At 38.3% G+C, this 72,089-nt stretch overlaps 5 protein-coding genes across 7 annotated transcripts; 2 read left to right on the top strand and 3 right to left on the bottom strand.

Annotated features, from left to right (window-relative positions):
- Positions 1-29,198: 29,198 nt before the first annotated feature.
- On the bottom strand, positions 29,199-31,156 carry LOC145116923 (uncharacterized). The gene is made up of 2 exons (XM_079053218.1): positions 30,905-31,156; positions 29,199-30,794 (listed from the first exon to the last, which is right to left on the bottom strand). The coding sequence occupies exon 2, from the start codon at positions 30,720-30,722 to the stop codon at positions 29,328-29,330; it is 1,395 nt and encodes a 464-aa protein (XP_078909344.1). The 5' UTR covers positions 30,723-30,794; positions 30,905-31,156; the 3' UTR covers positions 29,199-29,327.
- Positions 31,157-35,965: 4,809 nt separating this feature from the next.
- On the top strand, positions 35,966-40,461 carry LOC145114967 (uncharacterized). 2 transcript variants are annotated; one of them, XM_079051096.1, is made up of 4 exons: positions 35,966-36,198; positions 36,407-36,549; positions 38,463-38,755; positions 38,866-40,461. In XM_079051096.1, exon 4 carries the CDS (start codon positions 38,938-38,940, stop codon positions 40,330-40,332), a length of 1,395 nt encoding a protein of 464 aa, XP_078907222.1. In that variant the 5' UTR covers positions 35,966-36,198; positions 36,407-36,549; positions 38,463-38,755; positions 38,866-38,937; the 3' UTR covers positions 40,333-40,461. The 2 variants fall into 2 exon arrangements, with proteins under 2 accessions (XP_078907222.1, XP_078907221.1); XM_079051095.1 differs by lacking the exon at positions 36,407-36,549.
- Positions 40,462-43,915: 3,454 nt separating this feature from the next.
- LOC145117098 (uncharacterized) lies at positions 43,916-45,423 on the bottom strand. Its single transcript, XM_079053404.1, has one exon. It carries the CDS (start codon positions 45,344-45,346, stop codon positions 44,045-44,047), a length of 1,302 nt encoding a protein of 433 aa, XP_078909530.1. The 5' UTR covers positions 45,347-45,423; the 3' UTR covers positions 43,916-44,044.
- A 5,265-nt stretch (positions 45,424-50,688) lies between these two features.
- Positions 50,689-59,302, top strand: LOC145115156 (dentin sialophosphoprotein-like protein). 2 transcript variants are annotated; one of them, XM_079051364.1, is made up of 10 exons: positions 50,689-50,912; positions 51,121-51,263; positions 53,231-53,605; positions 53,688-55,954; positions 56,039-56,154; positions 56,264-57,880; positions 57,964-58,012; positions 58,100-58,335; positions 58,420-58,527; positions 58,671-59,302. In XM_079051364.1, exons 3-10 carry the CDS (start codon positions 53,431-53,433, stop codon positions 58,903-58,905), a joined length of 4,803 nt encoding a protein of 1,600 aa, XP_078907490.1. In that variant the 5' UTR covers positions 50,689-50,912; positions 51,121-51,263; positions 53,231-53,430; the 3' UTR covers positions 58,906-59,302. The 2 variants fall into 2 exon arrangements, with proteins under 2 accessions (XP_078907490.1, XP_078907489.1); XM_079051363.1 differs by lacking the exon at positions 51,121-51,263.
- Positions 59,303-61,189: 1,887 nt separating this feature from the next.
- LOC145111371 (uncharacterized) lies at positions 61,190-67,927 on the bottom strand. The gene is made up of 15 exons (XM_079047654.1): positions 67,486-67,927; positions 66,743-66,796; positions 66,546-66,676; positions 66,151-66,457; positions 65,828-65,899; positions 65,513-65,578; positions 65,294-65,302; positions 63,163-63,422; positions 62,945-63,029; positions 62,632-62,673; positions 62,398-62,566; positions 62,255-62,307; positions 61,964-62,152; positions 61,552-61,598; positions 61,190-61,429 (listed from the first exon to the last, which is right to left on the bottom strand). Exons 1-15 carry the CDS (start codon positions 67,654-67,656, stop codon positions 61,375-61,377), a joined length of 1,710 nt encoding a protein of 569 aa, XP_078903780.1. The 5' UTR covers positions 67,657-67,927; the 3' UTR covers positions 61,190-61,374.
- Positions 67,928-72,089: the final 4,162 nt, after the last annotated feature.

The following is a 72,089-nucleotide window of genomic DNA, read 5'->3' as shown; positions in this document are numbered from 1 at the left end:
ATACCCCATGTACAATTGTGAGGTAGCATCAATAAGTCAACTCTTTTCCCTCTTTTTTTGTAGTTGGACCGAGAGAGGGAGAAGAAAGAAAAGAATTTGGGCCTTTTTGTGCTTAAGTCCATATTATGGCCCATTTAGATGATTTTGGCCCAATTGGTCTTTGGAGATGGTTCACGGCCCAAAATAAATCAAGGGATGAGTTTTATGGCCCTTTAGAGCTAATTAAGTTTGTTATGGTCCAATAAGAATATTTTATTTCATTCTAGGTCCATTATGGCCCAAAATGTTAAAATAAATGAAAGTGGGTTCAATTAGAGCCCATATAAGAGTTCTAACCCCAAAATAGTCAAATTGGAAGCTTATTAGTCCATTAGGCCCAATAAGAAAATCCTAGTCCAAAATGGACTTGAATCGGGATTTTTAGGGTTTCCAACTTTTGTTGACTATTTGAAAGTTTTTATAGGGTATTTGATGGAATTTTGTTCTCATTGAATAACACCATACATGTTTTCTAGTTTTAGGTACAATGTCATTTTTTTGTTAAGTGTCTACAACGTATCAGAATTCCTAGTTGTGACATCATCCCCTCGTTAGAGGGAATTTCGTCCCGAAATTCTTTTTAAAGATAGATTCGAGAATGTGAGAATAGATGAGGGTACGTCTGCTTCATCTGGTCTTCGCGTTCCCATGTGAACTCTGGTCCACGTCTCGCGTTCCATCGAACTTTCACAATCGGAATGCGACTTTGCTTAGTACGTTTCACTTCCCGGTCCATGATTTCGACTGGTTCTTCGATGAACAGGAGATTCTCGTTGATTTCGATTTCTTCTAATGGAATGACGAGAGTCTCGTCGGCTAAGCACTTCTGTAAATTGGAAACATGGAACACGGGGTGTACACTGCTGAGCTCAGCGGGTAGCTGCAGTCTATAAGCCACTGGACCGATTCGGGCAAGAATCTCGAAGGGTCCAATGTATCGAGGGTTTAGTTTTCCCCGCTTCCCAAAACGAATCACCCCTTTCCAAGGAGAGACCTTTAATAACACCCTATCCCCGACTCTAAATTCCAAGGGCTTTCGCCGCTTATCGGCGTAGCTCTTTTGTCTGTCTCGTGATGATTGCAGTCGGGCCCTTATCTGAATTATCTTCTCGGTCGTCTCGCGTATGATTTCTGGTCCCGTTAGTGCATTGTCTGATGTTTGTCCTTTTGCTAACTGAGTGTCCCCTACCTCAGCCCAACACAACGGTGATCTACATTTACGCCCATACAATGCCTCGAAAGGAGCAACTTTGATGCTTGAGTGGTAACTGTTGTTGTACGAGAATTCGATCAGAGGCAAGTGGGTATCCCACGACCTTCCAACGTCTATCACACATGCGTGAAGCATGTCCTCTAACGTTTGAATGGTTCGCTCGCTTTGACCATCCGTTTGCGGGTGGTAGGCAGTGCTCATGTCAAGTTGTGTTCACATAGCCTTCTGAAGTGATTGCCAAAAGCATGAAGTAAACCTACTATCCCTATCTGAGATGATAGATATTGGCACTCCGTGGAGTCTCACGATTTTCTTGATATAGATCCTTGTCAGACGTTCCATCTTGTATGATTCTTTTATTGGCAGGAAATGAGCGGATTTTATTAATCTGTCAACTATTACCCATATGGTATCCAAACCATCAGTCGACTTGGGTAGTTTGGTCACAAAGTCCATAGTAATCCTTTCCCATTTCCACTCGGGAATTACTGGTTGCTGTAGTAATCCCGAGGGCTTTTGATATTCTACCTTTACTTTAGCACATGTGAGGCACTTGCTAACGTAAGTGGCAATTTCTGCCTTCATGTTAGGCCACCAATAATGTTGTTTGATATCCAAGTACATTTTATCTGAACCCGGACGGATGGAGTATCGTGTCTTGTGGGCTTCATTCATGACTACTTCTCTGAATCCCCCAAGCTTAGGGACCCAAATGCGGTTCATGAAGTAATATGCTCCGTCCTTCTTCACTTTGAAATTCTTTTCCATTCCACGTAAAGCTTCGCTCGTTCTGTTTTCTGCCTTCATGGCATCCGACTGGGCTGCTCTGATTTGCGAGGTCAGGTGGGATTGGATGGTTACGGAGAGAGTCTTCAAACGACGATTCGAGTAATCCTTCCGACTCAAGGCATCAGCTACTACGTTAGCTTTACCTGGGTGGTACTTGATTTCGCACTCGTAATCGTTCAGCAATTCAACCCATCTTCGTTGCCTCATGTTTAACTCCTTTTGATTTAAGATGTGTTGGAGACTCTTGTGGTCGGTGAAAATGGTGCACTTGGTACCATAAAGGTAGTGCCTCCAAATCTTCAGGGCGAAGACCACAACTCCTAATAACAGATCATGGGTGGTATAATTCACCTCGTGTGTCTTTAGTTGCCGGGACGCATAAGCTATCACCTTTCCACGCTGCATGAGTACACAGCCTAAACCCTGATTCGACGCATCACAGTAAACTACAAAGTCTTCTGTTCCTTCCGGTAGTGATAGTACCGGCGCACTGCAAAGTGCTTGCTTTAGAGTTCGGAATGCAGCTTCATGCTTATCCGTCCATTTGAAGGGTACGCCCTTTTGTGTAAGCAAGGTAAGTGGCTTGGCTGTTTTGGAGAAGTTCTGAATGAACCTCCTGTAGTAGCCTGCGAGACCTAAGAATTGACGAATTTCGGTGGGTGTTGTTGGGATCGCCCATCCTTCGATGGCTTTGACTTTAGAAGGATCCACATGTATCCCTTCTTGACTAACAACATGACCTAAAAAGTTCACACTACGGAGCCAAAACTCACACTTAGAGAGTTTTGCGTATAACCTTTCGGTTTGCAGGGTTTCCAGGATTTGTCGGAGGTGTCGGCTGTGCTCCTCTTCGCTTCGGGAATAGACTAGGATATCGTCGATGAAAACGATGACAAAGTTATCGAGGAATGGTCGGCAGATTCGATTCATTAGGTCCATGAATGCGGCAGGGGCATTTGTTAGACCGAAGGGCATTACGACAAATTCATAATGTCCATAACGAGTTCGGAAGGCGGTTTTGGGGATATTCTCCTCCCGGACTTTGAGTTGGTGGTATCCAGATCGCAGATCTATCTTAGAGAAGTAACTTGCTCCTTGGAGTTGGTCAAATAGATCGTCGATTCTCAGAAGTGGATAGCGGTTTTTGATAGTGAGCTTATTAAGTTCCCTGTAGTCAATACACATCCTAAAGGTACCATCTTTCTTCTTAACAAAGAGAACCGGAGCTCCCCAAGGTGAGAAACTGGGCCGGATGAATCCTTTGTCCAAAAGTTCGCTGAGTTGACTGGACAACTCTTGCATCTCCGCAGGAGCCAATCTGTAGGGAGATTTGGCGATGGGAGTAGCTCCTGGCACTAGATCAATTCGGAACTCGACTTGTCTTTCTGGGGGTATCCCCGGAAGATCCTCTGGAAAGACATCCGGGAAATCGCAAGCCACAGGGATGTTTCGAATATTGATCTCTTCTTTGGACTTATCCACTATATGAGCTAGAAACGTTAAGTCCTTCTTTCGTAGATACTTCTGTGCCTTAATGCACAAGATAAGACAAAGGTTCGTGCTGGGTTTGTCTCTGTATATAATTAGGGTTTCGTGATTTGGGAGGTGAAGGCGAACGACCTTCTCGTGACACATAATTTCAGCATGGTGGGGGCTTAACCAGTCCATGCCGATAATCACATCAAAACTCCTAATGGAAACAGGCATTAAGTTTATTTGAAAGACGTGATGATTTAAGGTCAGGGTACATCCGATGTAGATTTCCCCAGTGGATTCTGTTTTCCCATTAGCCATTTCCACCGTAAAGGTTTCATTAAGCTTCTGGGGTTGTTGTTTTAACAAGCGTTTGAATTTATTACTCACAAAACTTCGTTCTGACCCGGTATCAAATAAGATGCTTGCATAAGTGTAGTTTAGGAGAAACGTACCGGTAACAACAGCGGGATCCTGAACCGCTTCTCCCTGGCCCATAGTTAGCACTCTTCCTGTTCCTCCGTTCCCAGGGTTGTTGATGTTGGGGAAGTTTCGATGGATATGCCCAGTCTTTCCACATCCATAGCAGGTGGGGCTTGATCCTGTATTATTGCCGCTATTGTTGGTGTTGTTGTTGTTGCGGTTGTTGTTGCTTCCTTGTTGCTGGTTTTGGGGAGGATAGGTCCTGCAATACCTTGCCGTGTGACCCTTCCGATTGCAACTGGTACAATGCATCTCTCTGCATTCGCCATTATGATGAAGACTGCACTTGGTGCACTTTGGGAGATTCCCGGAATACTACCTAGGGCACTTGGATTAGCTGAGGCTGGAACATGTGGTGTGGAGGGTACTTGGGTGGTTGCTGCATTGACTGTCACTGTTTGTTGTTTCTTTGACAACTCTGAGCCTTTTCGCCCATTTCTCTTGTTGTTCTTTCCCTTCTTGTTGTCACTCTCTCCTTCTTGCCTTCAGTTTCCGCTGGCTTCTCGCCCTTCTTGTTGTTGTGGTCGTACAGTTTCTTGGCCAACCTCTTGGCACTGTCGAAGGTTTCAGGATTTGCAGCTATTACATTTCCTTGAATTGGGGAGGTTAATCCCCAGATGAATCGTTCGATTTTCTTTCCCTCTGAAGTGATCATGCCAGGGCACAACAGTGACAGTTCGCTAAACCTTGATATGTATGCATCTATATCAGAATTTTGGACGGTGAGATTCCACAGCTCTTGCTCCATTTTCTGAATTTCGCCTCGTGGGCAGTACTCGACCATCAGCATTTCTTTTAGCTCCGCCCACGGCATAGCGTTGGCTACGGGGAGAGTCATGGCCTCTACATGTCCATTCCACCAGGTGAGAGCCTGGTCAACAAATGTGCATGTGACGAACTTCACTTTCACCTCTTCGGGGCATTCACATATCTCAAATACCGATTCCACCTTTTCCATCCATCTCTTTAGGGTTATCATTCCACCCGTGCCATTAAAGGTTCGTGGCTTGGCGTTGGTGAAGTCCTTGTAGGAGCATGTCTTGGTAGGTCCTTGATTTATTCCGTTGTTCGAACTTCCAGCCCCTTGTCCATTGACTCCACCATTGTTCCCTTGGTGGATTTGCGCCATGGCCGCAGTAACCGCAACAGATACAGCTGCTTGGAATGCAGCTGAGTTGACTTCGGGTGTGGTTGGTCCAGGGTTTCCACGGGTTGGTCGTTGGGGCATCTTTCTGTCATGGAACGGAAAGATGTTGAGTGCCTATGATTTTTGTGAGATTGTGGTCCTATAAACTAGGTGTATTGCATGAACTTAAGTAGTTTCACAAATTAGCATACAATCATGGATACATAACACATAGCAGATCACAACATCACAATAGAACACATAAAATTTCCCATTAATATTATCCACACTTTGTTACATGAAAATTTGCTCGAAAGAGCATACATAAGTGGTGCAAGTTCGGCAGCGTAACGACTCTATGAGTAGTGTAATCACTTAAACATAGAGTCGATGGTACATAGCATAGATCATATAAGCATAATACTAAGGATAGATATGACTAGTCCTAACACTCTAAGGAGCGCTCGCCGACGGTAGTAAGGTCATATACCAAAGTGTTGTGCCAACAACTGGGCCATCTCAGTCATTTCTCCAATGACTTCATCTCTTTCCTGTCCAGCTTGCACCGCTCGTGCTTCCATGGCGAATAGTTGGTGCCGCAGAGCAGCAATCTCAGCTTCCGGAGAGCGATTCTCCCTCGCGGGATTCCCTGGTAGGGCGGGGTCGTCCTGCTGCATCTCGCTGGTAGGTGATGTGGCAGAATTTTTGCCTGAGTCTTGTTCTTCATCCATGTCGTCGTCGGTACCATCAAACTCGTAGTCTGTGTCCGTGTACTCGTCGGGCCCGATGCCGTGTGCTCCCCCTTGATCTCCCTCGGGTTCGTCCTCGATCATCCCGATGGGCCACTAAGACTTGATGAAACTGAATGCCCTGGTGTTCTCCTTCCATGGTGGCTGAGAGGAGGTATATGAGTAAACTATTATTACTCCTAATATGTTTTAGTTATTATGTAATTTGAGTTGGTGTTCTCTTCTTGGTAACAAGGGGTATGTTTTTAGGTTTACCGTCCATCGAGGTTTTTACCGGGGCATGTATTAGTTGTACTTCGGAGAAAATGTAGTTGATCAGGTTACATTCACCCCTTAATACAAACATGAACAGTCCCGACTTAACCGAGATGTCAGTATTATCTTATTTGATTTGGTATTATGTTCTTTTTCCTATATCGCACAAGTAAAGATGTTTTTACCGTTGTGTTTTATTTTGTTTTGTTCAGAGTTGTTTTAGTCCCTCTTTGGTTTATAGTTGCATATCAGTGTGTGGTTAGATATGCCAGTTCACTATACACAGAGCTCTGATACCAACCTGTCACACCCCCAAAACCAGACGCCGGAAACGTCCGAGGGCTCGCGTGACTTAAATTGAATATCATCACAATGAATATACATGAATCGTAACATAAACATCACCATGCATCAATACATTACAACTGATATTGTTCACATCCAATACATTGTTTTAAATATTACACATCCATAACATAAATTGTTTGAGAGTTTTCAAAACATAACATCCTAATATACTTGATATTACCCTTCAGCTTACCTGTTACCTGAGAATACAAGTTATTTTGAAAAAACGTCAACATATGAAATGTTGGTGAGTTCATAAGCAGGGTTGTGATAAAAAAATGATTTGTGTAGTTTATAAAACCCAGAAAATCCGATATTTTCTAAAAAGACAATTGTTTACCAAAGTGTGAAGATCCATAAGTTGATGCATGAATGATTTCAAAACGTGTATAAAAGGAAGTTTTGTATTATAGTTATAGAAAAATACAAGCGAGTGGTGTTGATTTCCTCGAAAAACCCGATGTTTTCCGATAACATAAAATATAATTGTTTTTCAAATTGCTATACCGCCACAACGAATGATTTTGATTACTCTTCCTTGATTACTCGGATGGTATTGGATTTAATTAATTATGTGAGTCGTTATAACCATGCATAATAATGACTAGTTCGTCTGTCTCGGCAACCTAACGTACGCCGGGATTGATCTTAAGATTTTGTCACCCTAGACTGGCCGAGTCTAACTGTAGCGAACAGCTGAGGTGTGGGGGAGTCACCCCCGTATAGATCTATACACAAACTCTCGCTCTCCTTCCAGGAGACTTTGATTATAACTACAGACTACGAATGACACTTAGAGGTGTCGCCCGTTATTACTCACTTAATCCAAACAACATTGATTACTATTGATTAACGACCTGAATTTGTTTACTTTGATATCAAATAAGCCTAACAAACGTGGAGAAGAGGAATACAAGGTCCTGCTAATTACATGTGTTATTTAAGGCTGTTGGTTATACAAAGGACGCATTGGCCCATTTCATATTTGATTTAATTTGGACCTTACTAGCAATGCTAATGGGCCACCAAGGCCCAATAGCACATATGAGCCATTGAGGGTCCCTTAAACATGTGATTGGGTCATAGGAGGCCCAATAGACATGTGTTATTATTAGCGTTAGGCCCAAAAGTCATGTCAATGGGCCACGAAGGTCCGATAAGCATGATTAGGATCTTTCAAGCCCAACTATTTGGATATTTACTTGTTTTAAGTATAGTATAATTGTTGGAAAGTTGATTTTCGATTGTTATCTTCGTATCGACACGAGACCGTTCGGTTGTTTATAATGATATTTGAAAATATATGTATATTCTTCATTCTATTTTCATAAGTTGTAAATTGGTATTCTTTTGACTCAAATATCTTAAACCAAAATACTTGACTCAAAATATTGGTTTGACCTATTCAGCCTTTTTTTAATAAAAACGACCATTTTAGTCCCTTTATTTAAAAAAAATACATTTTTGGCCCTTAAACCATTTTCTTGGCATTTTTGACCCATAGACTTGTTTAAGTGATGCTTTTAGTTCAAAGTTTACTCTTTGGCAGTTTCAGCCCTTCCAGTAAAGAGTTTTTCAGTTAAAGTCCAACTTTTCGCAACTTTTACGATTTTGGCCCAAAATCCAAAAAGTTTACATTTTTTATCCTTGTTTAGAAAATAAACCATTTTAACCCTTGAATTGGTTTTGTTTACCCTTTTTACCTCCTGTTTTGTGAATTTTATCATTCAATCCCTTAAAAATTTGGTTTTACGCAGTTTTTGGGCTTAATGGGCCGAAAAGCCCAAAAATTGGCCCATTAAGCTACAAATTACATTTCTAATCCTTTGAAGAGCATAATATTCATAAGAACATTTATTTTAACTGTTTTGACTCTTTTGATCCTTAAGAAGAACCGTGAATGGCAATTTTTAACCCAACTTTTGTTTATTTGACAATTCAAGCCCAAAAATGGGTTTTATGTTGCAATATGTTTATTTTAATCTTAGAGGGTATTTTTCTTGACTTGTTTAGTGTAATATATCTTAGTTCATGTTTGTTTTCCTTCTTATGCCATAGATTTCGTGATTTCTTCCCTTTTTGTTACATATTTACCACATAAACACATATAATCACACATACATACATGAAATCATACATAGCATACACATACACATAGATCTACACATTTTACTTGTATTCTCCCCCATAAAACTTGTTAAAACCGAAAAGAGAGGGGTATGAACTCACCTTTTCTTGTGGATCTCGGTTTTGAAGAAATGGAAGAAGTTTGATGCTATTCTCGGCCCTAGAAAGCTTTCTTGGGTTGCTTTCGAACTTATGGAGGTTTTCTAAGAGTATGATCACAAAAATGCTTAGAATGAATGATCTTAACACAAGGATGAAGTTATGCAACTTAGATGTGTAAGGACTTACCAATGAAGGAGTGAGTCTTTGGTGGAAATCTCCTTGATCCTCCTTAGATCATCGAAAATTTGTGAAGAAGAAAGAACTTTTCTAGAGAGAGTTTTGTTTGCAAAAGATGGATGAAATGTGTGTGTGTGTTGGGTGTCTTCGGCCGAGGATAGAAAGGAGAGAGAGAAGAGAGTGAGTTGAGTGGACATGCATGGGAACATGAGAATAGTGCATGGATACCCCATATACAATTGTGAGGTGGCATTAATAAGTCAACTCTTTTCCCTCTTTTTTTGTAGTTGGACCGAGAGAGGGAGAAGAAAGAAAAGAATTTGGGCCTTTTTGTGCTTAAGTCCATATTATGGCCCATTTAGATGAGTTTTGGCCCAATTGGTCTTTGGAGATGGTTCACGGCCCAAAATAAATCAAGGGATGAGTTTTATGGCCCTTTAGAGCTAATTAAGTTTGTTATGGTCCAATAAGAATATTTTATTTCATTCTAGGTCCATTATGGCCCGAAATGTTAAAATAAATGTCAGGTGTAACCTTGAGCACACAACGATCCTAATAGACACATATAGACATGTATGTGTATGAATTTGGTGTATAGACGACTAAATAAGAAGGGTAACACCCTTATTGGCTAGGAAACTCTAAGATTTATGGAATACAGTCACATATGATTGCATAACTAGGGTATATGGCCACCCTATAGAGTTTACGGTCAAAGAGGTATGACCATTGGAGTTCACGGTCCAAGTGTTCACGGTCTTGGAGTTTACAATTTTAGTGTTTACTGTCGTGGAGTTCACGGTCTAATGACCTTACGGTCATAAGGTTTACGGTCCATGGGTTTACGGCCCATGAATATACAGTCATTGAAGGGTGTACGGTCTAAGGAGATACACTAGACCGTAAACTCATCAATATTGCACAAAGGATGGTTTTCAAGGGTTTCATTCAAAGGCATCAGATTCTAGGGACCATGCTTAGCCTTAGGAAGGGTAAAGACTATAAGAACACCCTTTATAAGGGTTTACGGTCTATGAAGATTCATAGGGCCGTAAACTCTTTTGTTCATGCAAAGAGTGATGATCTTAAGTCCAAAATGAAGAATTGTAATTAGATAGATGTAAAGGAGGATGGTACTTACGATTTGGAGGCAAATGGGGGTGTTTTCGGTCCAAAACACAACTGTGTTCTTGAGGATTCTCGATAAAGGTAGAGAGGGAGTAGAGAGAGAAAGCCTTTGAAGTGTTTAAAGTGAAAAGAATGGCTGAAATGATCAACCATTATATATATAGGGAGGAGTTTACGGTTACTCTGACCGTAAACTCAAGGTCTCGACCGTAAACTCCTTTTTGAGGAGGTTTACGGTTGCTAGGTAGTTTAGAACTTAAACTGACACTTCCAAATACCAATTCCTTTGATTCACTAGAGTTAGGATACTCAAAACAGGTTCCAAACAGTGATAACTGGGAGCAAAATGAGTCTAACACTGATAAATTTGAATGTTTACACAAGTTAGAATTTTCGGGTTGTCACATCTCAACTCGTCGAGTAGGTTACTTAAAGTACGCGGTCCTTATGATCTCTGATCGACGAGTTTGGGGCTCCCAACTCGTCGAGTTGCTCTATAAAATAGCATAAATTATAAGCTAAATACATACCAGGAACCAAGCGTTACAGGAACGCTACACCCGGACGATAACGTGACTCCACAACTTTACAACATGTGGCATCGGATGAGGTCATTCCCTGCACCAACCTCCAGCTGATATGGACCACCAGAAGAACGACTTGTGGGTGTGTCACGCCTCCAATATGAGTGTAGCGTGCTTTTCGAGCAAGTTTCATCCCTATAAATATCAAGCCATTATTTCACATTTCCTTGCCAAATCCGAGTTTATCTATCTAGAAACTCTTCCCTCTTTCTAGAAATCCAACTTTTGAGTTTCGTAGTATTTGCAACGAGGTATTGTAGCAACAAAAAGTCTGACAGTATGAAGTATTTAGCATCGATATTCTGTCTGCGAAGTTTTCTAACTTTCGCTATAAAACCTATAAGTTGAGTTATACTTACTAAGCTTTAAGTGTAATGTATATTTATGTTCATAGTTGTTATAATGAACCTATAAATAAAATTCACCAGTAATTACAATCAAAATATTGATCGATCTACTTACGGGAGTGATGTGTAGGGAAGATCTTGGTGAGGAGTTTAAAGTGGATTTTCCAAACAATATATTTATGTGCATAAAATGCACCATTTTATATACTCATTTCATGTTTATTTATAGCATTGCATGACATTTTAGTATTACTTTACATGTATTTTGCATTTTCGGGACAAATCGAGAATCTATCTACTTTTCACATATTTTGTGGATGTTTTGGGTGCGTTTGAAGGTTGGAGCATGCTTAGGATGGTCGAAGGGATCTCTCAGTAAAATTACGGAATTTTCAGAGCCTGATTTAAGAAATTGCAAAATCAAAAAATAAATATTTCCCAGTTTATCACACGGGTCGTGTTTTGATTACTCCTGTCATTACACGATCGTCTTTTGGAGTTTTTCAACTCAACTAAGTTGTTACACCGCCATGTTTTGTCAAGGATTATCATTACACGACCGTGTAACATGATTTTGGCAATTTATCAGTTTTTGACTTTCGATTTTTCTCTATCTTTTTTCGCACTTTTCTACAACTTCGAACTTACATCTCAGGAGAGTGATTTTGGGGAGAACTTATCATCATTAGGTGATTTGTAAACACTTTTAAATTTATTTGGATTTGTAAGTCCTTTTAAGATTAAAACTTGTTGAATTTGTGTTCTAAGTTAGTCATGTGTGGTTAACCGATGTGCTTGTTTTTATACACTACTTTTTTATTTATAAAGTCCTATCAAATCCCAATTGGTCTTAAAAACAAATAGGCAGTGTACATAGTCGTGAAGTAATATAGTTTAAGGTAAGAAAGGGTGTAAAAAACAAGGAACGAGAATGGTTCATATCAATTAGTTCAAATATTAATTAAATTAATAACAACAAAGTAAAAGGGGGGTTTTGTTGTTTAAAATAACTAACTTGTTTTAACACTAAATTAATCAAACGAAACTAAAGTACTTAATGAAAACAATGTTGGATTAGGTGTCTAAGCTCATAACTATAGTTGGTATAAACTTGAATTGATGGTAGCACAATCCTTTTGGGTTGCCGTCAAACATAACAATTGAATATGATAACTTTTAGAGAGAGATAATGAATTATTAATTTATTATATGGTTAATAAATTAATTATAAATCAAAATAAACAATTTGTTAATATATTATGAGAATAATATATGGATTGGAAATAGTATTATTTAATTAATAATTAATCATAAATTAATTGGATTAATTAAAAATAAGAGGACTAAAGGTGACAATGTTCAATAGTTGGGCATTGAGGAATTCCAGAACCTCTCATAAAGAGGGGGAACGAAATCTAAAATCCTTCTAGAGTTTCCTTGGGCTTTAAGGGTGCCTTGGATGCCTTAGGGAGGAAGTTAAGGGATTAGGGTTATCTTGGAGAAATCTGCCTTATCCAACACCTTCCTAGACACCTATATAAACCCATAAGGGTTTGATATTTCCTTCATGACTCTTCCAAGAGGCTTAGGGCCGAAATTGTTCTCTACTTCTTTCTCTCTCTCTCTCTATCTCTCTCTCGCTGTAACATCCCAAAAATTCAAGCAAATTTAAAACTTTTTAAAACATTTAAAAACCATTAAGTTATTACAGCTTGTTTTCAAAATAGTTTAATCATCAGAGTATCCCCAGAATCAAATCATAAAATCATGAGATATGAGGAGCTGTACGATCACGCATTCGCCTTGCCGAAATATCTGAAGTACCTGAAACAATAAACTAAAACCGTAAGCACATAGCTTAGTGAGTTCCCCCAAAATACCAACGCCATACAAATATAACAATATCATATAACAAATAGAGAACAATATGCATAATGAGCCTTCAACCTGACTGGACTGCCTCGCAGGGCCTACAGCCTATCTGGACCGCTCCCGAGCCTTCGGCATGACTGGACCGCCTCGTAGGGCCTACAGCCTATCCGGACCGCTCCCGAGCCTTCAGCATGACTGGACCGCCTCGCAGGGCCTACAGCCTATCCGGACCGCTCGCCGGGTATGTTGGCCTACAACACAAAGCAGGACCGCCTCAACCCAACCCTCAATCAAACAAACATGTGCACATAAATATCATACGCTAGCTCATATCATATAACAGTCAAACCTATCTAACAGATCACTAATCATAACAACATCCCAATAACCGGGATACAAACCTAACCGGTCACTAGCATAGCATCATCCTATAACCAGGACACTGACCTAACCAGGTCACTAAGCATAAGCATAACACCATACTAACTACCAGGATGTAATCAATAAACATATCATGCCATAATCCAGATACAAATATATAAAGGGCCAGCTTTGGTGCCTTAGACCCTGTTGATATAGTGAGGATAACTCACCTGGCACTGCTGAAGTCCCGTGGATCTAACTCCGACTGCTGGTTGACAGATTCCCGAGCTGTCAACATCAAACAACACCCAATTAATAATTGGGTTCCAAGCCCAAGGTCCAACTCACACTCCAAAGGCCCAATAGTCAAATAATAGGCTAAAGCCCAACATATGGCCCAATTTTCCAAATTGGGCCCAGACCTCTATATGGTCTTTCCTTAAGGCCCATCCGATTATTCCAATCCAATTCCCATGGCCCATTATCACATAATCATAAAGGCCCAAACTATGGCCCATCTATGACCCATTTTTCCAAATTTGGGCCTACCCCCTCATATGGGCCTTACCCTAAAGCCCATCAACATATTCTAGCCTATATGATCATTCTTGGATGGTCCATTAATAATCCAATTACTAAAGCCCAATAGGAAGGCCCAACTCAAGGCCCATGTGAAATTAGGGTTTTCACATGAAATGACAATTAGGGTTAAGTGTTTCTCACTTAACCCATTAAGGACTTAATCCATTAAGTCCAATATTGACTTAGGTTAATTTTCCAAATGATTATTAATTAATATTTTAACTTTATTAAATAATTCTCGCGCGTCCCGATCAATTTCCAAAATTAGGGTTTTAAGCCATTAGGGGTTTCCAAACCCTAATTAGGGTTTCCTACCCAATACTAGTGTATTAGTCAATTGGTTGAGCATCTATGTCACTTTGGGCCTTATTGGGCCCATTAGGGTTTTATTAGGTCCATTGGGGTCTCTTTGGGCCCACTAGGGTTTCTTTTGGCCCATTAGGGTTTAGTAGTCCCTTGTCCAAACATCCAAACGAGTCACAAACCAAACAAGGCACATCGCCACCCGACACGGCGGCCGGTGGCGGCAGCCACCACCTCACGGTGATGGTTACGAATTTTCTTTTGATTATTCCCACACTATTACAACTTTACAGCAATACTCAACACACACACACAAAATAACACTCACACTAATTACACACACACAGTCGCCCCGTGGCGTCAGGCGGTGGTCGGAGGTGGCAGCCACCACCTCACGGTGATGGTGGTGACTTTTTGACCAACCTAACACCTCCAATGAACTCCTACACTCTAGAACACACACACAACTCGGATCTGTTCAAAGGAGGCCTGCCACCCACCTGGTGGCTCACAACGGCGAGGGTTACATAAGGAGGCGGCAGCCACCACGGTCGGTGGCCATGGTGGTTTGTCTTCGGGTCTTCCTGTCCATCAAGCATCCAAATCGAGGTCAGCAACCCAAAAGCACCCCCATGCTTGCGATACACGGCTAAAGCACACACCCCCAACAACGGTGGTAAGCGGCGACAGTTGGCTGGAACGTAGCATTACGAGACGGGCAGCAGCATCCAATGCGAGTTGGTTTCCCGGAGGTTTCTAGTCGCTCACGACCACCTATCAGTGAACAAGTTCCGATCGTCGGCCTCCCACATCATGCGAGTTGCACACAGTATCTCCGGTAGCGGCACAATGGTGGTGATCGTGGTTGGAATGTAGAAAACGAAGGACGGAGGGAGAATATAGCAACGCAAGTCGTAGCAGCAGCCCTTAGCTTCGCCGGTCGGAAAATATATATGAAGAGAGGGTGGTGGTGCGGCTTGGAGAATCCGGTGGCATAAGGTGGCGGTTGGAGGGTATGTGATGGAGAGGGCGGATGCACATATGGTCACTAGGGTTAGGGTTACGGGGGGGGGGGGGGGGGGGGGGGGTTAGAGGCGTTATATACCCGGTTCTTAAACATAATCCCATAATAACAAGAATGGTCCCTCCTCCTGTAACGCCCCGATTCCCAGGTATTGTTTAAATAAGAATTTAATTGGTTTCAAGGCCTACTCGACGAGTTGGTTGCCCTACTCGTCGAGTACCAACGGGTTTGGTACGCGTGTTTAGTGACCTACTCGCCGAGTCCATGAAGGGACTCGACGAGTAGGAGCTGGCAGAGGAAACCCTAAATCCCGGGGTTTTGCACCCTATTTAAGGAAGCATAAGCCTCCTTTGGCCTCATTGCAGTTCTAGAGAGCTCTTAAGAAACCCTAATTTGTGTGGTGCTCTATTGTGTGTGTATTAAGCTTGGGAGGAAGATCTTTGGAGAAAAGGAACTTGGAAGGCAAGGGAATTGGAGCAAGGAAAGTGTGGGAATCAAAATCTACCTTAGTTAGCATCTTCCAGAGGTATCAAGTCGCCACCTTTACTTCTTTTCCCTTATAGATCTCTTTTGGTTGAGTTTGGGGCTTTTATGGATCTTTGAGTTGATAAGGTGGACTATGGGCTAGATCTGAAGTTGTAACTTCAGATTTGGACCCTTCTTAAGTCCTAGAGTCATAAAGTTTCTGGTTTGGGCGGTGAATGAAACCTCTTTGAGTATGATACCCCCATTGTAAGCTGGGATTTGACATTAAGAGCCTTTGTAGCTATGCATGCACGTAAAGTTTGCAACTTTACGTGAAAAGCATGCCTTAGAAGCTTGGATCTGTAGTTTGGAGCCGCTGCATGGCTCAAATGAGTCTGTATGGCAAAAAGGACTGAAGGGACTCGGTGAGTCGCATGGTCAACTCGGCGAGTCATATGAAGATAGGCATGAACTCGGCGAGTTGGAAGAACAACTCGGCGAGTCCAATGAAGATTGTCGTAGACTCGAAGAGTGTATGAACAACTCGGCGAGTCGGATGAGGTTGCCCCAAATTATGTATGCGCGGGTAACTGTCGAGTTGCAAGAAGGAAGCTCGACGAGTGGCCTTAGGGTCTCGATCGTAAACCAAAGGAACTCGACGAGTCACTCAGGTGACTCGGCGAGTGGGTTAGTACTTCAAGGAACTTGGCGAGTAGCCGGGGGTACTCGGCGAGTCAAGGTCAACATGGACTGTTGACCTTGACTGATGACTCTGACTTTGACCAGGGTTTGATTAGTTGGCTTAAGGGGTACCTTGAAGGGTTGGGAACTTATGGGTATGATTATACTATGGTAATAGGTGGTGGAGTTTGTGGCAGTGATCCGAGGGTTGAAGTTTATCTACCGAGTCGACATCTGCAAGGTGAGTTATCCTCACTATATCGATAGGGTCTAAGGCACCAAGGCCGGCCCTTTAGTTGTTATTGCTATGGTATGCTACATGTGGATATGATCTGTTAGATCCGAATCATGATAGACAGTATGTTATGCTCTTATGATCCGTAGGGATTGATATGTTAGTGACCTGCTAGGTCAGTGCTCTAGTTATGAGAGATTGCTATGTTTGGTAATCAGTGAGATAGATATGTTCGATGTTTGTATATGCCAGTAAATGTTAGTTATGCGCACATGGTTATTTGCTTGTTGCTTGGGTTGAGGCGGTCCTGCTTTGTGCTGAAGGCCAACACACCCTATGAGCGGTCCGGGAAGACTGTAGGCCCACGTGGCGGTCCAGTCATGCCGAAGGCTCGGTATAGATTCGGTTGGACTGTAGGCCCTGTAGGGCGGTCCAGTCAGGCCGATGGCCCAGTATGCATGTTGATTGATTGATTATTACGGATATGGTATTATCAGTGTGGTATTGGTATTTTGGGGGTAGCTGACTAAGCCCTCGGGTTTACAGTTTTCAGTTTATTGTTTCAGGTACTTCAGGAGTTCATGGCAAGGCGAAGGAGTGACCGTACCGCTCCTCATCCTTATGATATGGCTTTTAGGACACTCTGATTGAATAATGAATTGAAAACATTTTTGTAAACAATACTATTGGGTTTTATTTATGCTTGAAAAGTTTAAATTTGGCGTAAAATTTTTGGATGTTACAAGTTGGTATCAGAGCCTTGGTTTGAGCGAATTGGGGGAAACACATGTGTGAACCCAGTCTCAAATCAAGGATATTTTCGGAATAAATTCTAAAATGGTTTTCAAAATAAAGGATGGAGGATGCAGAGGGTACGATCAGCCGGAGCCTGTAAGTAAACCCCAAAATACCATACAGTTATTATGATACGTTAGAACATCATGCTAGTGCTAGCCTAGGGATATTCAGGAATCGCATGATAGACTTGCCTGATTATATGATGCCTACTAGCCTAGGGTTTCTTGTATATGGAACTGACATCATTTCTGTAGTCGATAGTGTAGGCGTCACGGTTGCGCGTAATCAAGATCTTACAGCCTGAGGATGTTTGATCCAGTCTACGGATAGGATCGGATATTCGAAAGTCTATTGGGTCCAGTGTTATGTGCGACTAGCCTGCACTAGCACTACAGGGGTTGATGAAAGTTTCATGGATGTGTGGGTTGTGAGGAGCTGTGAGATCAGTTGTGGGATAGGCGATGTTTCCCTAGGAGTAAGGGTTGAGCGCATATTATGTTGATGATAGTGTTAGAGTGTTGTGGTGATACTTGAGACAAATATGGGTAGGTGTGGAAGGTAGTATGGGCCCGTACTACTGAAAGCATAGGACCCATACGCGTAGCAAGGAAGTCACAACCCTTAGGGTTTGTGGGTTTTGGTCTCCCGATATTATGTATTTATCTGATGACTTGAATATATATTTCAGTATGGTGGTGACGAGACGTGTTGCTACTGGATCCGGATCAGGATCAGGATCGGGAGACGGAGGGTCAGAGGTGCCGATAGCACCTGAGCCCGTGGTACAGATAGGGACCGAGGAGTTGGATGCCAGGATCCGGGAGATTATGCACGACGAGATTGTTGCAGCGTTCCGAGCGCAACTGCCAGAGATGTTTGGGTCGATTAAGACCGCGATGGTCGAGTACATTGATGAGCGATATGCAGCTCTAGCAGAGACAGCTGCCGCTGCAGCCACTTCGGCTGTAACTGCGGCAAGGGTTGAAGGAGGAGCTAGCAGGGCTTTCCAGTACCGGGACTTCGATAATACGAAGCCCCCGACGTTTGATGGTACACAGGATGCGATCAGGGCTATGAGGTGGTTATCTGACGTGGAGGGATGTTTCTTCACGTGTTCATGTCCTGCTGACCAGAAGGTCAGGTGTGCCCTGAACCTGCTGAGGCTTGGGGCAAAGGACTGGTGGAGATTAACGACAGGGTCGTACACGGATGATCAGCGAGCTGCTGTTACTTAGGAGCAGTTCCGGGATATGTTCCGCACCCGCTACGTTCCACGTGTTGAGCGGGAGCGGCTTGCTCATGAGTTTTTGACATTGAGACAGGATGGGGAGTTAGTGATGGAGATCACTCGTATGTTCACGGAGAGGGCTATGTTATGCCCGAAGTTTGCTTCAGAGCAGTCTCAGATGACTCGTTATCTGAGTATGCTCAAGACTGATATTCGACAGTTTATTGCTACGCAACGTTGCGATACTCTTTTAGATCTTCAGGAAGCCGCGAGGCGGCGCGAGTTGGAGATAGAGCTGCAGTTGAAGGAGCAGCGTCAGGTTCCGGCACAGTCTCAGCCGACACCTAATCGGTCCAAGACCGCTGATACTCGGACCGGGGGTCAGCAGAGCCGCACTTGTGGAAAGTGTGGCAGGGGTCATTCAGGGATTTGTCGAGCAGGAGGTGGTTGCCACAAATGTGGCAAGGAGGGGCACTATGCCAGGGACTGTCGCCAGTCCGCCCCTCCAACAGATATGAGGATTTGTTATCATTGTCATCAGGTTGGTCACGTGAAGACCAATTGCCCGCAGCTCGCCGCCAAGCCGGCGCAGGGATCCGCACTGGCTACTTTGAGGATCGGGGATGGGAGGCCAGTCAAGGCGGAGCCTCTTAAGGCTCAGGGGCGCGCCTTCTAGCTCACGGCCGAGGAGGCCAAGGCAGCACCGGATGTGGTTGCTGGTATGTTTCTATTTTCTGTTTCAGTCATTTTATCTATGTTGTGCTTATCGTTGGTGCCTGTGTTTAGGTACGTTTTTAGTAAACTCTTTGCCTGCATTGGTTTTATTTGACTCGGGGGCGAGTCGGTCATTTGTATCTCATACTTTCAGTAGAGACTTCAGTGTGTCGGTAGATGAGCTTGAGTGTCTGTTGCGAGTTTCGATCGCCAACGAGCACGGGATTTCTGCTTCTTCAGTTTACCGGGGATGCGAGCTGGAGATTTTCGGGGTATCATTCCCGATAGATTTGATTCCTATTCCTATGGGGGAAGTATGTGTGATCGTAGGGATGGATTGGCTCAGCCGGCTTGGCGCCATGATCGACTATGAGGGAAAGCGAGTAGTAGTTCGAACCCCAAGTGGGGGAGAACTGGTGGTATATGGTGAGGGCACCAGAGTAGAATCAGGGTTTTGTTCGGCCGCCAGGGCTCGACAGTATATTCAGCACGGATGTGCAGGTTATTTAGCGTGTGTGGTGGATACGCGGGTCAGGGATCAGACTTCAGTTTCAGAGGTCCCGGTGGTTAGAGAGTTTGCTGACGTGTTTCCAGAGGAGTTACCTGGAGTGCCTCCGGAGAGGCAGGTGGAGTTCAGGATTGATCTGGTGTCGGGGGCGGCCCCTATCGCTAAGGCGCCGTACCGACTGGCACCGCCAGAGATGCAGGAGTTGTCATCTCAGTTGCAGGAACTGCTGGGTAAGCAGTTTATTCGTCCGAGTAGTTCTTTATGGGGAGCACAGATCCTCTTCGTCAGAAAGAAGGACGGTTCGCACAGGATGTGCATCGACTACAGGGAGTTGAACAAGCTGACGGTGAAGAACCGTTATCCACTCCCAAGGATAGATGATCTTTTCGATCAGCTGCAGGGTGCATCTTGGTTTTCCAAGATCGACTTGAGATCTGGGTATCACCAGGTCAGGGTGAGGGAGGAAGACATGGAGAAGACCACGTTTCGGAATCGTTATGGTCATTACGAGTTCGTGGTGATGCCGTTTGGGCTCACCAACGCGCCAGCAGTATTCATGGATTTGATGAATCGAGTTTGCAGACCGATGCTCGATCACTCGGTCATTGTGTTCATAGATGATATCTTGGTATATTCCAAAACCCGAGAGCAACACGAGGAGCACCTTAGGGAGCTGCTGGAGGTTCTGTGACGAGAACGGTTGTATGCCAAGTTCTCGAAGTGTGAGTTTTGGTTACGAGAGGTCCAGTTCCTCGGACATCTCGTTAACCAGGAGGGGGTTTTGGTCGACCCGGTCAAAGTCGAGGCGGTTATGCAGTGGGAGATTCCGAAATCTCCCTCCGACATCAGGAGTTTCTTGGGATTAGCAGGGTACTACCGGAGATTTATTCGAGATTTTTCCAAGGTTACAGTACCCCTCACTCGTCTAACGAGGAAGGGGGTGGAATTCCGGTGGGGCCCTGAGCAGCAGAGGGCGTTTGAGACCCTCCGACGATGTTTGTGTGAGGCGCCAGTGTTGACACTCCCCGAGGGAGTCGAGGATTTCGTAGTATTTTGTGATGCGTCCATCACAGGTCTGGGGGCGGTCCTCATGCAGAGGGGACGGGTGATAGCCTATGCATCGTGGCAGCTGAAGCCGCATGAGACGAGATACCCTACGCACGATCTTGAGTTGGGAGCGGTGGTTTTCGCTCTCAAGATTTGGAGGCATTATCTGTACGGGGTCCGATGTACTATATACACGGATCACAAGAGTTTGAGGCACATTATGGATCAGCCGAACCTGAATATGAGACAGCGCAGGTAGCTGGATGTAGTCAAGGAATATGATTGTGAGATCCTTTACCATCCTGGTAAAGCGAATGTGGTTGCGGACGCTTTGAGCCGCAAGTCAGCTGGGTCTTCTACCCCGGCAAGGTATATGAGGATAGCGGTGGATTCCCCGCTTGTGAGCTTGATTAGGGATGCTCAGGTCGAGGGCATGAGACCAGAGAACTGGAAGATGGAGCGGATTAAGGGCGAGAACGTCCGGTTTGTTCAGGATAGCCGCAGATTATTGACCCGACACGGTCGGGTTTGGGTTCCGATGTCCGGAGGGATCCGGCAGACAGTGATGGAGGAGGCTCATAAGTCTCACTTTTCTATACACCCGGGGGCCACCAAGATGTACCAGGATTTGAGTTTGAGCTACTGGTGGCCGTGCATGAAGCGAGAAATCGCTTGGTACGTCGAGAGGTGCTTGACTTGTAGGATGGTCAAGGCCGAGCATCAGAGGCCGCATGGTAAACTGCAGCCCCTGGAGATTACCATGTGGAAACGGGAACATATCACGATGGACTTTATTACCAAGTTGCCGAGAACGGCGAAGGGGCGTGATGCTATATGGGTCATCGTGGATCGATTGACCAAGAGTGCCCATTTCTTGGCCATACGGGAGAGTTCGTCGGCCGAGAGATTGGCCGATATGTACGTCAGCGAGATTGTCTCTTGCCATGGGGTTCCAGTCTCCATTGTCTCCGATCGGGATGTCAGGTTTACTTCCCGTTTTTGGCAGAAGTTCCACGAGGAACTGGGTACGCGGCTGCACTTTAGTACAACTTTCCATCCGCAGAATGACGGTCAGAGCGAGCGGACCATTCAGACCCTCGAGGATATGTTGAGGGCGTGTGTTATTGATTTCGGTGGGAGCTGGGATTCTCACCTACCGCTGGCAGAGTTCGCCTACAACAACAACTATCATTCTAGTATTGGCGTCGCACCTTTTGAGCTGTTGTATGGTCGGAGATGTAGAACCCCGGTCTGTTGGGGTGAAGTTGGACACAGAGTGATGGGTCAAACAGAGGTAGTCTTGCAGACTACCGAAAAGATCCAGCAGATCAGACAGCGGCTGCAGATCGCTTAGAGTCGGCAAAAGAGTTACGTTGATAGACGCCGGTCGGATTTAGAGTTTCAGGTTGGTGACATGGTACTTCTGAAGGTCTCGCCCTGGAAGGGTGTGATCCGCTTTAGGAAGAGGGGAAAATTGGGTCCCCGTTATATTGGGCCATTCAGGATTATTGCCAGGGTTGGCAAGGTGGCTTATAGGCTTGAGCTACCAGAGGAGCTCAGCCGAATTCATAGCACGTTCCATGTTTCGCAATTGCGGAAGTGTATTATGGACCAGGAGGCAGTAGTATCGATGGATGATATTCAGGTTGATGAGCGCCTGAATTAGGTGGAGAGGCCTGTAGCCATCTTGGAAAGGAGGAAGAAGATTTTGCGGAATAAAGAGATACCTTTGGTAAAAGTGTAGTGAGAGCATCAGAGAGGATCCGAGTGGACGTGGGAGCCGGAGGCGGAAATGCGGGAGCATTACCCAACATTGTTTATACCAGCAGACTTTGAGGGCGAAGTCTAGTTCAAGTGGGGGAGAATTGTAACGCCCCGATTCCCATGTATTGTTTAAATAAGAATTTAATTGGTTTCAAGGCCTACTCGACGAGTTGGTTGCCCTACTCGTTGAGTACCAACGGGTTTGGTACGCGTGTTTAGTGACCTACTCGCCGAGTCCATGAAGGGACTCGACGAGTAGGAGCTGGCAGAGGAAACCCTAAATCCCGGGGTTTTGCACCCTATTTAAGGAAGCATAAGCCTCCTTTGGCCTCTTTACAGTTCTAGAGAGCTCTTAAGAAACCCTAGTTCGCGTGGTGCTCTATTGTGTGTGTATTAAGCTTGGGAGGAAGATCTTTGGAGAAAAGGAACTTGGAAGGCAAGGGAATTGGAGCAAGGAAAATGTGGGAATCAGAATCTACCTCAGTTAGCATCTTCCAGAGGTATCAAGTCGCCACCTTTACTTCTTTTCCCTTATAGATCTCTTTTGGTTGAGTTTGGGGCTTTTATGGATCTTTGAGTTGATAAGGTGGACAATGGGGTAGATCTGTAGTTGTAACTTCATATCTAGACCCTTCTTAAGTCCTAGAGTCATAAAGTTTCTGGTTTGTGCGTGAATGAAACCTCTTTGAGTATGAAACCCCCATTGTAAGCTTGGATTTGACATTAAGAGCCTTTGTAGCTATGCATGCACGTAAAGTTTGCAACTTTACGTGAAAAGCATGCCTTAGAAGCTTGGATCTGTAGTTTGGAGCCGCTGCATGGCTCAAATGAGTCTGTATGGCAAAAAGGACTGAAGGGACTCGGCGAGTCGCATGGTCGACTCGACGAGTCATATGAAGATAGGCATGAACTCGGCGAGTTGGAAGAACAACTCAGCGAGTCCAATGAAGATTGTCGTAGACTCGACGAGTGTATGAACAACTCATCGAGTTGGATGAGGTTGCCCCAAATTATGTATGCGCGGGTAACTGTCGAGTTGCAAGAAGGAAGCTCGATGAGTGGCCTTAGGGTCTCGATCGTAAACCAAAGGAACTCGACGAGTCACTCAGGTGACTCGGCGAGTGGGTTAGTACTTCAAGGAACTCGGCGAGTAGCCGGGGGTACTCGGCGAGTCAAGGTCAACATGGACTGTTGACATTGACTGATGACTCTGACTTTGACCAGGGTTTGATTAGTTGGCTTAAGGGGTACCTTGAAGGGTTGGGAACTTATGGGTATGATTATACTATGGTAATAGGTGGTGGAGTTTGTGGCAGTGATCCGAGGGTTGAAGTTTTTCTACCGAGTCGACATTTGAAAGGTGAGTTATCCTCACTATATCGATAGGGTCTAAGGCACCAAGGCCGACCCTTTAGTTGTTATTGCTATGGTATGCTACATGTGGATATGATCTGTTAGATCAGAATCAGGATAGACAGTATGTTATGCTCTTATGATCCGTAGGGATTGATATGTTAGTGACCTGCTAGGTCAGTGCTCTAGTTATGAGAGATTGTTATGTTTGGTAATCAGTGAGATAGATATGTTCGATGTTTGTATATGCCAGTAAATGTTAGTTATGCGCACATGGTTATTTGCTTGTTGCTTGGGTTGAGGCGGTCCTGCTTTGTGCTGAAGGCCAACACACCCTATGAGCGGTCCGGGAAGACTGTAGGCCCACGTGGCGGTCCAGTCATGCCGAAGGCTCGGTGTAGATTCAGTTGGACTGTAGGCCTTGTAGGGCGGTCCAGTCAGGCCGATGGCCCAGTATGCATGTTGATTGATTGATTATTACGGATATGGTATTATCAGTGTGGTATTGGTATTTTGGGGGTAGCTCACTAAGCACTCGGGCTTACAGTTTTCAGTTTATTGTTTCAGGTACTTCAGGAGTTCATGGCAAGGCGAAGGCGTGACCGTACCGCTCCTCGTCCTTATGATCTGGATTTTGGGACACTCTGATTGAATAATGAATTGAAAACATTTTTGTAAACAATACTATTGGGTTTTATTTATGCTTGAAAAGTTTAAATTTTGCGTAAAGTTTTTGGATGTTACACCTCTTTTATTTTCTTTCAAAATGAATCCTAAATTTACAATCTAAACCCTCCCTTCTGAAATCCTTGCATATTGAGTCCAAGTAATTACCATATGGACCCTTCATGACCAATTAATTTCAACTTAGGTCCGTAATTTACCATTTTAGCCCCAGCCATTCAAGATCCTTTCAAATTAAGTCCAAAATTATTCTTTAACCCCCGAAACTAACATTTCGATAATTGTTATTAAATTTTTGGACTCTAATAATATAAAATTATAATAAATTACTTCTCCGGATCACGGGTTTATTATTTAATTATTTTATTTTAAATGAAATGTTACACACTCTCTCTCTCTCTCTCTCTCTCTCTCTCTCTCTCTTCGAGATCCTTGGTTATTAGGGTTTGGGTGTGAATCATTAGAGGCGTGACACTTGCGGCGCTTGCTACCAAAGGTTTTCAAGTAAGGATTCAAGATTGTTTACAATAACAATCTTTAAGGTTAGTTTTCTTATCTTGTGAATTAGTTTGTTCATAGGAGAGTTTTGTGTATTAGCCACTCATAGTATGTTGCTTACTTGAAAGCATAAATAAGATTAGGTTGCTTGTGCCCTAATTAATTGAAATTGTTTTTGATTATTTTCCGCGTATGGCATTGAGCTTGTAACCCCCACAACCCATCAGTAGTATCAGAGCCTAATGTTGTTTTTCATGTATTTGCACATTGGTGAATCAGGAAAAAAATTTGTTTTCGTGTCTGTCGCAACTCACGACGTGAGGTTGGTTGCAGCCCAAGCCCATAATTTTTAGGGTTATGTCCATATTTAAGGAACTTATCTCATAACCTATGGTATCTTCTTCAGCCTCCACTCATTTTCTAACCTCATCTTGAGTTCTTGAACATTTCGTGGTGTATTGGAGACTTGAAGGTGAAAGAATCATCGTGGGAGCATAGAAGTAGCCTGAAAGCCTCAATACCGTCCTCTAGAAACATCTTTGGACCTTTGTGAGTAACCAAGTTTCAAGCTTTATGATTCATTGTTGCTGGATCTAGAGTTTTATGCGTGATTATCAATGTTTAGGTTTATTAGGATGATGAGATTCCATAAATTTGGCAACTTTATGGGTCCTTAGAGTCCATTGGTGATCATATATGGTAGATTAGAACTTTGGGTGATGTTTGAGCTCATGCTTGAGGTTTTGACCTCCTTTTATTCATAAGTGACCTAATTTGAGATCAAGTCTTGCATGGGACATGCAAGACTGTAAATCATCGATTTTTATGGCTTTTAGGGTATAAAGAAGCCTTCTGGAGGAAATGGATTAATGAATTGATTGATTAAGGACTTAACTCATCAAGTTGCCCTTCAGATAGTTCTTACGACGTGAGATTATGCCTGCCGCACCATGAGGATTGAAGGACCGCAACTATTTTGTCTTTTAGTGGGTCATGATGTGACCAATATATTTCCACGTTGTGAGGGGCAGTTGACTTGTTGAACGTTGAATTTTGTTGACCATTGACTTTTTGACCAGTTTGACTTTGAGTCAAACTTGAAGGATTTGGGCTGTTGATTAAGATTCTACCATGTTTTGGTGTTAGAAGGTTAGAGGGAGCAAGCAGTGCAGAAATGGGATCGCGTCCTAGTGTTTCTGGATTCTTCGGTTTAGGTGAGTTTTCCTCAATGTACTTGTGGGTCGAAGACACAAATACTGACCCACTAGTTTTGGTTATTGTTTAGTGGAATGCCCTAGAGGTTGTATGTAGTCACATTGGATAGCCTGAGGACTATTGATTTAGGCTTTCTTGCATGTTCCTTATTTGGATGTGGCTTTAGAGTGGGATCATCTGTCCAGATGTCTATCTTACCTCTGGTTACATATGGCTATACATTCTTGGAGACTTAGTTATGTATCCTTGTGTATAGCGTGTTGTTGTGCTGTAATGATATGCTAGATATATGTGTGTGTGTGTATATATATATATATATATATATATATATATATATATATATATATATATAGAGAGAGAGAGAGAGAGAGAAAAAAGAGATAGGTTCAGGTGTTTAAAGTAATTATTGTGTTATTGTATGCATAAATGTGGACCAATCATTTTAAAAACCTAGATAGGGGTAAAATTGTAATATTAGCTTTTAATTATTTTTGGTATGTAATTATTCAAATCATAAACCCTTTAATTTAGGCAAAATCGTTTACATTTACCGCTTTAAAACCCTAGACAGAAAACATCGACCTTTAACAATCAATCAACACTCGACTGCTTCTCTCCCGGTTCCGGCATAGTGTGTGAAGGGAAGAGAGGTGGGTGGTTCAATCGACGGGATGAAGAGGCGGCAGTTGGTTCGAAGGACGCAGTTATCGATCGGTGCCCTACCCCTCTAATCAGTCGAATACGTTGACGGTAAGGGAAACGAAGGAAAATGGCATGTCGATGGAGCTTCTGTGATAGTTGGGAAATCGCGAGGAGGTGCGGAGGGAAGAAGCATCGGAACAACACTGATCCAGGGGCGTTCGATTGTTGTGTTTGACAGGACGAAGAAAAGACGAGAAAGAGAGGGGCAGACCCCCTTCTCCGGTGACTCTCTTATCAATCAGTGCCCTACACCACTGTGTATTCCATTACAACAAAATCGATTAGGCAGGGACAAGCAAAATCAGCGGCGGCAGTAGGCGGCTCTGCTACTTCTTCCTTTTTTCTTTCTGGTGAGGTGAGAACGAGAGACAAGGAGGTCGATGGGTACAGGTTTCTTTCTTTCTTCTTCTTCTTCTTATTTTAACTGATTTACTGTAAACCAATGAAGTTTAATCTTCAAATGGGTTTTTTTTTAATTTGATTTGATTTCAATATATAGAATGGATGTTTGGGTTGATTGTTTGACAGAAATCAAAGAAATTTTGGATGTGTTTAGGTTTATTGTCTAATTCTTTCAAGGTGTAATATTTTTGGTGAATTGGGAATTTGTTCTGATTGTTTAATTTTACAGGAAATTGAAAGTTGTTTTGATGCACACCAAGCGCTCACTAAAATGCTTCAACTGAATGATATTTCTCCGTTTATAGTATTCTATCAGAAAATAATGTTTTTTATGATAATCATGAACATATTCTGTTAGAATGCCCCGAATTAATATAATTATTGGTAAATGAATTCAAATTCTATCAGAATGGAATCACGAATTCCAATTATGTTGGAATGAAATATGGATATTTTCTCACTAATTTATTCATTGGATTTGTTTCCACAGAAGCTGATGCTTGAAGAACGGACCACGAAATTTGAACGACGCCTCTTAGCAACATTTATTCTTTTAGAATGTATTAGTGTCTTTGTTAGATTTTGATGTTTTTTTTCCCGATTTGAAATTTTTAGTTTTATTCTTTAACAATAAATGTAATTCTTAGCAATTGTTACATGTATTCTATAAGAAATAATGTAATTTTTGTTTTAATTCTTAAATTGCTGGTTCAAGAATTTGTTATTCTACAAGAAAATTTTAAAGTCATGATCAAGAAATATGTTGAAGAATATTTTTATTATTTTATGGTTCTAGAATATTTTTATTTTTGAACATACTCAAACATATTCTGTCAGAATGCCCGAATTAAAAACATTATAATTCGTAAAATCGGATTTTTAAAATTAATAGAATCTATGATCCCTTAAAATATACAAATTTCCTTTATTAAATCTGTATTAATTGACTAAAATACCATTCTAGTTAAATTTGATGGTATTTATCAATTATATTTAATTCAATAATATGTATTAATCACTTTCTTAAAATAAGTAAAATGATTGGCCCACATTAATGCATACAATAACACAATAATTACTTTGAATATAATAATCTAAGCCTATATATATATATATATATATATATATATATATATATATATATATATATATATATATATATATATATCCTTGTGCGTTAGGATACAAGATTAGTGGTATGTTGGTTAGCGTACCAGTAGGTTGGTGATCGTCTAGAGGGATACCCTAGGGCTGTATGTAGTCATGTAGGATAACCTGAGGACTCTTGATCTCGACTTTCTTGCATATTCCTTGTTTGGTTGTGGCTCTAGAGTAGGCTCATCTGTCTGAGTGTCTATCTCACCTCTGGTTACATATGACTATGCATTCCTTGGAAATTGTCGGTAGTGCGGCAATGTGCTGTGAGGGAACTAATAGGCGGTCGTGAACAGTTCGACAGTTAGATTGGTAGGTGGATTCACTTTTGTTTTGGGAGGAGAAGTTGTTTCATAAACACTCGAAGCCTAAAGTAGTATGAAATTTCACATGATGAGAAAAAATGTGATGAGTGTGTGTGAGGATAAGGTTTATTATATTTGAAATTCTTGAATACAGGTTATAAACCTACATGTTAGGGCTTGGATAAGGTTTATTTATTATTTATTATTTAGTCAGAGACTTTTACTAGTCAAATGCAACATACTTGTTTTACCATTTACTGTAGAAAATTCCCTTTCTTCCACACAAATCGACGTCAATCTTTGTAGGGACAAGGCTTTAATGATACATATGACAATGATATCGCAAATTACATCACAATGTTTAAGCCTGAAAATAGAAACTCATACTTCACTAAGGTAATGATAATCAATTAATCATTGGGGTATATAATATAAAACTAAACAAAACAATTGTATGAATGATCACAAAACCAATGTAACACCTCACAATCACATACCCCGAAGTGATATTTCCAACTGCTCTATCTTCTTAGCCATATCATGTTTCCCACAATTCTTTAATCCATCAGTCACCATATCAAAATGTCGTGACATTGGTGACAATTTAAATTCAATCATCTCCATCAAATAATTACCAGCTTCAACATATCTCCCACCACGCACACACATCTTCAAAATCATACTATAAACAGGTCGATTTGGTGGATGCCCTTTCACCTTCATATCACTAAAAAAACTAAACGCATCATCAAACCTTCCATTCCTAAAAAGCCCTTTCAAAATCGGAGCATATAAACTCGGGAACGGCTTATTCCCATCTTCAATCGATCTATAAAGAACACTAAACGCCTCATCAATCTTCCCAATCTTTGAAGTTGCAGTGATCATGATCTTGTAAGTATCGATATCAGGACATAACCCTAATCTACAAACATCATGGTAGAGAGCAATACAGAAATCAATCTCACCCCATTCGCATATAGCTTCTGATAATGTATTAAATGTGGTGACATCACATACGAAGCCCTCTTTTGTCATTTTACGCACTAACCCTTTTGCTGATTCAAGATAACCAGCATTCAATAAGCCATCAATCAAAAGATCACGACCACGAACAGGTGGATTGAACCCCTTTTGACTCATTTCTTCTAAAAAACTTTGGGCTTCTTTCATCTTTCCAGCAGAGCACCACCCGTTGACTAAAACAGAGTAAGTTTTTTTATCTGGGGTCATTCCTTTACGAACCATTCTTCTAACCAAAGCATATGCTCCTTGAAAATTCTTGACTTCACAAAGGGCAAAGAGTAAGGAATTGTGTATTTCAGTGGTTTGGGTGCAATTAAAGTTCTTGCATTTGTTAAAAAGCTCAACAGCTTGATCGATAAGCCCGTTTTTGCCATAATGCTCGATTATAAAAGAAACAACAGATGATGAAATTGGGAGTTTTTGGGTTTTCATCTGGTGTGCGACCTTCCACATGGTCTCCCAATGGCGGGTTTTGGCTAAGATTTTGAGGAGTTCTTCAAATTCAACGGTGGTAGGTTCGTATTGGGGGTGTTGGGTTCGAACCCAATTGAAGAAACGGAAAGATTCGATACCTGAATTGGAACAGCTGCGGAGTACACGATAAACAAGCTCTGAATTGACGATTCTGGAAATGCACATTTTGTTTAGGGTTCTTTCTAAGTAGATATCACGGCGCACAATGTTGGAAATGTGATGAATTGTAGCAAAATAATCGTCGTTTGTTCCGTGGTCTCTTGCCCTGCCATTACTCATCTGGTCTGTCATGGCGGTTTTGAGGGTTCTGAAAGCTGTGCCGATGGAGAACGTGGCGGTGGCGGTGGTTCTTTTTACCGCCGTCAATCTTGTAAAGAGAATCATTGGAGATGGATACGCTTTGTATTTTCTACTCCCAATTTCACGGTTTGTTTAGCAATTCAAGAAATTTGATACCTGGATAAATTTACAACGAGGAAAAAGTCGATCCAAAATCACTGAACAATTTTACCATGAAAAACATATGCTTTTTGCTATAAAGGATTATCAAGAGTTTGAATTGATACCTGGAACGAAGGGGGAGATTCTGTTCGGAATTAGGGATTTTTGTAGAAGAGAAGACGAGAGAGTTGAATATGAGAGAAGGAACGTGTGATTGCGCCATTGTAGTTTATCGATATGAAAGGTTGTTGTGTTCCTCTGTGGCGGAAGAGATGTATGATTACCCGTTAACGACGACGACTTCTGCTGCGACGGAGTTAGGGAGGGGATGCCGGGACGAAGGAGGAGACGATGGTTGGGCCTAAGCCAGGCCCAAATAAAATATTATGTCGAAGCATTTGGGTTGGGCCGTTTCTTCCTAAAGGAAAACAAAGATAATAAATATTAGATAAAAATTAAAAAAGAGATTGTTTTACTTGTGCTTTTTAGTTATTTCTATGACTAGTATATATGTGAATATTAACTCAAAAAAAGAAAAAAATAATAATATTTACCTCTAATGGGGCAAAGAAAAAGAGAACTCTAAGCACAAATATTAAGGTTCTTATTAAGGTTAGGTATCATTGCTCTTAACTAAAACACACAGTCACATACGCCTTGTTACCAAAGTCATCTTAGATAAAAAAAACACTGGCATAGTGTAGCTAACTGAGCATTAGTGGTTAATTTTACCATGCAGTTTGGTTTGAACCTCTGAATTTTGGTGTTGAATGATAAAAATGACAATTTTACCCTTTTGTATCATTTCTTTCAATTACAACATCATATCTTTGAAAAAAATCCATGGAAGTAGGATGCTAAACATTACACCCAATATTACAAAAAAATACAATGAAAACTAAACAACCTAATATTTCATTATAATTACTAGCCAATAGTTTCCAATCATTCCAATCGACTGTGTCATCTTCGCTATGCAGGTATCAAACCTGACTTCCCAATCTCAATATCGAGCCATTCGCTATCAACATGAACAAAACTAGAATTGAAATTCACTGAATCAACAAATAAGAATTCAATTTTGACTTTTTATGTTTGACTCCGATGAACATAATTGACTCAATTGCGTTCGACTCCAATCAAACAAGTATGTTCAATCAAGTAAAACCATTCGCTGTATGTTCGAATGAACACATATAGACCACATCAGATCAAAATTGAAATATAACCTAACAAGTAGCAATCACTTTGATGAACAGGGGCAACAACACAAGGGGTAGGATAGACAAAATCAAGCCAAAAAAATTGATGGAGAGAGCGACACAAAATGCTTACTTTCACCATCGTGCTTGAATGCTGTTTGGGATTGGGATTGAAACAGAATAATCGAGTTTTAGGGGAAAAATAACCTTACCAAAAGTTGAGTTGTCGATGAGGGACCTGGAAGGCTTCAGCGATGACGGCACTGGCGAAAGATCCGGCCGACTGGTTCCGAAGATGGAGTGGGTGAGGGAACGTCGTGTGTATTGAAAGAGAAGAGGGAAAGTGAGGCTGAAATATCAAGGGAAAACCCGGAGATGATGCCGGAGGCGATGCAGCTGGAGCAGGAGACGAAGGCGCCACAGGCGAATCCGACGGCGGCGGCAGGAGAGGGGATCGGAGTTGTAGCAGTGTGGAGTGGAGGAGAGGCGTCGTTGATGGTTGGGAGGGGAAAAAGAGGTTGCGTCGTTGTGGGCAAAACAGGAAACACGCGTGCCCTTATTTTTTCAGATGCAATCACATGTCTGAGAAAGAGGTGTTTTTTAATTTAAGTGGCATAAAATAAGATGCTATCAAAGACCCTACATCTGAATTTTTAAGAGGTTACCTCTTAATTTTTCAATTAAAAGGTAAACAAACAGCCCCTTACTTACATATGACTATGCATTCCTTGAAAATTGTCGGTAGTGCAGCAATGTGCTGTGATAACCTGTCGAACTGTTCACGACCTGAGGACTCTTGATCTCGACTTTCTTGCATATTCCTTGTTTGGTTGTGGCTCTAGAGTAGGCTCATCTGTCTGAGTGTCTATCTCACCTCTGGTTACATATGACTATGCATTCCTTGGAAATTGTCGGTAGTGCGGCAATGTGCTGTGAGGGAACTAATAGGCGGTCGTGAACAGTTCGACAGTTAGATTGATAGATGCATGTGCTTATGTGCCAACTTGATTTCTTGTTTGTTTATATGTCAACATATTGTGGTGGGTGAGGTTGAGGCAATCCTGTTGTGTGCTGTAGGCCAAGAGACCAGGTGCGGGTCGGTTGTAAGCCGTAGGCACGAAGGCTCGAGAAGAGCGGTTGGGTTGAGGCGGCAGACCAACAAACATGGGGTAACCAAGTTCGATGAATATGGACCCAATATGCATGCTTATATATGTTCCGTTGTGTGCGATATTTTGGGGGAAATTCACTAAGCTATGTGCTTCCAATTGTTTATTTTTCAGGTTCTATCGACGATCATGGGAAGACGAAGACGTGACTGTACACATTCATTAGTAGCATTGAGGTCGAGGATTCTGTGTTTATTATAATACTCTGATTTTCAACAAATGTAATTTGGAACAAATGTTTTTTCTTAAAATGGATTTAAAATTGTGAAGTTTTACCTTAATAAAAATGAAAATTTTTTGTTGTGAAAATGAGACGTTACAAGTTTTGGAACTAAAAACACATAATTTTTTTGATTTTAGACCATTCATGCAGGTCGGAAATTTTTTGGACAATATCCACAGTTTTTTTTACAAACCACAAAGACTAAATTTACAATTTTGTCTAAATTGTTTATAGTTTTTTTTTTCATGTTTGTAGAAGAAATATGGAGCAAAAGTTTTCATTGTATATAAAGAAAGACTTTTTTTTTTGGTGTGCATGCTAAAATTTATTTATTTTTATTTAAATTAAATTAAATTTAACAAAATCATCATGATTCACCACTTTATCACAAGAACCATTGTCCACCACTACTATTACCATTTTCAAAAGCCATGAAGTTCCAAAATCAATAAAAACAATGTTCAAATTCAAAACAAAATCAACAAAAAAACAAGAAACAACATAGTACAAAACAAATAGAAAAAAAAGCAAATAAAAAAACAAAAAAACCAATTTGAAAAATAAAAATAGGCTAATGTCATAAAAACTTTCAAGTTTTCAGGGTTTTGTCGGTTTTGCGTAAAGTTGAATTTTATGTCCGTTTTTACCCTAACATTTTCCAAAAAATGTTCGGTTTTACCATTTTACCGGTGATAACAGGTTACCATCATATTAACTTCGCAAAAAACCCTTAAGTTTATACTTTTTTTACGTTTTTACCCTTAAGTTAATAATTTTTTTTACACTTTTACCCTATGTATTTTTTTTTTCATATTATACGTATTCATGCAGAAAAATCATATTTATATACGAAAAAAATTTAATTAAATATTGTATTTACATTTTTTAATGTTATTTCTTTATATATATATATATATATATATATATATATATATATATATATATATATATATATATGTGTGTGTGTGTGTGTATGTGTGTGTATAGGTTTTTTTCTTGGATAAACCATTTAAGATGTAAAAAAAACAAATTAATATGTTTTTAGAACTACAAATACATATTTTTATGTATTTAAAAATATACATATCAATAAAAAAAAATTTGTTCAATCATAAACATGTTTATATAAGTATATACATATATTTTTAGAAGTGTAAATATGTATTTTGATATATGTTTTGTTTAAAGTATAAATATATATTTAGAAGTATAGATACATATTAATATATAAAAATGTAAAAATATGTATTTATACTTCTAAAAACTATATCTATAAAACACGTATTCATAATTCTAAAAATATTATTTATCTTTTTAAATGATATAACAATGCAAAAACACACACACACACACACACAAACAAATATATATATATATATATATATATATATATATATATATATATATATATATATATATATAACATTAAAAAAAATACAATATTTAATTAAACATTTTTTCGTACATAAATATGATTTTTCTGCATGAATACGTATATTATGAAAAAAAATACTTAGGGTAAAAGGGTAAAAAAAATTATAAACTTAAGGGTAAAAACGCAAAAGAATGGTAAACTTAAGGGTTTTTTTGCGAATTTAATATAATGGTAACCTGGAAAACCTGTTATCACCGGTAAAAGGTTAAAACCGAACATTTTTTCGAAAATGTTAGGGTAAAAACGAACATAAAATTCAACTTTGGACAAAACCGACAAAACCTTGAAAACTTGAAGGTTTTTATGACATTAACCCATAAAAATAAATAGGGATTTTTTTAGAAAGACAAGTTGAAAAAAAAAAACAAATAAAAGAACAAACTTTAACCAAAGGATGTGTATCCTAGTCTCAGGTTGGAAAGCTATTCATTTCATATGTAATTTCCATATGTGGTCTAGGGTTTAAATTAAGTATTAGACAAAATGTATAAAATTAGAAGTAAATTTAGTAGGTATGTTTGTCATTCTAAAAAAGAAAGAAACTTTAAAAACTAAATATTAGAAATTTTTTCAATTAAAATATTTTTTATATCTCTAGAAAATAAATAAATATTTTTATGTCTTCTGTCTTAAATAAACAAATTTCTCATATATATTTTGTTCAAGAGAAGATATAAATAATCAAAATAATATTAAAAAAAACAAACACAACCACCGTAACGTCTTTCCGTCAATTCTCAGGGATTAAAGTTAGTTCGGTTTAAAACAAATATGTCGATTAGAAATACCGTTCTAAAAATATAGTATTATTTTATGATTATTTCATAAAATTAATTTGAAAAACTAAAATAAAAAAGTCCAGATTCTACCTTATTTTGTTTTTTAAATGATGTATAGATACCCTCTTTCGAATTTCTTAGACTGGTAGGTGTGGGCAACGCCCACACCGACGTTATTGGGAAAAAGACAAAAAAACGACGTTATGAAATGTTATGGTGGTAACGGGGAGCAACGCACAGGCTAATAACGCCTAATAACGGGGAAGATGGGCGGTGTTCACGTGTTATAACACGCAATAACGCCTTTTGGGGCGTTGCCCATACTTACCGCTCTTATTGATAACAACCAGGAGAGGGAGAGGGAGAGGTGCAATCTTTCAGGCTCGATCCGAACCACACGGCTCGTACCCGAACCTCCGCTTAGGTCCAGGGCCTAGGCTCTCATTCTACAGTTCGTTGAAAATTTCACACGATCACTTTATCTCTCTCTGAATCCCTCATCTTCTCGACCTCCCCCGTTTTTCTCACCGATTCAAACCCTAGTTCCGAAGTTAAAGCTCTACGAAGCTCCGATTTCCAGCTCCACCGACGTCTCTGCTTCAATGTTCTAAGTAAGTTCGTACACATCTTTTTCATTTCCCTCAAAACCCTAATTTTTTTATCATCCAAAAAGCAAAAGCCTTTAATTTTACTTTTCGATGGTAACGCCTTTGGCCTGGTATTTTCTTCTTCTTTTCTAATTAAATAAACTGTTGATTTGAACGGAATTTCGGTGTGGAAAACGTTTAGCAAATTTGATCTTCTCACTATATTGTGCAGATTTTGCGTTTTAGTAAGGAATTTTGGGTTTTAAACGTGAATATCTTCAAGGGGTTTCCTTATTTATCCATGCAATGTATGTATATTCGTGTGTTTAGCCTGATTTTTAGCTGGTTAGTTGTGGTGACGACTGTGGCGGCTTGGTTAGTATTGTTTTTCGGAGTATATGCTTGCTTAACTTGCTTTTTGTTTTGATTAACTGTTGCTATTTGTGTTATGCCATCGAGTTTTGTGTGGGTGTGTCCTTTTGGTAGTACCTAACTTCATATAACCTCCCTGGTTCCAAATATGGAGCTATAAAATGACTTTTGATTGAAGCTTGTGAAGCGTTGTTTATTGAAAGCTTCAGCTCTTTATATACCCACTAATGCTCAGTTAGCTACACTATGCCAGTGTTTTTTTTATCTAAGATGACTTTGGTAACAAGGCGTATGTGACTGTGTGTTTTAGTTAAGAGCAATGATACCTAACCTTATAAAGTTGATATGAGCTCACTAAGGCTTACAAGAAAGACCCCTAACTGCAGTTCATTGCTTTATCAGATAGTTAGTTGCATGTCTGCACCTGTGTCTTCCCTAATCAAATGTTACCAATTCATTTAATTACTTTGAGTGCAGATTTTAAATGTATTTTTGAACCTGACACATCATACATTGGTTTCTATTTGGTATTAAGTAATTCAGTGAAGCAGGGTCTTCTGAATTTTGAATAGTCAAGGTTTAGGAATTTGAGCCTGTCATGAGTTATTTCTCACAGAACCAGTTCGGTCACCAAAAATATTTAGTTAGTATTTAGTTGCTGAAGAGGAACGTCTCTTTCAAGCTATCTGTTGGCTTTACTATAGGATTATGCATGTGAATGTTACTATTGTATGCATGTGCTGTTGCTGTTGTGATAAATATTGCTTGCAGATTTTTGATATCATGATCACATAATAAAATTGTCCAACATCTTACTTATATTATATATAGATAGTTACTTGAAGCACTGTATTTGGCTCCTTCAAAGATTTGACATAGGAGAATGAGCTATGTTATTTTTAAAAAGTCTTAACCAACTAGAAATTGGGGATGTATCTTAATGACACCGTGATGCAAATGCAGTAGAATCCTTTGATCTACATGTTAACTGTTGTTGTTCAAGCTGATAGATTCATCGTCACTGTGGCCCTTTTCTCTTTGAGTTAGTTGTTATAACTGATGAAACTCTACCAATAAAGCTGAAAATTGATTGACAACCATTACTTAGTCACCATTTGCTGGGGTTTAGATCCAAGCAGGAACCATAATTGTCAAAATCAGATATTTTGATTCATGAAACAAACAATCCAAACCCCATTGGCAATCATAATTTTGCTTAGTCTGCTGTTGCCTTGGCAAACATTCTTGTATCAACAAATCATATTAATAGATTTCTTTCCTTAATTGTGCTGTTTTTGTGTAGTTTTATTGATACAGAACTAAATAGTGCTTAGTAACCAGACAAATATGAAGATTTTTTTAATGATGACATTTGTTAAAGTTATAACGTATGACCATTGAGACATGACAAATAAAAGTGTATGCGGACAACAAGGACACCTAATAAAGAGCAGAGGAGCATATAGTAGGAAACATTCAAGGGGGTTTCATTGCCTTTTGTCTATGTAGACTTACTTAAAACTCTTTCTTTGTTTGGACTCATGGATTTGAATAAACAACTTACTAGTTAGTTACATCTAATTTGTTTTATAACATTATTCAACCTAGGCTCGGTTCTAAAAGAGAACGATCTGAAGTTGTTGGAACTTTTGGAGCAGCTTATTTGTTTATCACTACAAGTTTTCTATAGAAGCTAATGTAGGATGGTTGAAACAGTAAAGAAAACACTTAATGTGGGATAGGAGAGTCGAAATTCCTTTTATAGTGCAAGCACATCCATTTCTGGTTTAAAAGTTCTCTAAATTATATCTCCAGAAAACTATCTAAGGAGGTTCTGATACATTTTTGTCCACATACAGTAAAACAATCTCTTTTTTAATTTTTATCTAATATTTATTATCTTTGTTTTCCTTTAGGAAGAAACGGCCCAACCCGAATGCTTCGACATAATATTTTATTTGGGCCTGGCTTAGGCCCAACCATCGTCTCCTCCTTCGTCCCGGCATCACCTCCCTAACTCCGTCGCAGCAGAAGTCGTCGTCGTTAACGGGTAATCATACATCTCTTCCGCCACAGAGGAACACAACAACCTTTCATATCGATAAACTACAATGGCGCAATCACACGTTCCTTCTCTCATATTCAACTCTCTCGTCTTCTCTTCTACAAAAATCCCTAATTCCGAACAGAATCTCCCCCTTCGTTCCAGGTATCAATTCAAACTCTTGATAATCCTTTATAGCAAAAAGCATATGTTTTTCATGGTAAAATTGTTCAGTGATTTTGGATCGACTTTATCCTCGTTGTAAATTTATCCAGGTATCAAATTTCTTGAATTGCTAAACAAACCGTGAAATTGGGAGTAGAAAATACAAAGCGTATCCATCTCCAATGATTCTCTTTACAAGATTGACGGCGGTAAAAAGAACCACCGCCACCGCCACGTTCTCCATCGGCACAGCTTTCAGAACCCTCAAAACCGCCATGACAGACCAGATGAGTAATGGCAGGGCAAGAGACCACGGAACAAACGACGATTATTTTGCTACAATTCATCACATTTCCAACATTGTGCGCCGTGATATCTACTTAGAAAGAACCCTAAACAAAATGTGCATTTCCAGAATCGTCAATTCAGAGCTTGTTTATCGTGTACTCCGCAGCTGTTCCAATTCAGGTATCGAATCTTTCCGTTTCTTCAATTGGGTTCGAACCCAACACCCCCAATACGAACCTACCACCGTTGAATTTGAAGAACTCCTCAAAATCTTAGCCAAAACCCGCCATTGGGAGACCATGTGGAAGGTCGCACACCAGATGAAAACCCAAAAACTCCCAATTTCATCATCTGTTGTTTCTTTTATAATCGAGCATTATGGCAAAAACGGGCTTATCGATCAAGCTGTTGAGCTTTTTAACAAATGCAAGAACTTTAATTGCACCCAAACCACTGAAATACACAATTCCTTACTCTTTGCCCTTTGTGAAGTCAAGAATTTTCAAGGAGCATATGCTTTGGTTAGAAGAATGGTTCGTAAAGGAATGACCCCAGATAAAAAAACTTACTCTGTTTTAGTCAACGGGTGGTGCTCTGCTGGAAAGATGAAAGAAGCCCAAAGTTTTTTAGAAGAAATGAGTCAAAAGGGGTTCAATCCACCTGTTCGTGGTCGTGATCTTTTGATTGATGGCTTATTGAATGCTGGTTATCTTGAATCAGCAAAAGGGTTAGTGCGTAAAATGACAAAAGAGGGCTTCGTATGTGATGTCACCACATTTAATACATTATCAGAAGCTATATGCGAATGGGGTGAGATTGATTTCTGTATTGCTCTCTACCATGATGTTTGTAGATTAGGGTTATGTCCTGATATCGATACTTACAAGATCATGATCACTGCAACTTCAAAGATTGGGAAGATTGATGAGGCGTTTAGTGTTCTTTATAGATCGATTGAAGATGGGAATAAGCCGTTCCCGAGTTTATATGCTCCGATTTTGAAAGGGCTTTTTAGGAATGGAAGGTTTGATGATGCGTTTAGTTTTTTTAGTGATATGAAGGTGAAAGGGCATCCACCAAATCGACCTGTTTATAGTATGATTTTGAAGATGTGTGTGCGTGGTGGGAGATATGTTGAAGCTGGTAATTATTTGATGGAGATGATTGAATTTAAATTGTCACCAATGTCACGACATTTTGATATGGTGACTGATGGATTAAAGAATTGTGGGAAACATGATATGGCTAAGAAGATAGAGCAGTTGGAAATATCACTTCGGGGTATGTGATTGTGAGGTGTTACATTGGTTTTGTGATCATTCATACAATTGTTTTGTTTAGTTTTATATTATATACCCCAATGATTAATTGATTATCATTACCTTAGTGAAGTATGAGTTTCTATTTTCAGGCTTAAACATTGTGATGTAATTTGCGATATCATTGTCATATGTATCATTAAAGCCTTGTCCCTACAAAGATTGACGTCGATTTGTGTGGAAGAAAGAGAATTTTCTACAGTAAATGGTAAAACAAGTATTTTGCATTTGACTAGTAAAAGTCTCTGACTAAATAATAAATAATAAATAAACCTTATCCAAGCCCTAACATGTAGGTTTATAACCTGTATTCAAGAATTTCAAATATAATAAGGGGCCCAAGAGGGGATATTAGGTTCATTAAGTCGGAGGTTGGTAGGTGGATTCACTTTTGTTTTGGGAGGAGAAGTTGTTTCATAAACACTCGAAGCCTAAAGTAGTATGAAATTTCACATGATGAGAAAAAATGTGATGAGTGTGTGTGAGGCACATGGAGTAAGGAGGCGAGGCGTTGTTCATCATGCACAACGATGCGTGGGACTCGAGAGCACAACCGATGAGGTGCACATCAAGCATGACATGATTTGTGTGGATGAAGTAATTATAAGTTATTGATGTATTGATAATTAATATTTTACAATGATTTAAAATTAAATATTAATATATCGTTGACTAGGTTAGGGAAGCTTCAAGAACCTTTGATGACCGTTGGCATTGATTACGAGACGTTCTTTTTCTCTGGTCTGCTCATTGTTAGATGCACTGATAAACAATCACTTAATGGCTTAGTTGGTTGTGAATGAAGACATGGTAAACACACCACATGATTAAACCAAGTTAATTCAAATCCTACCCAAACCACAGAAGGACTGATCAGGAGAAGGGTTCGTGATGTACTACAATGTCTTCGCATATCGCGCAAAGAGCGAGCCCCTCCCCCAAATCCTCGCATAGCGGGGGGCCGGGAAACCCATTTTATTAATATATCTTCTTCTAGCTAATAAATTATATTTACCTCATCCAAACAAGTCATACGAGATGTGCAACTTGCCTCCATAAGTTCAAGTTGATCTCTTATTACATGCACGCTTTTTTCAACCAAGTTGTTCAAGTTAGTGGTGGGATCAAATGAAAATGACATTTTCGTCGAGAATTTCATTTCTATTCGGGGATTAGAGAACCTTGTTTATTTATTTGACTTATGTATATGTAAAGTGTTTATATTGCTAATTTTCTCTTTATGGGCACCCTTGTCTCTTTTAATAATCATTTCTGCATATTAAAATAAATCAATGTGGTTTATATCCCATATTGGAATTGGAACTCCCACACTTGGAATTGGAACTCCCACACTAAAGACTCTTGTCTTGTATGCACAAAAAAAAAAAAATAATAATAATCATGAGGGAACAACTTTGCTACGCCGTGGGGCCAATGTTTTAAAAACAGGTTTTTTAGTTGAACCGGTATGGTAACCGGTTTAACCGTCGGATCAACCGGTTTCTATAATTTTCTTTTTTTTTCCTATTTTCCTACACATACATACATACATATATAAATCATGAATTTAACGTTTACAAGTTCAAATATTAAAGATACACATAAAAATAAGTTGTAGATCAATCCAAATACATTAAAATAACACATAACCATAAGTTTTAGTGTTTTTACATCAATCCATATATGTCAAAAAAGAAAAGAAAATATAATACCGAAACAAAATACAATATAGTTTTAGATGAATACAAACACATAAAAAAAACTTTATAATATTTATCATATGTTTTAATTTGGAGAAAACTAAATAGATTTGAAAAAAACGACCAAAGTTTATTATGCAAATGGTTTTTTCCATGTGTTTTTATTCGGTTTAACCAGTTTATTTTGACCAGTTTAACCAGGGTTTTCTAAAAACCGGTTGGCTCAATCCGGTTCAAAAATCAACGTAAAATCGGTGATAGTTAAATCACTATCTTCTCCGGTTTTCGGTTCGATCGATTGGTTCAAACCAATTTTTACAAGATTGATTGGTCATATTTGCGTAAGTGGAGTCTAAGCCCAAAGGGATTCCCTTTAGATAAGAGTGATTGTCATCCCAATCCAACTAAATATTTGATTTTGTGTTTCATTGCTTTTAAGAGTTATTACTTATTTTATGGTTTCATCTTTAGCATATCTAAACTAGTTTGATATAAAAGGCTTGTTATAGATAACTTACGGATATATATATATATATATATATATATATATATATATATATATATATATATATATATATATATAAAGAGAGAGAGAGAGAGGTAAGTTCAATTGAGAAAAAATAAAATGTTCAGAATGGAGTAATCAACCTCAACCAATCATTCTTATATATGTAAAATACATTTAGATTAAGTCATTAAGATACATTTTTATTCTGGATCGTTCATCTGTTCTTCATCAACATCACCAGTTATTCATTCATCTGGATCGTTACTTTGTTCTTCATCAAGATCGTTTGTTCCGTTGGAAAATTTAGTATAAATATTTATATTTTTACTAACTTTGGACAAAGAAAAAAAAAGCATACAACATAAGAACCTTAATATTTGTGCTTAGAGTTCTCTTTTTCTTTGCACCATTAGAGGTAAATATTATTATTTTTTTCTTTTTTTGAGTTAATATTCACATATATTAATAAAATGGGTTTCCCAGCCCCCCGCTATGCGAGGATTTGGGGGAGGGGCTCGCTCTTTGTGCGATATGCGAAGACATTGTAGTACATCACGAACCCTTCTCCTGATCAGTCCTTCTGTGGTTTGGGTAGGATTTGAATTAACTTGGTTTAATCATGTGGAGTGTTTACCATGTCTTCATTCACAACCAACTAAGCCATTAAGTGATTGTTTATCAGTGCATCTAACAATGAGCAGACCAGAGAAAAAGAACGTCTCGTAATCAATGCCAACAGTCATCAAAGGTTCTTGAAGCTTCCCTAACCTAGTCAACGATATATTAATATTTAATTTTAAATCATTGTAAAATATTAAATATCAATACATCAATAACTTATAATTACTTCATCCACACAAATCATGTCATGCTTGATGTGCACCTCATCGGTTGTGCTCTCGAGTCCCACGCATCGTTGTGCATGATGAACAACGCCTCGCCTCCTTACTCCATGTGCCTCACACACACTCATCACATTTTTTCTCATCATGTGAAATTTCATACTACTTTAGGCTTCGAGTGTTTATGAAACAACTTCTCCTCCCAAAACAAAAGTGAATCCACCTACCAACCTCCGACTTAATGAACCTAATATCCCCTCTTGGGCCCCTTATTATATTTGAAATTCTTGAATACAGGTTATAAACCTACATGTTAGGGCTTGGATAAGGTTTATTTATTATTTATTATTTAGTCAGAGACTTTTACTAGTCAAATGCAAAATACTTGTTTTACCATTTATTGTAGAAAATTCTCTTTCTTCCACACAAATCGACGTCAATCTTTGTAGGGACAAGGCTTTAATGATACATATGACAATGATATCGCAAATTACATCACAATGTTTAAGCCTGAAAATAGAAACTCATACTTCACTAAGGTAATGATAATCAATTAATCATTGGGGTATATAATATAAAACTAAACAAAACAATTGTATGAATGATCACAAAACCAATGTAACACCTCACAATCACATACCCCGAAGTGATATTTCCAACTGCTCTATCTTCTTAGCCATATCATGTTTCCCACAATTCTTTAATCCATCAGTCACCATATCAAAATGTCGTGACATTGGTGACAATTTAAATTCAATCATCTCCATCAAATAATTACCAGCTTCAACATATCTCCCACCACGCACACACATCTTCAAAATCATACTATAAACAGGTCGATTTGGTGGATGCCCTTTCACCTTCATATCACTAAAAAAACTAAACGCATCATCAAACCTTCCATTCCTAAAAAGCCCTTTCAAAATCGGAGCATATAAACTCGGGAACGGCTTATTCCCATCTTCAATCGATCTATAAAGAACACTAAACGCCTCATCAATCTTCCCAATCTTTGAAGTTGCAGTGATCATGATCTTGTAAGTATCGATATCAGGACATAACCCTAATCTACAAACATCATGGTAGAGAGCAATACAGAAATCAATCTCACCCCATTCGCATATAGCTTCTGATAATGTATTAAATGTGGTGACATCACATACGAAGCCCTCTTTTGTCATTTTACGCACTAACCCTTTTGCTGATTCAAGATAACCAGCATTCAATAAGCCATCAATCAAAAGATCACGACCACGAACAGGTGGATTGAACCCCTTTTGACTCATTTCTTCTAAAAAACTTTGGGCTTCTTTCATCTTTCCAGCAGAGCACCACCCGTTGACTAAAACAGAGTAAGTTTTTTTATCTGGGGTCATTCCTTTACGAACCATTCTTCTAACCAAAGCATATGCTCCTTGAAAATTCTTGACTTCACAAAGGGCAAAGAGTAAGGAATTGTGTATTTCAGTGGTTTGGGTGCAATTAAAGTTCTTGCATTTGTTAAAAAGCTCAACAGCTTGATCGATAAGCCCGTTTTTGCCATAATGCTCGATTATAAAAGAAACAACAGATGATGAAATTGGGAGTTTTTGGGTTTTCATCTGGTGTGCGACCTTCCACATGGTCTCCCAATGGCGGGTTTTGGCTAAGATTTTGAGGAGTTCTTCAAATTCAACGGTGGTAGGTTCGTATTGGGGGTGTTGGGTTCGAACCCAATTGAAGAAACGGAAAGATTCGATACCTGAATTGGAACAGCTGCGGAGTACACGATAAACAAGCTCTGAATTGACGATTCTGGAAATGCACATTTTGTTTAGGGTTCTTTCTAAGTAGATATCACGGCGCACAATGTTGGAAATGTGATGAATTGTAGCAAAATAATCGTCGTTTGTTCCGTGGTCTCTTGCCCTGCCATTACTCATCTGGTCTGTCATGGCGGTTTTGAGGGTTCTGAAAGCTGTGCCGATGGAGAACGTGGCGGTGGCGGTGGTTCTTTTTACCGCCGTCAATCTTGTAAATAGAATCATTGGAGATGGATACGCTTTGTATTTTCTACTCCCAATTTCACGGTTTGTTTAGCAATTCAAGAAATTTGATACCTGGATAAATTTACAACGAGGATAAAGTCGATCCAAAATCACTGAACAATTTTACCATGAAAAACATATGCTTTTTGCTATAAAGGATTATCAAGAGTTTGAATTGATACCTGGAACGAAGGGGGAGATTCTGTTCGGAATTAGGGATTTTTGTAGAAGAGAAGACGAGAGAGTTGAATATGAGAGAAGGAACGTGTGATTGCGCCATTGTAGTTTATCGATATGAAAGGTTGTTGTGTTCCTCTGTGGCGGAAGAGATGTATGATTACCCGTTAACGACGACGACTTCTGCTGCGACGGAGTTAGGGAGGGGATGCCGGGACGAAGGAGGAGACGATGGTTGGGCCTAAGCCAGGCCCAAATAAAATATTATGTCGAAGCATTTGGGTTGGGCCGTTTCTTCCTAAAGGAAAACAAAGATAATAAATATTAGATAAAAATTAAAAAAGAGATTGTTTTACTTGTGCTTTTTAGTTATTTCTATGACTAGTATATATGTGATTATTAACTCAAAAAAAGAAAAAAATAATAATATTTACCTCTAATGGGGCAAAGAAAAAGAGAACTCTAAGCACAAATATTAAGGTTCTTATTAAGGTTAGGTATCATTGCTCTTAACTAAAACACACAGTCACATACGCCTTGTTACCAAAGTCATCTTAGATAAAAAAAACACTGGCATAGTGTAGCTAACTGAGCATTAGTGGTTAATTTTACCATGCAGTTTGGTTTGAACCTCTGAATTTTGGTGTTGAATGATAAAAATGACAATTTTACCCTTTTGTATCATTTCTTTCAATTACAACATCATATCTTTGAAAAAAAATCCATGGAAGTAGGATGCTAAACATTACACCCAATATTACAAAAAAATACAATGAAAACTAAACAACCTAATATTTCATTATAATTACTAGCCAATAGTTTCCAATCATTCCAATCGACTGTGTCATCTTCGCTATGCAGGTATCAAACCTGACTTCCCAATCTCAATATCGAGCCATTCGCTATCAACATGAACAAAACTAGAATTGAAATTCACTGAATCAACAAATAAGAATTCAATTTTGACTTTTTATGTTTGACTCCGATGAACAAAATTGACTCAATTGCGTTCGACTCCAATCAAACAAGTATGTTCAATCAAGTAAAACCATTCGCTGTATGTTCGAATGAACACATATAGACCACATCAGATCAAAATTGAAATATAACCTAACAAGTAGCAATCACTTTGATGAACAGGGGCAACAACACAAGGGGTAGGATCGACAAAATCAAGCCAAAAAAATTGATGGAGAGAGCGACACAAAATGCTTACTTTCACCATCGTGCTTGAATGCTGTTTGGGATTGGGATTGAAACAGAATAATCGAGTTTTAGGGGAAAAATAACCTTACCAAAAGTTGAGTTGTCGATGAGGGACCTGGAAGGCTTCAGCGATGACGGCACTGGCGAAAGATCCGGCCGACTGGTTCCGAAGATGGAGTGGGTGAGGGAACGTCGTGTGTATTGAAAGAGAAGAGGGAAAGTGGGGCTGAAATATCAAGGGAAAACCCGGAGATGATGCCGGAGGCGATGCAGCTGGAGCAGGAGACGAAGGCGCCACAGGCGAATCCGACGGCGGCGGCAGGAGAGGGGATCGGAGTTGTAGCAGTGTGGAGTGGAGGAGAGGCGTCGTTGATGGTTGGGAGGGGAAAAAGAGGTTGCGTCGTTGTGGGCAAAACAGGAAACACGCGTGCCCTTATTTTTTCAGATGCAATCACATGTCTGAGAAAAAGGTGTTTTTTAATTTAAGTGGCATAAAATAAGATGCTATCAAACACCCTACATCTGAATTTTTAAGAGGTTACCTCTTAATTTTTCAATTAAAAGGTAAACAAACAGCCCCTTACTTACATATGACTATGCATTCCTTGAAAATTGTCGGTAGTGCAGCAATGTGCTGTGATAACCTGTCGAACTGTTCACGACCTGAGGACTCTTGATCTCGACTTTCTTGCATATTCCTTGTTTGGTTGTGGCTCTAGAGTAGGCTCATCTGTCTGAGTGTCTATCTCACCTCTGGTTACATATGACTATGCATTCCTTGGAAATTGTCGGTAGTGCGGCAATGTGCTGTGAGGGAACTAATAGGCGGTCGTGAACAGTTCGACAGTTAGATTGATAGATGCATGTGCTTATGTGCCAACTTGATTTCTTGTTTGTTTATATGTCAACATATTGTGGTGGGTGAGGTTGAGGCAATCCTGTTGTGTGCTGTAGGCCAAGAGACCAGGTGCGGGTCGGTTGTAAGCCGTAGGCACGAAGGCTCGAGAAGAGCGGTTGGGTTGAGGCGGCAGACCAACAAACATGGGGTAACCAAGTTCGATGAATATGGACCCAATATGCATGCTTATATATGTTCCGTTGTGTGCGATATTTTGGGGGAAATTCACTAAGCTATGTGCTTCCAATTGTTTATTTTTCAGGTTCTATCGACGATCATGGGAAGACGAAGACGTGACTGTACACATTCATTAGTAGCATTGAGGTCGAGGATTCTGTGTTTATTATAATACTCTGATTTTCAACAAATGTAATTTGGAACAAATGTTTTTTCTTAAAATGGATTTAAAATTGTGAAGTTTTACCTTAATAAAAATGAAAATTTTTTGTTGTGAAAATGAGACGTTACAAGTTTTGGAACTAAAAACACATAATTTTTTTGATTTTAGACCATTCATGCAGGTCGGAAATTTTTTGGACAATATCCACAGTTTTTTTTACAAACCACAAAGACTAAATTTACAATTTTGTCTAAATTGTTTATAGTTTTTTTTTTCATGTTTGTAGAAGAAATATGGAGCAAAAGTTTTCATTGTATATAAAGAAAGACTTTTTTTTTGGTGTGCATGCTAAAATTTATTTATTTTTATTTAAATTAAATTAAATTTAACAAAATCATCATGATTCACCACTTTATCACAAGAACAATTGTCCACCACTACTATTACCATTTTCAAAAGCCATGAAGTTCCAAAATCAATAAAAACAATGTTCAAATTCAAAACAAAATCAACAAAAAAACAAGAAACAACATAGTACAAAACAAATAGAAAAAAAAGCAAATAAAAAAACAAAAAAACCAATTTGAAAAATAAAAATAGGCTAATGTCATAAAAACTTTCAAGTTTTCAGGGTTTTGTCGGTTTTGCGTAAAGTTGAATTTTATGTCCGTTTTTACCCTAACATTTTCCAAAAAATGTTCGGTTTTACCATTTTACCGGTGATAACAGGTTACCATCATATTAACTTCGCAAAAAACCCTTAAGTTTATACTTTTTTTACGTTTTTACCCTTAAGTTAATAATTTTTTTTACACTTTTACCCTATGTATTTTTTTTTTCATATTATACGTATTCATGCAGAAAAATCATATTTATATACGAAAAAAATTTAATTAAATATTGTATTTACATTTTTTAATGTTATTTCTTTATATATATATATATATATATATATATATATATATATATATATATATATATATATATATATATGTGTGTGTGTGTGTGTGTGTGTGTATGTGTGTGTATAGGTTTTTTTCTTGGATAAACCATTTAAGATGTAAAAAAAACAAATTAATATGTTTTTAGAACTACAAATACATATTTTTATGTATTTAAAAATATACATATCAATAAAAAAAAATTTGTTCAATCATAAACATGTTTATATAAGTATATACATATATTTTTAGAAGTGTAAATATGTATTTTGATATATGTTTTGTTTAAAGTATAAATATATATTTAGAAGTATAGATACATATTAATATATAAAAATGTAAAAATATGTATTTATACTTCTAAAAACTATATCTATAAAACACGTATTCATAATTCTAAAAATATTATTTATCTTTTTAAATGATATAACAATGCAAAAACACACACACACACACACAAACAAATATATATATATATATATATATATATATATATATATATATATAACATTAAAAAAAATACAATATTTAATTAAACATTTTTTCGTACATAAATATGATTTTTCTGCATGAATACGTATATTATGAAAAAAAATACTTAGGGTAAAAGGGTAAAAAAAATTATAAACTTAAGGGTAAAAACGCAAAAGAATGGTAAACTTAAGGGTTTTTTTGCGAATTTAATATAATGGTAACCTGGAAAACCTGTTATCACCGGTAAAAGGTTAAAACCGAACATTTTTTCGAAAATGTTAGGGTAAAAACGAACATAAAATTCAACTTTGGACAAAACCGACAAAACCTTGAAAACTTGAAGGTTTTTATGACATTAACCCATAAAAATAAATAGGGATTTTTTTAGAAAGACAAGTTGAAAAAAAAAAAACAAATAAAAGAACAAACTTTAACCAAAGGATGTGTATCCTAGTCTCAGGTTGGAAAGCTATTCATTTCATATGTAATTTCCATATGTGGTCTAGGGTTTAAATTAAGTATTAGACAAAATGTATAAAATTAGAAGTAAATTTAGTAGGTATGTTTGTCATTCTAAAAAAGAAAGAAACTTTAAAAACTAAATATTAGAAATTTTTTCAATTAAAATATTTTTTATATCTCTAGAAAATAAATAAATATTTTTATGTCTTCTGTCTTAAATAAACAAATTTCTCATATATATTTTGTTCAAGAGAAGATATAAATAATCAAAATAATATTAAAAAAAACAAACACAACCACCGTAACGTCTTTCCGTCAATTCTCAGGGATTAAAGTTAGTTCGGTTTAAAACAAATATGTCGATTAGAAATACCGTTCTAAAAATATAGTATTATTTTATGATTATTTCATAAAATTAATTTGAAAAACTAAAATAAAAAAGTCCAGATTCTACCTTATTTTGTTTTTTAAATGATGTATAGATACCCTCTTTCGAATTTCTTAGACTGGTAGGTGTGGGCAACGCCCACACCGACGTTATTGGGAAAAAGACAAAAAAACGACGTTATGAAATGTTATGGTGGTAACGGGGAGCAACGCACAGGCTAATAACGCCTAATAACGGGGAAGATGGGCGGTGTTCACGTGTTATAACACGCAATAACGCCTTTTGGGGCGTTGCCCATACTTACCGCTCTTATTGATAACAACCAGGAGAGGGAGAGGGAGAGGTGCAATCTTTCAGGCTCGATCCGAACCACACGGCTCGTACCCGAACCTCCGCTTAGGTCCAGGGCCTAGGCTCTCATTCTACAGTTCGTTGAAAATTTCACACGATCACTTTATCTCTCTCTGAATCCCTCATCTTCTCGACCTCCCCCGTTTTTCTCACCGATTCAAACCCTAGTTCCGAAGTTAAAGCTCTACGAAGCTCCGATTTCCAGCTCCACCGACGTCTCTGCTTCAATGTTCTAAGTAAGTTCGTACACATCTTTTTCATTTCCCTCAAAACCCTAATTTTTTTATCATCCAAAAAGCAAAAGCCTTTAATTTTACTTTTCGATGGTAACGCCTTTGGCCTGGTATTTTCTTCTTCTTTTCTAATTAAATAAACTGTTGATTTGAACGGAATTTCGGTGTGGAAAACGTTTAGCAAATTTGATCTTCTCACTATATTGTGCAGATTTTGCGTTTTAGTAAGGAATTTTGGGTTTTAAACGTGAATATCTTCAAGGGGTTTCCTTATTTATCCATGCAATGTATGTATATTCGTGTGTTTAGCCTGATTTTTAGCTGGTTAGTTGTGGTGACGACTGTGGCGGCTTGGTTAGTATTGTTTTTCGGAGTATATGCTTGCTTAACTTGCTTTTTGTTTTGATTAACTGTTGCTATTTGTGTTATGCCATCGAGTTTTGTGTGGGTGTGTCCTTTTGGTAGTACCTAACTTCATATAACCTCCCTGGTTCCAAATATGGAGCTATAAAATGACTTTTGATTGAAGCTTGTGAAGCGTTGTTTATTGAAAGCTTCAGCTCTTTATATACCCACTAATGCTCAGTTAGCTACACTATGCCAGTGTTTTTTTTATCTAAGATGACTTTGGTAACAAGGCGTATGTGACTGTGTGTTTTAGTTAAGAGCAATGATACCTAACCTTATAAAGTTGATATGAGCTCACTAAGGCTTACAAGAAAGACCCCTAACTGCAGTTCATTGCTTTATCAGATAGTTAGTTGCATGTCTGCACCTGTGTCTTCCCTAATCAAATGTTACCAATTCATTTAATTACTTTGAGTGCAGATTTTAAATGTATTTTTGAACCTGACACATCATACATTGGTTTCTATTTGGTATTAAGTAATTCAGTGAAGCAGGGTCTTCTGAATTTTGAATAGTCAAGGTTTAGGAATTTGAGCCTGTCATGAGTTATTTCTCACAGAACCAGTTCGGTCACCAAAAATATTTAGTTAGTATTTAGTTGCTGAAGAGGAACGTCTCTTTCAAGCTATCTGTTGGCTTTACTATAGGATTATGCATGTGAATGTTACTATTGTATGCATGTGCTGTTGCTGTTGTGATAAATATTGCTTGCAGATTTTTGATATCATGATCACATAATAAAATTGTCCAACATCTTACTTATATTATATATAGATAGTTACTTGAAGCACTGTATTTGGCTCCTTCAAAGATTTGACATAGGAGAATGAGCTATGTTATTTTTAAAAAGTCTTAACCAACTAGAAATTGGGGATGTATCTTAATGACACCGTGATGCAAATGCAGTAGAATCCTTTGATCTACATGTTAACTGTTGTTGTTCAAGCTGATAGATTCATCGTCACTGTGGCCCTTTTCTCTTTGAGTTAGTTGTTATAACTGATGAAACTCTACCAATAAAGCTGAAAATTGATTGACAACCATTACTTAGTCACCATTTGCTGGGGTTTAGATCCAAGCAGGAACCATAATTGTCAAAATCAGATATTTTGATTCATGAAACAAACAATCCAAACCCCATTGGCAATCATAATTTTGCTTAGTCTGCTGTTGCCTTGGCAAACATTCTTGTATCAACAAATCATATTAATAGATTTCTTTCCTTAATTGTGCTGTTTTTGTGTAGTTTTATTGATACAGAACTAAATAGTGCTTAGTAACCAGACAAATATGAAGATTTTTTTAATGATGACATTTGTTAAAGTTATAACGTATGACCATTGAGACATGACAAATAAAAGTGTATGCGGACAACAAGGACACCTAATAAAGAGCAGAGGAGCATATAGTAGGAAACATTCAAGGGGGTTTCATTGCCTTTTGTCTATGTAGACTTACTTAAAACTCTTTCTTTGTTTGGACTCATGGATTTGAATAAACAACTTACTAGTTAGTTACATCTAATTTGTTTTATAACATTATTCAACCTAGGCTCGGTTCTAAAAGAGAACGATCTGAAGTTGTTGGAACTTTTGGAGCAGCTTATTTGTTTATCACTACAAGTTTTCTATAGAAGCTAATGTAGGATGGTTGAAACAGTAAAGAAAACACTTAATGTGGGATAGGAGAGTCGAAATTCCTTTTATAGTGCAAGCACATCCATTTCTGGTTTAAAAGTTCTCTAAATTATATCTCCAGAAAACTATCTAAGGATGTTCTGATACATTTTTGTCCACATACAGTAAAGTTGAACTTCATCAACGATCATTTGGATTAATATCTGTTCTTGAGCATGCTGTCTTTCTATATCTTTAGCTAACTGGTTGTCCATAACTTGAATTTTTTGTATGCAGGATATGTCAAAAGCTTGGTTGACTTGATGGAAGTGTGATATGAGATTACTTGATATATGCTGAAAACTTTACACAATTGGGACCTCAAGGGACTGGATTTGTAACCAAAGGTGGTTGGGTTTTTATATTTTGTATACTTGTTGAAGGTAAATTTACAAGACATCTTGTTTTAGCCTCAAAACTTGGGGCCTGAATCATTAATGCCTGGCAACGGAGTTGGGGATAGGGTTCACAATTTCTTTGCACAAGACAACCTATCCCAGGGCCCACGTGGGGATGGGAATTGGCCTTTAAATGACAATCTGTGGGCTGGTAATCAGAAACAGTTTGGTGTCTCAGATTCGAGTCCAAGAAACTTCAATCCACAACAATCAGGTAAAACATAATTCACTCATAACTGCAAGTTTTTGATGTTTACTTGACTTTTTATCCTCACTTCCTTTTCGTGCATAAACAGAAACTGAGAGAGGACACGGAAGTCAACGTGTTGACCCTCATCTTTTCAACCTTACACAAACAAGGCCTGAGTTTGCTAAAAGTTTGTCCCTCCACGAACAGTCAAACTCAAATGGCTACATGTATGGACGCCAAAACTTTCAAACACCACCAAATGAAGCAAATTTTCTGGGAGTGGAAACAGAGTATGGTCGAAACAATGTAAACCAAAGGGGCTTTCCATTCTATGAGTCACAACGGGAACCTGTTCCCGAAGAACCTCCAAAGAATCCATTTAGGTCAGAAGCTTCAGAAGCTCATAGTGGTTTTGACCTTTTTGGAGGTCAAGGTCAACATCAAATGAACAATCAATATCCAGGCTTTATGCAACCATTACAACAACAACAACAACAACAACAACAGCAGCAGCAGCCTGGATTCGGTGACATACAGCAACTTCAACATCAACTCATGCTCAGAAAGATGCAAGAGCTTCAAAGACAAGAGCTACAAAGGCAAGAGGAGCTTCAAAGACAACAACAAAACTCGTTAAATCAAGCTTCTCTCTTTGCAAGACAAGCTTCCGGAAGTCACATTAATGGCACTCCAACTTCTGATTGGGCTGAGGTGGCAGTTGGTAATGCCAACACAAACTGGTTGCAGCGTGGTTCTCCGCAGGTGCAGGTGCAGGGTTCTTCCGGTGGACTTGCGTTTTCCCCTGAACAGGGTCAACCCCAGCGGTCAATGGGTTTTGTTCATCAACAAGTTGATCAGTCCTTGTATGGAGTACCTATGTCCAGCTCACGGGCGCCTCTAAACCAATTTCCACATCAGCAACCACAAAATCCATTTCCTGGTAACCACTATGTAATTCCAGAACAGCAAGTTGTCCCTGGTAAAAGTTTATTTGGAAACACATCTGGACAAGGGCACATTCAGCAAGTAAAAGCCTCACAGAATGTAGCACAGGATCTATTTGGGCCTGTAGTAGAGGATAAATCAGCAAGTGGTGAAGCTGCTTTAGATCCTGATGAGGAGAAGATCTTATTTGGTTCAGATGATACTAACATTTGGGAAGCTTTTGGTACTAGTAAAAACACAGGTGGAGGTGTCTCTAGTTTATTGGATGATAATAATGAGTTTGCAAGTGGTTTGCCTTCTTCTCTTCAGAGTGGTAGCTGGAGTGCTCTGATGCAATCTGCAGTAGCAGAAACGATTAGCAGTGGTGCAGGTGTACAGGAAGAATGGCCTGATTTGAATTTTCAGAATCCTGAAGTTCCATTGGTCAAACAGAATGATATGAACGTGCCTAATCCTGGATCTGTTCCTCTCTCTGATGGTGGCAATATGAACAATAAGCATCGTGGAAACAAGGGGTTTAAGAACAATCCATATGAGAACGATGAGAGATTAAATATAAATCATTCTAAACAGATGAATCAAAATACTTCAGGAGGAAGCAATTGGTTAAACCGTGGAGCTCAAGAAAGCCGGCTATATGAAAGTTCTCAGCAGCCAAATACCAAACAAAATCATTGGAATGCGAATGAGTCTGCTCCTCCACCTTCTGCTAACACTGGTTTCAATATCAATGAGGATAACAGTTCACTGCAGCAATCTCATCAGAGCAATGATTGGAAGAGAGTAATGCAGAATGGAATGGGTCAAGGACAAGGTGAGGGTATATCTGGTATTAATTCCCGTGTTCATCCCAATGTTAACAGGGAGACTGTAAACAGAGGAGGTCTTGCTCCAAATTTAGGCAGCTTGCAGGGTGGTAATCATGCTAACCAATTTTCTCCAAACAACAATCAACTTAATTACTGGAAACATGTTGATTCTAAATCTAGAGGAAGTGAGAACTCAGAGAGATCACAGGGTCGGGTGAACAAGGGCCCACAAGTGTCTGAATCATCGTTTAATAGCTCTGATAAGGAAGATTTAAAGATGCATGAGAGGGAGAACTCTAATGACAGTTACAGGTCAAGTTCATCTCACCTTCCTAATGCTCTTGGCCAAAGGGAGACTTTTTCATCAGATGCTGGTGACTCGAGATCATTAGGTGGGACAAAACAAAGTTTATCTAATCAGGGTAACCGAAAGCCTTCAGCTCAAAGAAAGTTTCAGTATCATCCAATGGGAAACTTAGATGAAGATGTTGGAATGCCCTATGGAAGAACACAAGCTGCCAATACAAAGGGCATCCCCCTTCAGCATTCTCAAGGAAATTTTGGACATGCCAAAATTGGTGGTCAAGGTCAACCCACTAAAGTTTTTGAAGTGGGAAAGGTGATTTTTTGTGTATTCATACTTAATATTTCTATCTCATGTGATATTTATTTAGTTAGATATGAACACTGTTTTTTCTTTCAGGAGCTTGAAGGAGTCCCGAAAGGGTTACATGATATGCGCTTCAAGGGCATGATTCCTGGTCATGTGCCTGATCTTTTTGCTCCTCATGACAGATCAGATAAGGCATCTCAACCTAGGTATACTATTTGAGTTGTGGGTCTCTTTTTTCTTGGTTTAATATAATAAAAAAGAAAGTACATGATCTTATGATGTCATTTTGATGACTTCTGTTATTAAATTTAACAGTCAAAATATGCTGGAGCTTCTTCACAAGGTGGATCAATCAAGAGATCGTGGAATTGCTAGGCAAATGAACTCATTAGAACGCAATTTGTCATCTGAGATCCCTGAACCAGAAAATTCTGATGGATCTTTTGGAGGCCACCAAAGAAGTCAGTCATCCAACTCTCAGGGGATTGGTTTACAACTCGGACCTCCATCCCAGAGGGCTATGCAGACCATTAAACCTAATTCTTTGAGTCAGGCCCAGGCTCAGGCTCAGGCTCAGGCTCAGGCTCAGGCTCAGGCCCAGGCCCAGGCTCAGGCTCAGGCTCAGGCCCAGGCCCAGGCTCAGGCTCAGGCTCAGGCTAATTCAAGAGGTAAGGGTCATGCGAATTTGTCCCCTTTTCCTCCTTTCCAAGAAGCATCACGTGCAGAATTCAAAAATGATAGAACAAGTATCTCGGGACAAAGTGCAAGTGAAAGCTCAGGGGGGCATAAGATGGGAACCAACTTCTCTGCAGCTCTGGGTACTGATTTTCCAAATTCAAGAAATCAGTTTCAAAACCAGACAAGGGGCACAAATCATTCTGGCAATGAAGGGCATCATCATACTCCTCAAATCAGGCAAGCAGATGAAGCCACCCGTGTCAGATCACTTAACTCGGGTCTTTATGAAGACTCTGCTTCACAGCCTTCAACAGGGGAGAAAGAGAAAGAGAAATTCCCTGCTGCTGCTCAGCCTCGTGGAAACTCTCAACAAGCTGCATTCCCAAAAATGTTGCCCAATGCATGGGCCAATATCCCAACTCAACAACTTTTTTCAGCAGCCCAAGCTCGCAAAGCCCAAACCCAAGGCCAAGGCCAATCAAATCTTTCAACGTTGCACCCGTTAAATATAGTGGAATCGACATCTTCAGGTCAGCAGAATGTAGAGGAACAAAAGCAGCCAACAAAAGAATCCCCATCTGAAAAGGAAACGACAGATGTCAATGAGTCATCATCATCTCTTAACCCTACTGCATCTCAGAGGGATATTGAAGCTTTTGGTCGTTCTCTTAAACCAAATACTCTTTATTCTTTACCAAACCAAATGAAGGCTATGGACAATGACCAAAATACCCTCATATCGAAGAGACCGAAAGACGACAGTGGTCAGCATGTAGCTCCATGGTCAGGGCAACCAACAGTCCCACCCCCACCTCAAGATTCAGAGCTTCCTGCAAAACAAGTAGCATCTGCATCTGATCAAAACGGGTCTCAAAGCATCCTTCCTGGTGTCAAAATTGAACACTCTCATGTAAATCCCCAAATGGCTCCATCCTGGTTTGATCAATATGGAACAGTGCTGAAAAGTGGCCAAATGATGTCACAAAGACCTGATGTTGTAAAGAGTATGGAGGCACATGATAAGGAACAAGCAAGTGCTGCAGCTGATCCCAGCCAGGCTGTTGTTATCTCAAAACCCTCGATTCCTCCTTCATCTTTTACACCCGAACAATTTGCCTCCCCTCCATTGCAAACAAACATCAGTGTTCAAAATTCGGTTGCTTTGAGATCAAAGAAGCGCAAGTACTCTACACCTGAACTTCATCCTTGGCTCAAGGAAGTGTCAGGGGCTTCTAAAAGTCATCAAGACATCTGGTACGTGTCAAAAGGGCATTCACATCTTTCCTCTTTCCTACAAGATTGTTTTGTTAACCTGTTTTTGATTTCTTTGATTGCAGTACTGCTTCAATGGAATGGTGTGGAGCAGCGAATCGGTTGATGGAAAAGGCGTGCTTTTTTTTTAATTTCTTTTGACTACTTGTATATATATTTTTTCTTTTGTAGTTTCTAATAATAAGTATATGGTGGTGACAGGTGGAAGATGATGGTGAAGTGATTGAAGACGTGCCAAGACAAAAGAGACGTATTATCTTATCAACACAGCTGATGCAGCAACTGTTTCCTCCTCCCCCAGCCACTATTCTGTCAACTGATGCTACTTTGAGTTATGAGAGTGTGGCTTTTTATGCGGCTCGAAAGGCTTTAGGAACTGCATGCAATTTAGTATCATCCGGAAGAAGTTGCACTGATTCTCATGGTGGATCAAATTCGTAAGAAAGATTCTTGAGGTTTAAATCATTTAAGCTTTTTGCATTCTTGTATTTATATATTGTATATTGTTTGGGCAAATGCAGCCTCTCTGATAAAAGCAAAGAATCTGAGAAAACCGAGGATCGTCGTCTTGAAGAAGTTGTGGAAGACTGCATGAGTAAATCAAAAAGTCTAGAAAATGATTTTTCAAGGTAACTTTGTTTCTCCAAGAATTTCACCTTTTTGGCATTCACAGTCACACCATAAATGGTAAAAGAAAATGAAAGTAGATTTGCCTATAATATGGTAATGGTTTTGGATTATTGATGATGTTTGTTTTTGTTGTGTGTGGTAGGCTGGATAAGAGAGCATCAATCTTGGATTTAAGAGTGGAATGTCAAGATTTAGAGAAATTCTCCATCATCAATCGTTTTGCGAAATTCCATGGAAGGGGACAAACGGATGCTGAAGGTTCATCATCATCTGCTGATGCAGCTGCAAATGCACCAAAACCTTTCCCTCAAAGATATGTTATTGCAGTCCCGTTGCCAAAGAATCTTCCGGAAAGGGTACAATGCCTCTCACTATGATGATTGATTGGTAATTGGTAAAAAACATCAAGTCGCCCTTTTGCTACCCTCATCAGTTTTCTTGCACGTAATGTGCATTACCAAAAAGGCAGGAGAAAGTGAGTAAAATAGGTTGTTACTTATGAAAACGAATGGCAGTTTGGTGTTTTGGGCTTTAGGTTACTTACATATTCTTGAGAGAGAGAGAGATACAATTTGGGGTGGGGGTGAGGGTGAGGGGTAGATGTGGATGTGGGAGTGAACAGTTGAAGAAGAAGAAGAGCCAATTAGTTAGCAAAATTCCATTTATGAGTAGTAGATAAAATGTTCTAAATCTCAGAGTTTTAATGAATGAATGAATGGATCAAGATCAGATATGTATTTTATGGGAATTTGTTATCTGTTTCTGTTTCTGTTGCGTTCCCTACATATTTTCACTCTTATTATCTTATTCCAAGCGCACCAAAAAAAAAAAAAACTATGTTTTCGCCTCATTTGCCGGACTTATTTCGGTGACGGAATTTTCACTGTCAATCAGAAACAAAGGATCAAATTCCAGTAAGCAAAATGCATCACTTCACAATGGTATAAGGTGTTTTTTCGGCCATTAAAGATTATTCAGGGGTTCAACATGGCATTTTTTTTAATATATTTCAATTGTTTATTGACCCCGCATTTTTATTATTTTGAATCAACTCTGGTTTATATTGGTTCCAACTAGTGATGAGCCATCCGGTTTGAATATTTGGACCTTGTACGTTATGCTGGCTTATAGTTGCTTATATTTTTTAATCCCAATCCAAACCCATCGTTTTTATCAAGGTTTATGTTTAACGCTACGGTGTTTATTTTAGTTTTTTTTTAGGTTATGGTATTTGATAAACTCAAATATTAGTTATAAGCTAACTTTTTAGCAGGCTATTTAGACTAGAGTTTATGAAGTTTTTTAAAATTCTCCTAAACATATTATTTCTTAATTGTTTAGATAGTTTTGTAACTTGTTTATTATCATAAATTTACATCTTAGATTTATGTTGCTTCAAAAGAAAAATACTGAATTACTAATGCATGGTCATAAGTAAACTCATAAGGAGGGGTGGCCTAACGTTTTGCTTGGTGTACTCCTCATCCTAAAGATCAAATCAACACGTTTAATGAATGTTTTAGTACTTCCATGTTTTTGGAATACTATTGAATTATCTAGTTAGCTGATCAATCATTCTCTAATAATATTGAATTATTATTCTAAATGCTATCTTATATATATATATATATATATATATATATATATATATATATATATATATATATATAATTTATCAAACATTTATTTTTATCGACAAACAATTAACTTTTCAACTATTCCGTCAAACATAAATTTAATATAAAATAATTATAAGAAACAATTTTCCTAACCAAATGGTTAACACCTCCGCAACATTACAAGTAATTTATGTTCCAAGACCGTGCAACTTTCATTTGTTGCTGAGGTGTACATTTCTATCATGTAGGTGTCATATAGCATATAGCTAGTAAACAGGTACACAAATGCTAAATTGTTATACTGTTTTATGGTATTAAAAAAATGGGTTTCATACTGCCCGCTGCGGCGTGCTCCTTGATATTGCAAGGTGCAAGGTTCGGGGGAGAGGTGAAATGCATATAACAAAAAAGTTTTTGACACAAATTATACAACCATTTTTCAATTTGCTGCTAAAATTAACCAAATTATGCATGCATAAATTGATTAGCGATAGACTCTATTGCATAAATTGGATGCATCAAGATAGTGTTGCATAAACCGGCAAGAATTCCATTTTGTTGCATAAACAGAAAAAAAAAAAAAAAAAAAAGAGTTTAACATGGTTCTATAGATATGAATTTAACTCTTAAGAAAATGTAAAATTAGATCTTGTTTTAATCTCAATAAATGTACCAAAAAGAAGGAAAAAAAAAACCCTAACTTCTTAGTATTTTCATAAAAATACAAAACTATCAACCTTTGTACTCAATCGTGTTTAAGATAAAACCAATCTAATTGTCAATTTTCAAATGTCTGTTGCTTAAAGAATGAAATTTGACTATATAAACGTACTTTCAATATTTAAGTATTATAAGTTATAACATCCAATTTTCATTTCTTTCAGTTACAACACTGTAACTTAATAAAATCCACAAAATTATAACATTTTTTCTTCTTATTATAAATATTAAAGTTTAAAAAATCTACAGAATTATAAGTGAAATTTATATTTAGAATATCATTGTGGTAATTGAATAGACTTGTCAAAATACGACACAATAATAAAAACAAATGAATATAGTATACTATAATAAACAAATCAATGAAAGTATATAACTATTTCTTGCATTAACCCTAACAAAAAAAAAAAAAAAGAGCAATTTGCACCAAAATCTAGCAAAAAGGAGGTTGATTACAAACATAAAAGATAGCAAAGTTTCTTTAACCTAAACAAAGGCATCAGTATCTCACACATAGTTAAAATGCATTTCTTCTCCCACTTCAGAAAATATATCATCAACCCTGTATGTATGCAAACATCTTCAGATAGTGATAAACTACAGGTAATGCTATAATCAAATTAATTTATACTATATTGAAATTAAAAAAAAAATGTTTTAAAAGTGTTACCAATCCAGCAGTACCTGAGCTTATCTATACTGACATCAGTCAGCCAGGCTGTTAAATACACCTGTAAAATAATACAAATAAAGTTAAAAAAGATTCATATCTTCAAATGGTGTATCTGTATTTCAGTTTGAATTATAATACTTGAGCTAATGGGTTAAGCACTTAATCTGGACATAATGACTTAATGCATTAAGATACTAACGCTTTACTTATTTACCCTTTCACATTAAAATTGATTAAATTTGTGCAAAAAAGTTAGAATGCAAAGATAAAATGGTCATTTGGTCTCTCACTCAGATGGTTTATTCCGCACAAACCAAAAAAGATACACAACACTTTAACAGTATGCATTCAGCCACTTTACCCATATAGAACTTAATGAATGGGGAAAAAAGAAACAACCCCTTTGATTTGAGTCATATATACCTGTAAGATATCAGAATCTGGTTGGAAATTGGGTTGTACAAAAGTTGATTCTGGAGCTTCTCTATGATCCAAGTTGCACCTACTTAAATTACCAAATTCTCCTTCGTATATTTCATCCAACCAACACAGTCTTTTATTAATCGGATCTTCTTTGCTTCTAAGTGAAAGAAACTCTATCACAAGTAATCGCTGCACTTTCATGCTCAAACCATGGAAAAAATCATATAAACTGTGCATTATAACAAATGTTTGTAGAAAAAGAGAAAAATATGTTGCATTTTCAAAATGTACCTTCAAATATAGTTCCAACTTAAACATCTCAACTATCTCCCAAGCTAATTTCTCTAGCATCATTATAAATAAATAAAATATTAGTGCTAATTTCTCTACCTTTTTTTTTTATGTGTATTCTACTATAGACAATAGTGACATACCAAAAGTAGATATAGGGTAAAATGTAAAGACTGGTATCCCTCCACCATCACCATTGTCATTTGTGTCTTCAGAAGTGCTAGAGAATTGTATAAAGGGGCTATTGGTTGCCCCTTTAAGGAAACATCTCATGGATGCACTTGTGTTGACCATGTTGACTACTGTAGTCACCTGTAGATCATAAATATAAAATGGGTATAATGGTGTTTAATTCTTCACTATTGAAATGCACTTACCATGTCCTTGTATGATGATATGAGTTTATCTTGATGAAGAACCTACAAGAAATGAGTAAAGATTAGAATATGATCCAATTTATAGAATACATAAAATATATGATGATTTAAGATACTGAAATTAACAGTATGCTATTAATACTAGTATATAGTATTTGTCGACAAAATTGAAACTGAAACTCGGCTCTTTGAATTTACTATAATCAGCTTCAATCTCGAATTTGTCAACCCTCATATGTCGTATTAGGTTACGATTACAAGCTCAGATGCTACAACACAACTGGAATCAATATGAAAAGATACAACTGATCACCTGTTGCTTTAATAATTTCAAGCAAGCTTTTTTCTGAATGTCAGCCATGTCACTCAAAACACCCAATTCCATATCCTTCATGTACCTGTAGCAGAAAACAACCGCAAAGAAATGAAGTTCACCCTAGAATTTAGAACATTCTTATTCACAGTGAAATTGCTAAGAAGTGTTTGATCGTGTGATAATCAGAATTGCTAAGAAGGTGTTTGAGAAAATGCCTCTGAGAAAGATAAGCATTGACGAGTGAAGTGGCATGTGATCTCGCAGCTGAAGATGAAGACACCCACTCTTGTCTAAGAGAATTCAATCTGGACCATTGGTTTTTCATATTTCTCTGTGCTGCTGGTCTCCATAACCGACTTACAACTGAAGACGGTGAAGATTTGGCTCCTGAATTCTGAGGGCTTTGGTGGGTTGATTCAGATAAAGAAAGTAAAGAAAGTCTCGATTCCATTTGAGTTATGGTTTTCGAATTCGTTCACTGGATTTCTGAAACCAAAATCCAACAGTAAGAGACGATAAATAACAAAGAAGACCACTGGCTGCGGCAGTGTTACAGGGCCAGGTGTTCGCACGTTCAATTTATAAGTAATAAAAAGTTAATTTTCTTTTTTAGGTAATATGTGATTATGAAATTCTAGCATAGTTGATTTTAAAAATACAGAATACAATTTATCCAAAAGGATAATGACTTAAAAGGGTAATATATTATTGGATTTGTATATATTTGGTCATTGAGTTTTTTTTTTGTTCACATTTACCCCCTTCAACTTGTTAAACTGTACACATTCAGTCCTTATGACCGGTTACTCCAGGTTAGCCGAGAAAAATGACTTAATAGGGTAATATATTTCTCATTTTGTACACATTTAGTCCTTAATATTTTTGTACACATTTAGTCCTTAATATTTTTTTGTTTCAAAATAAGTCATTTTTGTTTTTGTACTCATTCAGTAATTATGAATGATTTTTTTAGGCTTTTCTCACGACATCTTACGTGAGACAATTATTAATGAAGTGTGTGGGGCTGTTGACGTTTATGTGTAACGTCTCATTTTCATAACAAAAAAAATCATTTTTAAATAAGGCAAAACTCTCGAATTATAAATCTATTATTAAGAAAAAAACATTTATTCCAAAATACGTTTAGCGAAAATCAAAGTAATATATGAAACGCGAAATCCTCAATACTGTTGATGAGTGTGTACAATCCTGCCTTCGCCTTCCCACGATCAACGATAGAACCTGAAAACATAAACAACTAGGTCAACACAAAGTTTAGTGAGTTTCCCCCCAAAATACCCGATACAACAAACATATTATCATGCATAACGGGCCCACACTCATCAGATTGGAATACTTTGGCTCAATCAGTCATTGGACTCGAATACCAACATGCAACAGATCCAATCAGTCATCGAACTGGAATACCCATGGTTTGTTGGTCTGCCGCCTTAAAAAATCATTCATAATTACTAAATGAGTACAAATACAAAAATGTCTTATTTTGCAAAACAAAAAAATTAAGGACTAAATGTGTACAAAAATATTAAGGACTAAATGTGTACAAAGTGAGAAATATATTACCCTATTAAGTCATTTTTACCGGCTAACTTCAAGTAGCCGGTCATAAGGACTAAATGTGTACAGTTTAACAAGTTGAAGGGGTAAATGTGGACGGAAAAAAAACTCAGTGACCAAATATGTACAAATCGAAAAATATATTACCCTTTTAAGTCATTATCCCTATCCAAAAATAAGAAAATTTTGAAATCATACAAGTTTTTCTTTTATTATTATTATTTTTTATTTACAGATACCGAGCTCTTCAATATTTTTTTTCCGTTTATACTTTATACCATTACGATTGGATATAGTGGGTTAACCCTTTAAGTCATTTTTTTGTGTTCCAATCTGGTCCGTTTTTCAAAACCATGGTGAAAATGGCCTTTTTAACATGGAATGTTAAAATTGAAATTTTGCTAATAACACATATACTTATTTTCAAATTAAATAAATAAGACCGTTATTTTATTTATTTTTCATAGAAAAATATTAATTTACGCAAATGTATCATAGGTTCAACACTAACGTATAGTATTTGTTAATAAGCAGGATGAAGAAACAATGGCTTGGCTAAAACAGCATCCTCATTAAAAATGGTAGGTTGGTTGGTTATTTTATCTTACATGAAATGAAGTGAACAAAACCAATCTGTTACATAAAATTTTGACACCACAACTAAAATTAAAAATAAAAACACAGAAAATTTAAACAGTCTAATTAATTAAGCTCGCTCAATTTATCACATCCGTTTCTGTAGCTCTTCAATCTTCATGGCTCGATAACAATTAGAGGCTGCAAACCATTCCACCAATGCAATGCCATTTTTAGTCATAATTATACAACTTAAACACACAAAAATCAAGTATGGGAATTTATCAATTCAATTTTATCTACTGATTAAACCATTATATTTTTTTGACTGTTTAAAAAAACAAAATTTCCCCTGTGTGTGTGTGTGTGTGAGAGAGAGAGAGAGAGAGAGAGAGAGAGAGAGAGAGAGACCGTATCCAGGCTAACTGGTTTTCCATCCTCAGCAACAATGTCAACTACTGTTCCATCTTGATCAGCCTAATAACAAAATAATAGAAATTATTATTATAACTTCTAACATGCTTTAATTGGGCTGATACACATCTCATACAAGATTTTGTTATCAGTAAGCTCATCTTTTATGTAAATAAAATATATTATTTTCATTGTTATTCCAGTTGACAACTGATTTTACAAAAAATAGCCAAAAGCCCAAAGATCTATCAGTTCAGTTAACATGAATAACCCAAAATGTTAAAGAAAGTGCAGTGCAACAACATTAGTTACCTCAATCTCATTCATCAATTTCATTGCCTCAATAATGCAGATAACCTGACCTTTTTTAACCTTATCTCCAACCTGTAAAACATAACATACGTTACCAAAATACCAACCTCAAATGTCAGCAAATACACCATATTTTTTACTCTTTGTACCAAATATAGCCAATGTACTCTATTTTTTTTACATCAATAATAACAATATGCTTTTAAATCTTTCCCAAAAATAGCAATGTGCTTTTTTTTTTTTTTTTTTTTACCAATAATAGCATGTAGATACCCTAAACCCTAAGCCCTAAATTTCTCAAGCATGTGACTATGAAAAGTTACCTTGACAAAGGCAGGGGCTCCTGGTGCAGGAGAACGATAGAAGGTTCCAGCCATGGGGGATTTCAATGGAGGATGGGAGGACTTTGGCTTTGCAGGGGCAGCTGATGGTGGTGCTGATGCTGATGCTGATGCAGAAGGAGCGGGAGGTGGAGGTGGTAGTGATTGATACATAGCCTGTGGTTGTGGAGATTGCATCATAACCATAGGAGATGCTGGAGGTGGTGCCAAAGCTTCCTTCTTTCTTATAACAACCTCACACCCCTGTTGCTTTAGCTCCAGCTCCACAATGTCTCTTGAATCCACAAGCCTGAAATACATGCATTAAATATTATACAAAACTTGTGTGTACTGTGTAGGAAGGCATAAATATATATATGTAAAGTGGTTTCACATACTGAACAAGCTCTGCCACTTGATTCATGAATGCAGTAATCGTTGCATCATCAGGGATTGTGGTTTCTGATGGGGCTGTCTTTGTTGCTTTCTCTGAAGATGGTGATGAATTTGTTTTCTGAAGAGCAATGACCTTAAGAAAAAAGGGTTTTAGATATGGATAAAGACGACATAGAAATGTATGCACTAATTAACTAACCTTATTAAGCTGAGCAGATACTCTCATACCATCTTTCTGGTTCTTCTTTGATGTCTACAGGTAAAGATAAGCAAATAAATCTTTCTGGATAAAGCCAAGACTTTGCAATTCAGAAAGGAAAGCGATCCATGTAGACAATTTTCTGATCATGAAAAGTCTAGAGATTATTATCGTGTTATATATGATCAATGTAATCCCCATCATTTGATTAGTTGGTTTGTGTCAGTTTTTTGTTGTTGATTCCTTACAGGAATAAGCATATAGTTTATCTTATCCTTTGCCCTGATTCTTCCATCTTTAAATTGAACCAATAGTAACAGGAGGCAAACCAGGAAAATTCTTCAACAGATGACTTTAGAGTAGTTTTGGTCTCGGTATAAATAAATAAATAACCAATTAAGAAGAAATCATCTTACATTTACAAATTTGAATTGCAATAAAAACTTCTCGTGCTATAAGACTACTTTTTATCTCGGAAAACTCAAAAGATGCCGATAACAACAAAGAAAGTCGAACTCCTAGCTAACACATTAGCTAATCAATTGAAACATACAATGTCTACGGAATACGCAAGCAGAGATAGAATACCGAATACGTATCTAAAAATATGCAAAAGAAGTTCTGAAATGAACCAAATGCAATCACTTGAGCAATTAGGTAAGTCCAACATCAAGCATGTACTAATATCCTAGATTCAAGTAAATTCAACTGAACCCATCCTAAGAAAAGCAAAAATCAAACACCTGAAATCCTAGTGAAGATGATCCAGCAACCAATGCACGGCCGGATTTCAAATCCGACTGGAAAAGAGCTACCGAGTTGTTGCGGTGCTTGGGACTAGGACTCTGCTTGTGATTTGGCTGAACCGCGAACAAAGCCGATGTCTTGGGCGAAGGAACAGCGAAGGACGCCATTGATGAAGGAGGACGGTAACTCCAAGTATAGGAGGTATAGAGATTCAGATCGAATCAAAGGGAGACAATGGCGGAGGAAATTTGTAGGGATTTTGTAAGGGTTTGAGGGCGGCGAAACCAGAGAATGGAAGGAGCGTCGAGTTAAATCAATGGCGATATGAACGAGGGGAGAGCGGCGTTAGATTTGTGAGTGAGCTGAACTGGACAGGTGGTGGTTAAACGAACTTCACCCACGGGAAGACTTTCACAAGTCACAATTCACAATGCTCAACTTCTTCAAAATGCTTTAATTATATCTTTATACTTATGAGTTTTGTCTAGTTTGGAAAAATCCTTAAAAAAAATTGTTAAACCTTGAAAAAAGATTAGTTTTTTAATTAGATCTGTCTTTATTTTTTTTTACTTTAATAAAAGTTCAATAATAAGAAGAAATAATAGATAAATCATATTTAACTTGTACTTTTTATACTTTTTGCTAAATTATGTGTTTGGTCTTTGTAATATATTATTTGTTATTCACCCGAGAAATTAAATATCCTCCTACATTTTCTTCCTACTTATATTCCTACCCATGTGAAATGGTGATATGTGTTATATTTGGATAAGATTAATAATATTTGAATACACTTGTCATCATTTCAAATGAGTAGAAATATATGTAGGAAGGAAAATATGAGGATATTTAATTTCTCTTATTAACCCTAACCTTGAAATTATATTTTAACTCTTGTCCATTTGGCGTTAAATTAGGGGTGCAAACGAGTCAAGCTACTCGTGAGCTATTCGGGATCGGCTCGGTAAAAGTTCGACTCGAAATCGATTTTAAACGAGCTCGAGCCGAGCTCAAGCTTAATATTAAGCTCGTTTATTAAACGAGCTCGAGCTCGAGCCTATGTCACTAAGCTCGATTAGGCTCGCGAGCCTAAACGATCCTTTATATAATATAATTTATAATTATTTTTATATATTAAAATAAAAAAATATTTGGAAAATTAGGGATTTAGGATATTAGTAAACGAGCTTCTTAACGAGCTTAAACCGAGCTTAACCTCATTTAGGCACGTTAGACAAAAAACGAGCCGAGCTCGAGCCCGAGCCGATCTTGCATAATTCTTTACGAGCTCGAGCCGAGCTCGGTACAAGAAAGCTCGAATCGAGCCGAGCTCAAGCTCGAGCCTCGTATAACTTAAACGAGCTCGAGCCGAGCCTGACTAGGCTTGAGGCTCGTTTGCACCCCTACGTTAAATGACTATGAAATTATATTTTTACTATTATTATTTTTTTTTATTTTTTGTATTATTATTAGTTTATTGTCTTTATTTATAATATTATGAAACAGCAAATACATTAACTATTTTCACCATTTCACCCCTACGTTAACTATTTTCTTCCGTTTCACTCCCATAATCATCTCTCCGCCGTCCACACACAAACACATTGGCATCCATACTCTACCACTAGAAACTAAAAGGGATTTGAATCTAAATCCTTCGGTCTTAATCTATTAAAAGAAAAAAATCATAGCGACAAAAAAATCCAAATAAAGAATGAATTTTTTAATCAATCAAACAACATGATAAAAGACGAGAGGGAAAACATGAACACATACCAAATGAAGATAAGCCTATAAGAAATCATTTGAATTTTTAAACAAAGTCTCAATTCTAGTGATTGCTTGATTCAAGAAACATAAAAAACTAACAAAAAAGATGATGTTGGTTATACTTGTTGGGGATTAATGTATATATTCATACATAAAATAAAAGAGAACACACACCAAATGATAATTCCGGACATGTGAAATGAGAGTTTGTCTCGTTTTTTGAACAAGTGTTTGGTGCACATGGACAAAACTACAAATTTGGTCCTTGTGGTATTCAAAAAACTTTGGATACGATCCAAAAAGTTTCCAACTTGCATGGATGGTCCAAAATCAAGAATTTCCTTTGGTTTTGGTCCCTGAACAATTTGAAATGACTCTTTTACCCTTTTCATTTGTTTTTTCTATTTTCTTTATTAACTTAAGTATTTTAATATCTAGAAGACAAAATTGCAAGAATGGTCCATGTGGTTAGGTCGAAATTGCCACTTTGGGCCAAACAGGTTTGGACTAGTACTCATGGTCCATAGGTTTTCATTTTCTTGCCACTTTGGTCCAATTTACTTTAAACTTTTTTGTAATGACGATTTTGCCCTTGGTTTTGCTTTTTCAGTTTTTATTTATTTATTTATATAGTTTAATATTTAAAAGAAAAACAAAAAAGGAAAATACCTCTCTCTCTCTCCTACCTATATTCCTCACCTCTTTTTGCTAGAATCTTCCAAAACCATCGGTCATCGCCGCCACACCCATGACCACCGATCAACTCCACCACCACCATTGATCAACGTCGACAACAACACCTGTGAACACCTCCACTAACACCCTAGCATCATATGAAAGTCGGATCGAGCTACAAATCTAGACTGAGAAGGCTACAACCACCACTACCAGTCAAAATGTATCAAAAATGTTTGTTGATCTGAAAACAAAAGAAGGGTGGCGGCGACGATACAACGGATGAACTACGACGAACAGATATCTCCAGCGATGACGGGCGACGATACAACCGTTGGTGCTTCTCCAAACGAAGCTAGGGTTTTTAATGAAAGGGGTCGGACGGAGCTAGGGTTTGCAAACCCTAAACTGGCGAAGGTGAGAGCAAGGCAGCGACGACGTAGTAGTTGTCGGCGGTGGCTTCCTACGCTCGAGGTGGAGATCTGGTAAGATAGGGCGTTCAACGGATCTTCACCTTCAAACAACCATGGATCCGACAATGTTGCAGATCTGGTAGGACGACGCCGATCTACACCTGTTACGACGAACACGACGACGTTGAAAACCCTTGGGGGGTTTTGATGCCTTTCCAATCTTCGTCTTTGAAGCCTTTTCCCGCCGCTGCAAATCCTAGCAACTCGACGAAGACGATGGTTGAGCCGCTACAAACTCTGAAGTTAGGGTTTATTGGCGGCTTGAGTTTTCATTTCTTGGTGGCTAAGTCGATTTGTCGGAGCTGGGATGGTCAATTTGTCGGAGCTGGGATGGTCAATTTGTCGGAGCTGGGATGGTCAATTTGTCGGAGCTGAGAACAACGGAACAGTGGGTGAAGGGATGGGTGTTTGGTGGTGCTACACGACCGGAGGAAGGCTGGGAGGGGATGCGAAGGTGGTGGTCGGCAACCTCCTTTCTTCTTCGTAGGAAGAGATGGTGAGAAATGACCGGGTCAAGTGTTTTTTTGTTAAGAGAGAGAGAGAGAGAGAGAGAGAGAAGTACTTTCTTTTTTATTTTTCTTTTAAATATTAAACTATATAAATAAATAAATAAAATTGAAAAAGCAAAACCAAGGGAAAAATCGTCATTACAAAAAAGTTTAAAGTAAATTGGACCAAAGTGGCAAGAAAATGAAAACCTTTGGATCATGAGTGCTAGTCTAAATCTGTTTGCCCCAAAGTGGCAATTTCGACCTAACCACAGGGACCATTCTTGCAATTTTGTCTATCAAGAATATAATAAAAAATAATATCCTACCCCACCTCACCTTATCACTCAACCTCACCTTATCACTCCACCGGTAACTCTTTCTCTCTCTCTCTCTCTCTCTCTCTCTCTCTCTCTCTCCTTAGACCCATCTTCATCTTCAGCCGAATCAACCCTGCTATCTCCTTCATCATTTACCCTTACCCTGAATCACAAAAGCTATCAAAATCCAAATTAGAATAGGAAACACCGACCCGAGAACCACCATCGCCAACACCTGCACCAAATCAAAAGGAAACCAAAAACAAAGTAAAATCTATACTTATGGTTCTTGATTTATAACGAAAGTCCCAGAAAAAGAAATCCTAATCAAACCTGATGAAATCTCCATCTATCCATCACACAATATGTTCTGATTTGAAGGAGAAGAAAGATTTTAAGCATAAGGTTTCAGATGAGAAGTTTTTTGAAAACTGAGCTCTGCGAGTAGATATGGTGGAGGAAGTGATGCTGAAATTTGGAATTTGAATATGATCTTGATATTTAGATCATCGATGGTGGAGCGGCTCCCTGCGGCTTCGGAGAATCTTGGTTTCTTCCGAGTGGTGAATCACAAAATCCCTATGACTGTTATGGACGAGATACTTCAAGGATTTCATAGATTTCACCAGCAATATCTAACTATGTGTGCAACAAAACACAGATGGTGGATTTCTAACAGTGCTTCTATAAGATGAAAGCAGAGGACCCCAAATCCTCCATTAAAATCAATGGATTGATGTTCCTCCAACACCTCCTTCGCTTGTGATCAACATAGGAGATCTACAAACAAGTTTAATTTTTTTTACTCTGAGAAACCAAAATCGAAGTGTAACGTTTTTAGGGTTTCTTTAGATTTTATCAAATGTTAAAATCT

The sequence above is a fragment of the Lactuca virosa genome, chromosome 5 (assembly GCF_052849685.1).
Source record: "Lactuca virosa cultivar CGN04683 chromosome 5, Lactuca_virosa_CGN04683_v6, whole genome shotgun sequence".
In the NCBI taxonomy this organism is placed as follows: Eukaryota; Viridiplantae; Streptophyta; class Magnoliopsida; order Asterales; family Asteraceae; genus Lactuca; species Lactuca virosa.
This window is presented reverse-complemented; position numbering and strand designations above follow the sequence as displayed.

Coding starts and splice junctions, on each gene's coding strand:
- LOC145114967 (XM_079051095.1), top strand. CDS start 38,938: ATGATTCTCTTTACAAGATTGACGGCGGTAAAAAGAACCACCGCCACC.
- LOC145115156 (XM_079051363.1), top strand. CDS start 53,431: ATGCCTGGCAACGGAGTTGGGGATAGGGTTCACAATTTCTTTGCACAA. Junction 57,881..57,963: donor AAAAGTCATCAAGACATCTG/GTACGTGTCAAA, acceptor CTTTGATTGCAG/TACTGCTTCAATGGAATGGT. Junction 58,528..58,670: donor CTAGAAAATGATTTTTCAAG/GTAACTTTGTTT, acceptor TGTGTGTGGTAG/GCTGGATAAGAGAGCATCAA.
- LOC145117098 (XM_079053404.1), bottom strand. CDS start 45,346: ATGACAGACCAGATGAGTAATGGCAGGGCAAGAGACCACGGAACAAAC.
- LOC145116923 (XM_079053218.1), bottom strand. CDS start 30,722: ATGATTCTCTTTACAAGATTGACGGCGGTAAAAAGAACCACCGCCACC.
- LOC145111371 (XM_079047654.1), bottom strand. CDS start 67,656: ATGGCGTCCTTCGCTGTTCCTTCGCCCAAGACATCGGCTTTGTTCGCG. Junction 66,797..67,485: donor CATCTTCACTAGGATTTCAG/GTGTTTGATTTT, acceptor CTTTACCTGTAG/ACATCAAAGAAGAACCAGAA. Junction 61,430..61,551: donor GTCAGTATAGATAAGCTCAG/GTACTGCTGGAT, acceptor GCATACATACAG/GGTTGATGATATATTTTCTG.